The sequence below is a fragment of the Lampetra fluviatilis genome, chromosome 39, assembly GCF_964198595.1.
Source record: "Lampetra fluviatilis chromosome 39, kcLamFluv1.1, whole genome shotgun sequence".
Classification (NCBI taxonomy): Eukaryota; Metazoa; Chordata; class Hyperoartia; order Petromyzontiformes; family Petromyzontidae; genus Lampetra; species Lampetra fluviatilis.
The window spans coordinates 6473800-6534952 of record NC_136313.1 but is presented as its reverse complement, the minus strand read 5'-3'; the positions used below and the strand labels follow the sequence as shown (position 1 = coordinate 6534952).

Genomic DNA, 61153 nt, shown 5'->3' with positions numbered 1-61153 from the left:
TATGGTAAAAAAAACAATTATCATATTTTGGAGATGTCAATGCTGATGATGATTTGAGGCTAGACTGTGGAACTTTGCAAAAGATAATTACGTTGAAGAGGTCAATGTAAATGCTGATGAATACGATACAATGAAATATGAACACAAGACAGCAGAGGTGAATGATATGTCGTGAGAAAGTTGAAGATTTTAAATGTTACATGAGTTACTCTCCATAAACGAGTTACATGAGTTGGCGTCTATGTATGGCTAAATTATATCAATACGAATGAGTTACATAATCTGAATCTGAATTAATTCAGTGCGGTGTGTTACATTGCGAGTGTAAGTCTTGTAACTGAATATAAATATAGATACGCGTGTACGCATATGAAGAAGAAGTGGGTGTCTATGTTGGATTGTTAATGAGAGCAGTGCGGCTCTGAGTCTGCGCTTCTAACAATAGAATTAAGATTCAAACGGCCGACAGCCACATTCATTGCTTCGCGCTTTATCTGACACCGTTCACAGTTTTGCAAAGTTTTAACTTGACAATCGCAGCATCAAATATTACGTTCAATAATATCGTATTCTCCGAATTATAAGACACCGGCAAATAAGACGCACCCCAAGCTTGCTTCCCAGTATCAATCAAGACATGCACATCAGGTCAAACGTACACATATGGATTATAAAGTATGACGACTTAGCACAATCGTCGAGAACACCGTAGCCTTAAAAGAAGAAGGCAATGAAAGCGGCGTTTCGGTACACGACTCTTCTTCAGAGCACGTCACATTTGAGCCTCATGGCGGGGTCACATAGCACCCCGGGGTACCGCCATAAGGATAATTTGTGATAAAGGTGCAACGCCCGAAACGTCGCCTATTACGTCAAGAACACCGCAGCCTTAAAAGAAGAAGACAATGACAGGCGACGTCTCGGTGCATGACTCTTCTTTAGAGCACGTCACATTTGTGGTGAATAAAGAGGCAACGCCCGAAACGTCGCCTATGACGTACTTTTTATTTGAAGGTCACGGTGTTATTGACGGATGTGTTGCGTTGTGTCGTTAACGGTGTTTGGTGCACCACTGTTAACTGTACTCTTAACCGACTTCTTGAGGCTAGAGTTAATTACACTGGTCAACACACTTTTTCTGGCATAAGGTATTCCAACGGTTTTATAAGGTAATTTTTGGAGTGCTGATTCCAAATTTGGCATCAGTTTTTGTCTATCACATCAGGTTTTTGAGATATCAAATATTGCATTTTCAATAAAAACTGCAGAAGAAAAATATTAAATAAATGTGGATATCTACATAAAATGATATTATAAACACACTATCCTAAAAATACAGCACCATATTTTAACACTAAAGCAGTCACTGACTCGCAACAACTTGCAATCATAAGTGACAGAGTTAATTTCGGGTAAAATCAATGAAAATTGGGTATGCCGATAGCATAAAAATGAGATGTGATAGAGCAAATCTGAGATCAGATTTGGAATCAGCACCCTTAAATTAGTCTAAAACAGCTGCAAAAGTCCAGGCCAGAAAAAAATGTTTTTTTTTTTGTTGACCAGTGTAATAAATACATTAATTAATCTTATAATTCCGATTTTATGAAGATTGGGCAAGGCAGCAAGAACGCCACCAAAACAGTCCCAGACCACACCAAGACAACACCACACAGCAGTCGTCCCTCAATAACGTGGCCACGTTAACATCGAACCGTCGATACTACACAAGGTAAGATATCGACGTTTAGAAATCACACTTGAGAGAGATTGTCACGAAAAGCCATCGAAGTTGAGAAAAATATCGGTGCGTTCAACGATTCCTCGCCTCTCTAGAGCTTCCTCCAGTGCAGCCCTGTTCTATCCGTGCGCTTGGCAGAAATGTGTTCAAACATCTAAATGCCAATGTCGAGGTCTGCTGGACACGACGAGAGGGCTTCAGGAGAGAATTCGTGTAGTTTTGCTATTCCTCCTTAATCACAACTATAAACTAAACAACTATTTTTTTTATTTTACCAGGTAAGGTCCACTGAGCGATGTAGTTCTTCTTTCAGAAACGACCTGGCCACAAATGATAACGAAGTGGCTTATCATCACGTAGAGATTTATAGCAGCCAAATTACTCTAAACGCATGATGTTGATCAGGACCCGGAGAAAAATCCACGCGACCACAGGAAGAGCGACGCCCCAAACTCCAGATATACAGCAGCAGCAGGCGTCAGGGTCGGGATCGAACCCAAGCCCTCCTGCATACCAGGCGAAGTAGGTAACATCTAGCAACCGCGAAATGTCCCAAAGTTTTTGGTTGCATGGTCACAAGTCGCACTGCTGTGGCTTTTCATGAAATTTCCTTTCATTAAGAAGATGTGCGCATCGGCCTGTCCGACGTTCTGTTGCGGGTGATGGTTACACCACCACTGCCGGATTATCCTCGTTGCAAAAGTAGATACATATGTAGTAGCTACGGGCCCCGCACTTTCAAGGGCCCCGCGCTAAATGCTTTCAAGCTATCAATTCCGGTTCAGTGATTCTGCGCTTGCTCTATTACTTTAATACTATACTGCCTTCAACTTTAATGAACGACTGGGTGTATAAGGTTAGCGATTTGTCGCAGTATCTGGCTGTATAGCAAATGAAAAAAATACACTTACTTTACTGTGCAAGTTAAATATGTGTTTGAATTTTATTTATTTATTTAGGGCCCCTTTATAACATTTGCTGCAGGCCCCGCACCAGCTTAATCCGGCACTGGTTACACCACCAGTGTCTTCGAGGAATGTCTTAGGCCAGGATTTCGGCGACCAACATAACAAGAAGAGCCATTATTTTCGAATTCGATAACAACAACAAAAACTCCCTCGATATTTCAAGAGTCCGTAATGGACGTGGCGAACGCGAGGCGGTGGTCGTTGGTAAATAAACGTCACGAAGCGGCGATTAAAGAGCCGCGTGCGACCCTAGAGCTGAAAGTTTTCGACCCCCCTGGGGGCTAAGAGACCGTCCATAAATGACGTCACGCGATTTTGGACGATTTTAGACCCCCCCCCCTTCGTCACGCGGCGTCGGAAAAAGGCAGACCCCCCCCCTCAAATATCACGTCACAAAGCTCTGCGCCCCCTCCCCCCCAAAAAATAAACATGCTTCAAATCGCTTTAAACTATTGTCATTGTAGTGCGTATTTAATGTGGCGCTGCACTCTGATGTTGTAGGAGAAAACGTTTATCAAAAAGTATTTTAATTAAGTAGAACGTGTTGTCTATATTTATTTAAAGTTGCGCATTTTGATGTGACGTCCCATTTCTCAAACCCCCCCCCCCTTGTCACACATCGTCACAAATGTCTGACCACCCCCCCCCCCAGGTGCGTGACGTCATTTATGGACAACCCCTAAGCCAGGAGGGTTGCGATATTTTATGGGCACCCGAATGAGAATGCCTATTCTGGACGTCCACGTTGTTACCACTCTGTCCACCGGTGTTCTTCTGGATGTGGGTGAGATGCCGGGATGATAGCACAAACGCAGAAGGTGCCATCTGGACTTGAGTGGGAAGTTAAGAGCCACCGATCAGATGGCCTCTCTTCGACCGGCAGGAAAACATTGCCGTGCTGCATCTTTACATTCACTGTGATCAAGTATTTCTGCAATTGACCCATCTGCCCGTTCACACAGTAACTGCAACAACAACAATGAAAGCAGTCAAGATGTGTTTTAATATTTTATTGCAATAGATCATCGATACAAGTCAGACACGGACATTGCGGTCACACTTGGAATTTATCAAGTAAACATTCTATTTTAGTGAAATGTCTCTCAAGTAACGAGGCTCAGCGAGGCTGTCCTGGGGAAACACGCTCTAACAATACTACAATTTGATTTGTTATGAAGGAGGGCCATTGCCCGAAACGTCGCCTCTTATGTTTCCTTTTGAGGCCAGTGGCATACACAACTGTGTTGAATTTGTGTTGTGGTTGTGTTTTGTGCACTACTGCCAATGCACAGTGCCGGATTATCCTCGTAGCAAAAGTAGCTACAGATGCTACAGGGCCCGTACTTTCAAAGGCCCCGCGCTAAATGCTTTCTAGCTATCAATTCCGGTTCAGTGATTCTGCACTTGCTCTATTACTATAGTACTATACCGCCTTCAGCTTTTATGAACAACTGGGTGTTTAAGGTTAGCGATGTGTCGCTCTATAGCAAATGGCTGTCACCTGATAGTTGTAATTACTGGCGAAACGTCGTACTCAGATTGTAAATGTTGTGGCTAGGCTCTCCAACACACCGGTGTTGCTGTACTAGTGACGAATTGGCCACGTTCTGTTTACGTGACAACCCTGCCTAGTTGGCTGTGTCGGGTGGTGGCGGGTTTTAACGACACATTTATATATTTACGCGATCTAACCACGCAAGCACCGGATGCTACGTTATGAAGCTTTAAAATGAAACATCTTTGAATTGTATTGTTTTGAATTACATAATTGTATTTCTTCATTAAAAGCTTATATCATTTTACATCTGGAAGACTTCATTGAAAAGGACATTTCGTGTGAATTTTCTCTCGTAATTAAGTAGATGGGCCTTGCTGGGGGTTCGGTTCGATGCGGACTTTCACCTGTTTTGGATTGCGGGATCGAGATGAGGCGACACGCCCCTGCGCCTCCGTCGTTCATGCACGGGGCGCGTAGGTTTGCAGCGCCCCCTGCATGAAAACAACATAAAGTGCAGCGTTCATCACAGATAAAGTTGGGGGCTTAGGCGTTTTTTTTGTATATATTGGCTGCGAAAGCCTACGTGTTAAACAATTACTTTACTTTACAAGTTAAGAAGTTGTGTTTTAATATTTACGTGATTTTAATCAGGGCCCCTTTATAACATATTCTACAGGCCCCGCACCAGCTTAATCCGTCACTGCCAATGCAGCAAAATCACCAAATCGTGTGTATAATACTGCAAGGCCGTAGCCATGGAGTCAACATTGGGGGGGGACCAAATCTTCCAGGGGGTCTGGGGGTCCCTCCCCCCAGAAAGAAATCTAAATTTGAAAACGAATTTCCTGCCTAAAATATTAAAGAATTCACTAACACATGGGAATGAATTTGTATTTATTTTTAACAATAATTTCTAATAGTGTATTGTATTACATTGCTGTTTTTTCTTGTTTTACCTTTTCTTGTTTCATTGTATGTAATGGCAGAGATTAGGGATTATTAAAGTACAACCAAAACCACAATCATATAAACAGAAATCTATTTTATAGCAATACATTGGGGACATTTTGAGCATATTTGAATATTGGGGGGGATGTCCCCCCAAATATGTATGATAATTCCGGCCTTGTAATACTGCACTGTAATCGTACAATGAACGACCCCGCTATTGCACATGCAGATTCGAACCACAAGAGAGCAGCATTGAGCAACTTGGAATCTGGAGACGTTCATAAATACGAATCCTATCCCGAGAACAATTTGCCGGACTTAATATTTATAACGACTCTATCACTGCAGAAGCCCCCACCCCCACGCCTCGCGGGTAATGAGGGTTATCTGACCATACTTCACCATGCTGATCACTGCGTGTTTGGTAGTGGATAGAGTGGATGTTGCTGCAGTGCCCTCTGCTTCCCACAACGCCCACACTTGTACGGTGGTGGTCACTCATCCAAGTACTATCCAAGCTCAACTCTAAGCGTCCGAGATCTGGTTGAGTGTGGGAGTTTTGGTTATGAATTAAATAAATCTATGCCCTTTGGTTCTTTCGAGTAAAGTCATGTAGATGAAAAATAAAATAACTAAATTAAATCATGTTTCGGAGGCAACACAAGCTTCCGTCATCATTTATTCACTACAGTAATTTTGCTGTAGCTGTTCCACCTGATGACGGAAGCTTGTGTTGCCTCCGAAACGTCATGATTTAATTTAGTTATTTATTTATTTTCATCTACGTGACTTTACCGAAAGAACCAAAGAGTATAGATCCTTGCAGTCACGAAAAATGCAAATCTAGAATTAAATAAATCTATATGCAACATCTCAAGTTGACAATATGGGGGGGAGGGGGGTTCAGGAAGTTTGAATGCTGTGTCATGTTGTTTTGGAATTGAACTTATATCACACTAACACAGCAGGCCTTCATTACATCCTGTTCGTGCCAACTTCACTGACTGAAACTTGTCAAGGCAGGCAAACGAGGCTCTCCCACCTTGTTCATTGGCTCCCACAACTCCGTTTGTCAATGTCCAGTAAGGGCAAGTAATAAACGTTAAAATACAAAACGTTAGGAGTGCAATCATGTTTTTGTATTGATGATAAAATATTTTGACCATAAAGTGCTGCCCTCTATTGTGTAGAGGCCACTCAAAATGGATTTCAGAGGTAGTTCTACGATATCCGCTTCCACTGGCCGTTCTCCATACACGGTTGCAAAGCTGTCAAATGGGTACTTGTCTAATGAATGTGACGCTCATATCACGAGGGTAAACCTGGGGCAGGAAATGCTAAAACATTTAAAATATTTAGTCGACACTCCCACGAGGACAATTGTCAATACGCTCCTTCTTTCATTGGATTCAATTTGAATTGGTAAACTACACCAATGTCTATAAACTTTTTTTTATTTTACCTGGCAAAGCCCACTGATCTATATCGCTTTTTCATAAGTGACCTGGCCACAAATGATACATCTCAACGCAGTGGCTTACCACGTGGAAATTTATAGCAGCCGAATACTATAAACTCATGTTTATAAATGTGGAGGGAAAACTGAGAAGAAAATCCGCGCGACCACGGGAGACACAAACTCCTAATATACAGCTGTCAGGGTCGGGATTGAACCCACCTCCTGTGGACAAGGATCTTGGAAGTCAGCTCGATGGGTTTCTCACCTTGCTGAATAAAGGGAACACGTGTATCTCGGCGACAGATCTACCGGGTCCAGTTCGCCAACACAAGGCAGAGAGCGATGCCCTGATATGACGCAGACAGGACGATTTTGTCAAATGAAAAGCTTCACGACAGATATTCAGAAGTTCGATATTCAAATATCATTATGATTCAAAAATCCACTTTTACATTTTCTTAAGTTTATGCTCGTGTCCATTTGTAAAGATATTTTTTTACGGATTAAGATGTACAGATTCTATCGTAAAACCTCTTAAATGCCCAGCACTTAGGCTACAAAATAAAGAGGGGTGGGGAACACATTTAGACTTCAAAAAGGGTTCAGTGAACCATGCCCAGCTACCGATTGGAATTTTATTATTTCACTTCTACGTGACTTTACCGAAAGAACCAAGAATATGGTCAACACCAGTTCATACTCTTAGTTCTTTCGGTAAAGTCACGTAGGTAAAAAATGAAAACAATAAAAATCACGTTTCGGAGGCAACACAAGCTTCCGTCTTCAGGTGAAACCGTCAAAGCAAATTATCTATATAAGGTACAGATATTTAGCCGTGACGGTTTCACCTGAAGACGGAAGCTTGTGTTGCCTCCGAAACGTCGTGATTTTTATTAATTTTAATTTCATTTTTTACCTACGTGACTTTACCGAAAGAACTAAGACTATGAATCCTTGCAGTCACGAAAGCTTCAAATCTAGAATCAACACCAGTTCTCACGCTCAACAGAAAATTCCCCTGCACACGACATCTTTGCAAAATTTATTCATCTGCAAAAAAAAATGAAGTCATTTCCTGTACACATGGATAAAATATTCACATAACACTTGACATGGACTATGTAACGTGTATACAAAAAAGCATCCACTAAATGCATTCATGAAAACTTTCATTACGTTTGACAACTGGGTTTTTGGGTTAGAGCGTAAATAAAAATCGTGGCGTAGACTCCTCGACCGGGCAGACAATTACTAAGTGTCAAGTGAACACACGTGACAAGCGCATTACTGCTTCAGCACACGTTTCATTTGCCAAGTGTAATAAGAGCATCACGTGTTTCACTGCACTTTTATTAAATTACTTGTTAAAAGCATCACGCTTGTTCACTTGACACTCACGGATTGGCCGTCTTGGGTGGACGAGGGTTTACGACACTTTTTTTTTACACACGACTCAACCCAAAAAACCCAGTTGTGAATGCTATTGGTCACGAAAAGCCAACGTAGATATTTTACTTCAATTACCTCTAACAGAGCCCCAATCTCAAAGCACCTGTCAGTATTCGATTATTATTTTTCCCCTAACGGAGTATAATGCGGACAATTGCTCGATTTTGTGAAAGTTTAGATCGCGACAGCACGCGTGGCATCCTGTTAAAATACCACGGCGACACTGGTCTTCAATGTCTACCTCTGGTTAGTGCAACAAAAGAAGACAGCCCATCAACACTGTAAACACTTGCCCTGGGTGATATCCACTCACCAATTTCCTCCAACAAAGGGCATGGGCCCCCCATTGCCCATCACCCTCTGGCCCCGCGCTGTGAGCAGTCACAATGCTAATCCATTTTTCTTTTGTTGAGCACACGAGCCACTTCGTGCGCACCTGGCCACCAGCCCACAGGTCAAACAAGGCAATTGGCCATAATGTGTCAGAGAAACATCAAAACGGGTTAAAACCCCAAGGGTGAGAAGACCCCCAAAAAACTCCCCAGAATTAGCGCGACAAAACAGGTGTTTTTCCACAGGTGCATTAATTCTGATTGAGCACTGCATGTGAGCATCGCATATTCAAAACTATATAAAGATATTAAGGACAATCAGTCAGACTTTATTACAGATGGTAAGGCCTATTGAGCCAAGTAGATATTTTACAACCAGCAGTTACAAGAACGCCCAGTAAGCTGGAGAATGTGCAAACGTGAGCAAAAACTTAAATTATCCACATGAAAGACTGTATAGGTGGACCATGGATAGTTTCGTCCCATTTTCCTCCGACTTTAAAGTATGGCCAGATATGTTGTGTGTGGAATAGTGTATCACATCGTGACGAACGCAATCCTGAATAAAGAGATTATAAAAGGGTGAAATGCAGGTGTCTCTTCCATGCAAGGTCGTGTTGCAGCTTGCCGACGTTGCAATGTTTGTTTTGACAGGCAGCGACGTCGACAGGCTTTGCTTTAACTTCGACACGTTTCCACGAGTTGTATCTGGAGGTGGCTGGAATTATGCGTATTGAATGGTGGCAGAAAACAGATGCGATGGCTTTGTCGTCTCTATCTTCTGATGGTTAGTTAGTCAGAAGCATAGAATGTCGTTTCAATCAGATTCACAATGACGCAAAGAAATCTTCCATTTCATCAAATTTACTTTCTAAACTTTTCATGTATTTCTCAACCTCAGGATCTCTTGATTGAATGCCCAAATCTTGGCAAGCTTTATCAAACTCCTTAGAATCCTGTGTTAAAACAGAGTATACAGCACACATTTACATAAAACACTTCAAATACAAGTTGTAATAACAGTGAATCATTGCAAATACAAAAGCATTTTTACAAGCTATATCATTAAGGTGGAAACCCTGTTTTTCCTCCATAATAGATTACCCTGGCTTAAACACCTTGTAGTTGTATTAAACCATTAGGTTAACATAGGACGCCTTTAACTTACAAATTGGGGAAATGTGATCATGGAATTGACAATTCAAAGCAACCTTTTGATGGGTGTAGTGATCAAAGTTAACTGGAAATCAATCATTGGCCCAGATAATAACTACAGTACAGCCTCCTCATGGTTCTCACCTGTGGTACGTCACTCAAGTCCATCTCGTACATTTTCCCACCGAACCGAGGGCCCTCCAGGAAGAGGTCCCAAACACTACTCGCCAACCTGCACATGCACTCATTCTCGTAACCGTACACGTCACCGTCCTCCGTCACCAGCACGACCCACTGCAGACCCAATGCCAACGATGGCACGTTGTCCAAGCAGCCGATCACCGTCATGTCCTGCTCCTTTTCCAGAAACAGGCTGTTCCAGGCGCCCATCATCGAAGTCATATTCCTGAGTAGGAAACACATCAAGCAGCTCTTTTATGCCGTGTCCATTCGGGGATGGAAGAATGAGCAAGTGAATTGAGATGACATTATCAACCAAGTTTTTCCAGCATCTTTCATGGCTCTGTCTTACCAGAATTCAAGCACTAAGAACCAACAAGGTCGTTTTCTATGCAGTCATTGTGACCAGCCTACACCGACCAGTGTGGCAAAGTATGATAATAAAATAAATTCCACGACGTCTATAGTGTGGGGAGGCCCTCATCCAGCAGTGGATTGATGGAGGCCTTTGCATGTACATCATGCAGGAGTGTGGCATCAACCATCATTTTGCACCAATGGTAACCTTTACAAAGCATGTTTACATGTTTACACCGTCAATCTGCACGAACCGCAAACTTCAAAGGGTTTAGTGGACACCTCATACACCCGAGTCCACACTTGATTTCGATTCTGCCAAAGAGCGTCCCTTCATGCAGTCTCATCAGCCCCACTGATGGTCCTCGACATGCACACCAAGACACCGCTACGCTGTGTTCACCTGTAGTTGGTTCCCTCTTGGCCGCACACCGTGAATGGGATGTCAGGACAGTTTTTTAGGAGGAGCTTCTTGTTATTATGTTTCTTCACCACCTTCCGCAGCTCCGTCTTGAAGTCTCTCGAATCCTTCAAAGCAATGAAGTCCTCCTTGACCTCGCTCTTGTTGGTCCCGTTCACCTTTTTATCTTTCTTGGATGTTTTCAAATTATTCCTGCATCAGGAAAGACAGAAAGGCGCGCACATTGTACGAGATGTGCAGCAGGTTTCGTTCAATTTTTTCTGATGGGCCACAATAAAATTGGCATTGTGGTGGGTCGCATGATTGCATGATGCGGATGTGACCACTAGTATGCACGACTCAGTGCCACTCCTCTTTCATCTCACTATTCTATCTCGTGTCGCCTGTTCTAATTTCTTTCTCTTGTTCAATCATCCAACATTTCTAAATATATCAAAATATTTATTTAGACTGGAGGAATCCGATGAGCTATGAAGCCCTTTGTCACTGTCATATATATATCTCGGCGCACTCGGCAGTCTAACCACACAGACTTTGCCAGACAGATTTGGCCACAGGCCACCAGTTGTACAGTACGGTGACAATAAACCTATCTTGCGGAAATGACGCACCGTAGTTCAAATGTAAATATTTGGAGGGAGGGGGGTTACCGAAAATGCTTAAGGAAATGAAAACAAATATTTGAGATTTTCACAAACATAGTGTAATGGAATGGTGAATCACTCGACATTACGGTTGGGTGTGGCAATGAGCCACCCTGTCCTGTGACTTCATGGCAAACAGCAATTATTCATAAATTACTCAGAAATTCCATCTCCTGTGGCCGTTACCAACGTTTTAATAATTTAAGTAAACACTAAGTTCTCTTGTACAGGATTACCTCCCTACAGCTCGCAGTGGACCATCCAATACCATGGGCCCTTCCATTTATCACTCGGGCTCAATGAGACATGTGTAATGTATTTACAAATGTGACCACAGACAACACACATGCGCCTCTTATGTTTTAGTCAGAGGTATTGAATTTGTTTCCGCAGGTAAGAAACACTCAGCAAGATTGATCCTGAGGAGGGCCTTGGTGAAAAGAAACAGCAGCGAAGACATCTTTAGCATTGCAGATACTGAGTAGAAACGCATTCGGGGGGGGGGGATTCAAGCCATGTACTATTCAAGTAACACTGGCAGGCAACACAGAAACACATTACATAACGCAGTGGATTCACCGACCGTATGCGCCAAGGGACATCTTAAATGAAGGAAACATTTTAAAAAGCCAGGAAAGGGAGAAATGTTAAGCCGAAAACCATGAAAGCGAGGTCGTTCCAAAACGAAATGTTTCACTGTGGCTAAATATCACTCTGGGTATGTTAAAGCGGAACTGGCAAGGAGCTTCTTGGGCAACGTGATGTGGGACTGCGCCGAAAGACGAAAAGTTTCGATTTGTTTTGGTAGTTTGAGGTTGAACGATGACCAATTACGCAATTTCCCGAGTACCAAGGGGAGTCAGGTTTACGTTTAAAGATCGCAGTGGTGTGTTCTGTTGATAAAAATATATTTTTTATTTTAACCAAGTAAGGCCCACTGAGCTCCTATATAGCTGTCACAAATGCTAGCTCAATAAAGTGGCTTATCATCATGTGGAAATGTAGGGCAACCAAATACTCTCACGCGCACGTTTCGATACGTGGAGGGACAATATCCACTCGTGAGACAGAGGGGAATACAATTCATGAATTTATACAATAGACCCATTTTTTTCCCTTACAATTATGTTCTTTTGCGAGCATGGAACATTTATTTTGGAGCCTAGGATAACGTCCAGATATTTGAGATTGTCAACGAGTTCAATAAAGCCACGAGTCTAAAAACACAATTTAAGTGCCATATGTACACGCAAGTGAAGCGTCGTCTCTCGCTAACACGACTGAGTTTGAAGCGCCTATGGGTGAAAAACACGCATTGCACAATGGACAGAGAGCCGTGGCTTTATTATACAATGGAACATTCAAGGGGAACTTTCGGTTCATGTCTAATCCACTGTGGCTTCCATGACTCACACACGTATTAGATGCTGTACATTCACGGCCATTACATTTCCGAGAAACTTGTACAAAAAAAAACCCCAATTGTATCATTGCCGTGTGGTATGGAGTTTTAAAATAACCCAACACTGCGTGCTCGACATGGCTTTAACCCATAGGGTAGGAAAATAACACGTAATTAAAACTGAAAATACCCATGACGGTTTTTTTTTAAGGTTTTCTCTTGTTCATCCCGTAAATAGTATCCAATATGTAGGCATTTCATTATCAAGCCGTGCTTTTGTAAGAGACTTGATAACAAATAAAACCCCTAAGGGTTGTACCACAGTCCATATGTATGCCAGTCACGCACCTGGCTCCTGTAACAAGCGAGTTGATTCCCATCACCAATCAATCAGTGACGTCTAATCAACCGCTGGCCGAAGGTCACATCACTGAAAGCCGTCGCCACCCATCACGACACCTACCAAAAAACACCCGGGCGCCTGCACGCGAGCCGATTGTATCGCTCCATCTCCGTTGCCACGTCCTCTAGGACACACGTTCCCCCATCCATTGATCCCTCTCTTTCTCTCCCTCCAAAGCCATTCTTCGACCACCGTCCACCAAACCGGAACGGAACATGCCCCGCGGAGATGGAGCGCCCAACTGGGACCAATTTCGCGTGCGGACGCGAGATTTGGGATGCTACAGCGCACAACGGCGTGAAAGGAGGGGGGCGATGTTGCCAGGAAGACGTCTCAAGCCAGCAGTGGATCGGAGCCCGTGGGGCCCTATGACCCAATTGTGAAAGCGATGAGTGAGGAAGTTCCAATGCCGCCTCACTTCGCAGTCTCCGCCACGCAGAGGCGCTGGCGAGGAGGGCCCACAAACGACCCCGCCCGTCATCCATCTTTGCGCCACGATGTCACAATTCGCCACGTTCTCACGCCATGTACGGGATTGTATATTAAACAAAATATATATTACACATTGACGTACTTTGTCAATACACACGAACTACGCGAGCCGTGTGAACGTCCCACGGGAAGGTGTTTGAGGTGGCAAAGCTGCCAATTAATTAGTTTTTCCTCCACATCTGCCAATACTTTTTTATTATTTCACTTTACCAGCGCTGTCCCTTAGCTTTTTTTCTTCAGAAGCAGACCTGGCCATCACAAAACGATAGCTTCAACTCGCAAAGTGGCTTTATATTATCATGTATAGCAGCCAAATAATTATTTTTAAATTAAAAAAACCCACCGCGTGCGTGTCTCGATTTTAAATGCGGAAGCGAAATTACCCGGAGAAAAACCCGACGGGGACAGAGACGAGAGACACAAAACAACACGCAGATTATTTAAACGTACAGCAGGCGTCAAAGGTCTGGATATAAACTACGACTCTGTGTGTTGTAGCAAGGCGAGTGAGTTGCCGTCTCTCTCAAAAAGCCACCATGGTAGCGGCCCTCACCATCACCTAACGATGACACCCAAGAACGACGCAGGCGAAGGGGGGGGGTGTTTGTAACAACAGAGACGCGGTCACCATTTTAGAGAGCAAATACCACGAGGTTTTCGTCGTCGTCGTCCCGTTTAAAGTGGACGCCGTGGTAAAGCGAACAAAAGGAAACCCACGAACAAAGAAGCCACCTTCTTACCCGTTCTGGCGGATACGCAAGCTGTTCTTGGATAACGCGGTCAGGGTGTCGGTTGTCATTTCGGCGCAGGCGTATTTTTCAAACGACAATACTGCTATTGCTTTCCTCAACAAACCAAAACACCGAGCAAAAACTACAAGACCTCACAAAAGGCCCGATCGACGGAAGAGATTCAAAAGAACGGCGAGAAAATTAGCTCGATCACCTCACCCTTTGGTTATTTCGGTAAAGAAACGCAGGTAGAAAACTAAAACAAAACAAAAATAAAATATCACGTTCCGATCGCCACACAAGCGATCGACACGTCGTGATATATTATTTTCTGCTTTGGCTTAGTTTTCTAACTGCGTGCCCTTACCGAAACAACCAAAGAGTATGGATTCGTGAAGTCACGAAAGCTTCAAATCCAGACACAGAGTCACAGCTTTACAAGTAGCAACAACGGCAACTTGCCACCTCTGATCAACAACTCGCTCGGTCAACCCACTCGTGGATATTGAGGGGGCGGGGTTACTGAGGGGGCGGGGTTACTGGGGGGGCGGGGCGTACGTCACTCAAACGTGCCGCGTGTCGCTATTGGTCGAGGCGCCAACCGCCGCCTGCCTCAACCAATCACGAGGGTCCCCGCCCCGCTCCGCGAGACTGGCGCGTCACGCCGTGACGCAATTTACGGGAAACCGCGTCACGCTGTGACGCAATTTACGGGAAATCGCGTCACGGCAACACCAACGATATCATATTTGTCAGCAGCAATAGCATCGTGTTCTTGGTTCTTTCGGTAAAGTCACGTAGAAGGGAAATAATTAAATAATATTTTAATCACGACGTTTCGACTGCAACACACGCAATCATCATCAGATGGGAAATCCACAAATTTTCTTGCTGTGGATTTCACATTTTCTTGCTGTGGATTTCACACCTGATTATGATTGCTTGTGTTGCAGTCGAAACGTGATAATTTTATTGTTCTATATATTTTTTTATTCTATTATTTCCCTTCTATGTGACTTCACCGAAATAACCACGAATATGAATCCCTGCAGTCACGAAAGCTTTAAATCAGCAATAGCATTGTCAACAGCATTATCATCATCAACAGCATCAGCAGCAACATCATCAGCATGATCATTAACATCATCAGCATGATCATTAACATCATCAGCAGCAACATCATCAGCATGATCATTAACAGCATCAGCAGCAACATCATCAGCATGATCATTAACAGCATCAGCAGCAACATCATCAGCATGATCATCAACATCATCAGCAGCAACATCATGAGCATGATCATCAACATCATCAGCAGCAACATCAGCATGATCATTAACATCATCAGCATGATCATCAACATCATCAGCAGCAACATCATGAGCATAATCATCAACAGCATCAGCAGCAACATCATGAACATGATCATTAACATCATCAGCAGCAGCAACATCATCAGCATGATCATTAACATCATCAGCAGCAACATCATCAGCATGTTCATTAACATCATCAGCAGCAACATCATCAGCATGATCATTAACATCATCAGCAGCATGATCATTAACATCAGCAGCAACATCATGAGCATGATCATTAACATCATCAGCAGCAACATTATGAGCATGATCATCAGCATCAGCAGCAACATCATCAGCATGATCATCAGCAGCATCAGCAGCATCATGAGCATGATCATCAACAGCATCAGTAGCAACATCATGAGCATGATCACTAACAGCATCAGCAGCAGCAAACAGCATCGTTGGCGTCAGCGTCATCAGTAGGAGCGTCATGGGCATCAGCAAGCAGTAGCAGCATCATTAGCAGTAGCATCATCATATGACCCTCATCAGCAGCATTCGTACCCGATAGATTTCATTAATACTAGTAGGAACCTCCTGGATACACCAGCCCACAGGGGATTATTGTGTCCGTCGTGCAGGGAAGGGCTGGGTGGGGAGGGAGGGGCTGGGTGGGGAGGGGAGGGTGAGGAGGGGCTGGGTGGGGGGTGGGAGGGGTGGGGCTGGGTGGGGGGTGGGAGGGGTGGGGCTGGGTGGGGAGGGGCTGGTCACCCCGTGGTGCCCTTATAAAACTCAACGTTTAACCTACTCACGCCGGCGGAATACACCACGCCGCCGTTGACCCTGGCCACTGACCGAGCAACCCAACGTTCCTACCAGCTCCCTCCGCAGGAATGTGTTTAACAACATCATGAATACTATTGACTCAATAAGGACAATAACAACCACCGTTGGCCAAGAGATGGCAGTGACATTGAAAACGTCAAGTAGCTGATAGGTCACAGGTGCCATGGTTTGACAGATGGCAGAAACACCACACCTCAAGTGCTAACAAAACGCCTCCCATCAAGCCCCCTGCAATGCTTCTTTATCATAACACGATTTTATTAACACACTCTGTCTGTTGTTGTATCCTCACATCTTGCAACTAAATTTTTAACCACTTCCCAATGTGTTATAGACTGCGAACTTGGTATACTTATGTCATACTGATGACAATACTATATTCTATCATAAAAAATAAAAATATATATTTTTAAAAAAATTTTTACATGTTATGTTTCGGCTTGGGTCTAATTGGCCACTGTCCCTTACGTTATGGCAAGCTTCGGGGCCATTTCTTGGAGTCGTGGAGTTCTGCCATTACTAGCGTGTTTTTAAAAACTTTTTTTAAATATTACTTATGCCCTTGTCAGAATGTTACCTTTTGTCTACGAGTTTACCGTGTTTCTCTGGTCCGTATCGTACGAGGAAATGCGCATCGATTCGAACTTTGTTGAGGCACATTGCCGTACTGTTTTTCATTAACTTTAAGTTTTCCAAAACCGAAGCTCTGGATTTTCCCCAAAACGAGACATTTTAAAGGGTTACACACACACAAAGAATATGAATCGTAATATAACGAAACTGACGTGAAATATTACACCTATTCGCCTCTTTATCACAAACTAGTTCATAAAGCCTGTCTTCACCAAGCAAGAGTTTTCAATACATATAATAATTAACCTGACATGATTTTCCTTACAATTTGTATTGACGATCAGACACTACTCCAAAATCGTGTATTTTTCCACAAAAAAAAACACAAAATAGTTGACTTGATTCATAAACTGCTCAATTTAAATATTCCCTTGTTTTATTAGAAAGAACACAAATTAATGAACGTAATACTCTATGAGAGGAAGGTCCTATATTTTACCGTTTGCGAATTATTCAGATTTGAACATAAAATGCGTATTTTTTCGTTAAAAACTGCTTGAATACGAATATCAAAAGATAGAATGGTTCTCTCTTTATTTTTTATTTGATGTTTAACGCTCTAGCAAACAAAAAAACACGATCATATTTTGAACGGTTTCTGAATGACACGCACTAACATGTTAATGGGGCACTTAATATCGAGATTCGAGGGGCCTTAAAATGAAAAATCTCGGATTTTCAGATGTTCCTGTTGTTTGTGTCCTAAAAGCTACCTAAACACCACATTTCAGCTTTATACCTTGTCGCAAAGTACCCTGGAGTTTTTTTTTGAGACATACAGATTAAGATCTTTATATAGATAACAAAAATCTCACATTTGCCAATTAAAACAAATATAATCGGCAACGTTTCGGGCAATAGCCCTTCTTTTCGGAACACGTACCAGAAGTGAACTCATTCAGCAGTGGCTAAATCATTAGAGGCACTTTAAAAAATTGTACAGGGTGGTTCAGATGTCTTGTAGACCCCATTTAATTATCTAAAACTTAACATTTTTGCATACCAATGACGGTGTGAAAACTAAAATTAATAAGCAAAGTAAATAATATGTTAAGGGCTTAATTAATTGGGGTCACAAGACATCTGGACTACCATGTGCATGTCAATCTGTAACGTAAACTACATAACGTATAAATCAACCTGTTAATCACTTCCACATATATATTCATACATCTTCAGTGTATTTGTAAGTGTCATATTTAATACTGACACGTCTGTAGTTTTTTTTAAATCATACACAATAAACTTAGTTCTAACCATTTTTAAATCCTTTATATTAAGTTCACTTGCTTGCTTAGGACCGTGCAAATCTTTCGGTCGTTTTTTAACCCACTTCCCGTGATCCAATCGAGCTGACATTTTCCACACAGACTCGTTGTGCCTGACAATTAATGTTTGTGAAAACATTTTCCCAAAATTTTACACTTTTTAGGACAAAAATATTATATTTAATTACCAATTGCTTAATGGTGCAATGCAATCATCTGACCCATAGGTGGCAGCCATCTCAAGCCAAAGGACGAGATGACTCTAGCCGCCACGCATATAAAGGATTTATAGTGAAAAACTTTGTTTTTACGGGTTATACTTATTTGTTGTAAGGTCCTTTTCATGCAGCAGTACACTGGGCTTCCATACGTGTGTGTAGTATTCCGGTTTGTCTTGAGCAACTTGTTTGCTGTGTTACTAAATACTTACATTTCTCGTTCTAACCGCACGAACTCGTGGCAAGGTCACATTCGCGATGTTCGCCGCAAGTGTAGGTGTACAGTAGAACTGCATGTGGTAAACAACTTGTCGACAAAAATGACTGGCGCAGTAGCCTTACTTCCCCATTTAATTGTTTGTAAAGTTTCGATTTAGTCCTCCGCAATGGGAGCTCGTCCACGACGTGGATATGAAACACTACTGCAGTTGTTACTCTACTACGTTGTCTCTTGTGATGACGCCTTCATCATCATTTCATACCTGTCAACCGCTTATTAGTGCCCTACCTTATTACAGACCAGCTCATACCTTCTTGGTCAACCCGTGTCCCTTAAAACTCTAAAAGTTCATCTTACAAAGTCCCTCCACAAGGAAGAAGCACAGACGAAACATTTGTTGCCCGTACTGAAACGGCTGTACGTCGTGTGGACCTGAAAACTCAATTTCCTTGTACAAGAAGACGGGTAAACCGTATGGGTTGACAGGTATGACACACACACCCACCCACCCACACACTCACCCACCCACCCACGCACTCACCCACCCACCCACGCACTCACCCACCCACCCACGCACTCACCCACCCACCCACGCACTCACACACTCACTCACCCACACACTCACCCACCCACCCACACTCACCCACCCACCCACACTCACCCACCCACCTACCCACACACTCACCCACCCCCTCACTCATACACACTCACTCACCCACCCACCCACACACTCACTCACCCACCCACTCACTCACCCACCCACTCACTCACCCACCCACACACCCACCCACCCACCCACACACTCACCCACACACTCACCCACCCACCCACACTCACCCACCCACCCACACACTCACCCACCCACACTCACCCACCCACACACCCACCCACTCACCCACCCACTCACCCACCCACCCACACACTCACTCACCCACCCACCCACACTCACCCACTGACCCACCCACCCAAACACCCACCCACCCACACTCACCCACCCACCCACACTCACCCACCCACCAACCCACCCACCTACTCACCCACCCACCTACTCACCCACCCACCTACTCACCCACCCACCTACTCACCCACCCACCCACACTCACCCACCCACCCACACTCACCCACCCACCCACCCACACTCACCCACCCACCCACACACCCACCCACACACCCACCCACACACTCACCCACCCACACTCACCCACCCACTCACCCACCCACCCACACACCCACACGCTCACATACCTGTCAACCCTTTATCAGTGCCCTACCTTATTAGACCAATTCAGACCTTATTGGTCACCCCGTGCCCTTATAAATCTCAACGTTCACCCTACAAAGTCCCATCACAAGGGAAAAACACAAATAGACAAAAAAAATTGCCCTATTTTAACGGTGATACGCCGTATGGACCTGAAAACTATTTCCCTGTACAATATTACGGGGTAAACCTTATGGGTTCACAGGTATGGTATAGTAGTGGTGTATAGTGTAGTGTTTAGTAGTGTAGTTTTTAGTAGTGCAGTGTATAGTGTAAAGTTGTCATGTATAGTAGCATACTTGTCAACCCCTTATCAGTGCCCTCCCTCATTCCAGACCAACTCATACCTTCTTGGTCACCCCATGCCCTTATAAATCTCAACGTTCATCCTACAAAGTCCCATCACAAGGGATAAACACGGACAAAACATTTAGTTTTTCCCATATTGAAACGGCTGTACACTCTATGGAACTGAAAACTCAATTCCCCTGTACGGGTAAACGGTATGGGTCGCCATGGTATATGTCATTGACAGAATTTAGCACAACTGCATGCGTCCCATGGATCCAGAACTTTCCCGAAAGTCTGTAGAGGAGAGATTATGGCAATGTAAAGCAGTTGGCAAATAGTTCAGAACACGACAACTACCTGGCTGTATGAAGTGGTAGTTATGTATTTTATGAAATTATGTTGTGAAGTATAATTCTCCACGACTTAATTATTTCGTGTTCTGTATAATGCATTCATGCGTCAATCTAAGGACTCGTGTTTTGATGGAGAGTGCGTCGCTACATACAGGGTGGTACCGATGTCGTGACCCCCCAATTAATTGACCCCTAACCTTTTTTTCATTTGAGTATTTTTTTTAACCTTTAAAAATATTACGTTTTAGAGGATTGAATGGGGGAGGTCACAATACATCTGGACCATCATGTACAATTCGGGCAGTTCACCAGCATTGGTTCAAAGTCTCTGCTGACGAGACACCGAATGTCGACAACAGTCCAGAGTTTTCTCGTTCCGAATAAAATGCTGCTGACAATGTGCTTTTCATAGGGGTTGTGTAAAAAAAATACTGAACCGTTAATTTGTTTTCATACGGAGACGAATATGTGAAGGAGGCACGAGGTATTTTATTAAAGTAGATGAGCAATCCAAAACTTGACGTTCGGAGTGGTGGGACTAAAAGGGGGCAAATGTTAAGGTAAGGTAAAATGATCATGTTGAATGTTAAACTGCATAACAATACGCAGATTTAATTTTTAGCAAGCGTTTTAAATTACCTTACGTATCAAATAAAATAAACTTCATTAAATATACAGAAAATCTAGAAATTTCCAGACCATCGGAGAAAATTCAGAAAAGTTGCTACCCACTTGCGAGAGCTGGCCACCCAATGACTTGCAAATATTTCCACGATGAATCACTGAGCAATAATGCAACGCTCTCTCGTAAGACTGGGGTTCTATCTTTAGAGTCCTTTATCAATCCATTTGCTGTATGCAGGTTCGGATGTGTGGGATGTTTGACCATACTTCACCTCAATCGTGGTTGGAGGTCTCAGAGAACTGGTTCAGGTATCATTCACAACTGATGTGAGTCGTGGCCAGAAAATAAAAGAAAACTCAGGTCACGATGTCCATAGCCTGACTGCACACCCAGGTTTCCTCAAGTAGAAAATATTACTCTCCAAGCCCGATGTCAACCCACTCGATCCCCCATCATCACCAATCGGCATTGACCAGTGTGGTGAAGTATGGTCAAACAACCCCCATGACCAATACAGCGGGGGGGGGGGAGGGAGGGGTTATCCAGTGAATTGACAGAAGGCAGTAAATTCAACTTTTTCAAAATATGAGCTCTGCAAAGTGTAACAGATATCACTTGGTCTTTATTGAACAGATTCACAGAGAATACATGTTTTTAAAAAATCCTGCCTTAACACAATTACGCAAAAAGTTGCAGTCATGTTAATTTATGTGGATGGATAAATATAGACTTAAAACTTTCGTGACTGCAGGAATTCAGAATTCTATGGTTCTTTAGTCACGTAGATAGAAAAAATAACAATAAAATAAAAATAAAGTTAACTAAAAATATCACGACGTTTCGATCGCAACGCAAGCTGTTTATAAACTTTTTGGGATGGGCGAAGCCCAAGTGCATCAACAGCACTGGCCTGATGACAGCCGCTTGTGTTGCGATCGAAACGTCGTGAAATTTGTATTAACTTCATTTTTATTTTATTGTTATTTTTTCTTTCCACCCGACTTTACCGAAAGAACCATAGAATATGGATAAATATCGTTTGTAGGCCATTTAGAAGCGATAGGACTTCTGCCAGGCCATAGACCATATGAAATGGAGGCGTAAGCTCCTGAAAATAAAGTCGCGGGTCGTGTAAAATGAAGGTCACCAGCCGTATGAAATTAAGTCACGGGCTGTGATAAGTCAAGTTGTGGGCCATAGGCTGTATGACAAAGTTGACGGCAGTGTGATTGAAGTCCTGGGCTGCACAAAGTCACGAGTCACACGGGTTCCCCACCCCACCCACTGCCCTGAAGGGCGAGGACCTGAGCCCACGATCGCCGGCGGCTGACCATGCGGACGCCGGCGATGGCGGAGAACAGCGCCTCTTCCTGCGTCGCCGGAATCGTAAAGTAGTGAGCGGCGGCCACGGAGGACGAGGAAGCGGGAGACGACCTCGCGAGCAGGAGTGCCGCCGCGCCCTCCTTGTCGAGGGTCAGCAGGGAGTCGGCGAGCAGCGACAGCGTGCCCAGCGCGGCGCGGAACGCAAACTCCTCTCCGTCACGGAACCACACGTCTCGCGCGCGGCACGCGCACTCCAGCGGAAGCGCGTGCGCCAGCAGGACGAGCACCCTGCCACCACACCATCACGGACATCAGAGGTCGCAAACGGGTTTCGATTCCTTACCCGTACCCGGCCGCACCAGGGTTGAAAACGGGTACCCGTACCCGGCCGTACCCGTACACGGCCGGGTACGGGTTTCGGGTACCCGATTGCGACCTCTGGGATGAAGCCACGTTGCAGTCGCGGGTGGGTTGATTCTAGGAACTTGAATTGTGAGAAGAGACAAGACGTTGGGAAATGAGTGACAAACGGTTACTCACCAGTGACTCACTCTCTACCCGTACCCGTATCCGGCCGCACCAGGGTCGCAAACGGGTACCCGTACCCGGCCGGGTACGGGTAGCCGGGTATCGGGTAGGGTACGGGTATCGGGTACCTGGTTGCGACCTCTGACGGACATCGTTCCCGCCAAGTGACTCACTCCCCCGAGTGTTGAAGGCATTATACTGCACCCTAGAGCTAAGAGGAAGCAGCACAACCACGTTTTCAGCACTCAGTTCATAAGATTTGGCTCCGGATGGATACATTTTTTCAACATCACGAGACTCTGTCCTGGCAGACGTCACGGTCAAATTGGCACACACACACACGGTGGCGTGATGTTAACTCCCTCGCCTGGTATGCAGGAGGTTGTGGGTTCGATCGCGACCCTGATGCCTGCTGTATATTTGGAGTTTGCATGTTCTCCCCATGGTCGCGTGGATAACTCTCTGGTTTCTCTGGTTTTTTCCCCCCACATTTAGAATCAACACACGTTCAGAGTATTGGGCTGCTCGACATTTCCACACGATGATAAGCCACTTCGTTGGGCTGTCATTTGTGACAGCCACAAATGATAGCTCTGAAAAAGAGCTATATAGCTCAGAAAAAGAGCTATATAGCTCAGTGGGCCTTACCTGGTAAAATAAAAAAATGTTTAGTATAGTTTAAATTTTGACTTAAAACTTTCTTTGACTGCAGGAATTCATATTCTATGGTTCTTTCGGTAAAGTCACGTAGATAGAACAAATAATATTAGAATAATAAAAATGAAGTGAATAAAAAATAATAAAAATATCACGACGTTTCGATTGCAACACAAGCAATCGTCATCAGGAGAAAAAAAGAGGGGGAAAGCTGCTGATGAAGGCTGTTTATAAAGGTTTAGAGATGGGCGGGGGCAGCTAATGTTTTTTATTATTTTTTATTTACTTTATTTTTATTTTTATTATTTTATTGTTATTATGTTTTCTTCCATCGACGTGACTTTACCGAAAGAACCATAGGATAGTAGAGTTTCGTTTTAGAGACTAGATTCTAAGCACTGTGAATTTAATCAGCATTTTAAAAATTTGTATTCTTATATTCTTCATCTAGTCGAGAAAAAAACTTGTGCATTTTAGTCAAGTCTTTGTAGATTCCACTTAGTAATTATCTCAGTCGTGACTGAAACAGCCCAACATTTTAGTCCGCTCTTGGTTAATAAATGCTGGTGAGGGGGGCATTGTACATGTCCCACCCCGCTAAGGTCAAGGCAGTCGGTGAACTCGGTAAATTGTTTTGTATAACTATATAGCCATTTGTTACGTCAGAATGATAATCTTGAGTGAGACTGCAGGAGGAATCAGACGAGCTATGAAGCTCTTTTTCACAGATGTCCAGTATGTGCGGGTCAGCAGGTTACAACAGCAAACTACACAAAACACGATAGGAGTGCAAAAGGAAAGGCAAAACAAATCACTCAAAGATATACAAAATATAAAACTAAACAATGTTTTATCTTTTGATTTAAAGCTTTCGTTACTGCAGGAATTCATATTCTTGGTTCTTTCGGTAAAGTCACGTAGAAGGAAAATAATAAAATAATATAAATATAAAACAATAAAAATTCTCACGACGTTTCGACTGCAACACAAGCAAATGATTTTTATCTCATCAGCTAAAGCCCACCGAGGTATTAACTTACTTTTCAGAAGCGACCTGGCCACAAATGATAGCTCAACAAAGAGGCTTGTATCACGTGGAAATTTATCGCAGCAAAATAATCAAAGTAATCTCAATGCATGTTGCTAAATGTGATGAGTGTAAAAAGGGAAGATGATGGCTCACCAGCCGCCGAGGTAAACGTCCGGGAGTAGACCAATTTTCTTGAAATGCGTAAACAAACCTGGAAGGTTTTCTTCAAAAAATACATCGAAGGTGGCAAGATACCTGTTCACCTGCGGGTCGACAAAAGGTAAAAGGTGCAACGCCTGTGGAGGATGGATAACGATGGCAAAATTAAAAGTGTGTCGTTCGGGAAAAATGGAAGAAACGGGGGAAAAAAGCGGAAGACCTCGCAGAGTTTGTCTTGACGGCGACATGAGAGATTGGTGCCAGAAAGACGTGGCCACTACTTGAGCTTATTGGCACAAGACAGAGAAAAGTGGAAGCAATTGGCGAAATGTGCAATGGACACCTATCTGCCCATGGATTGCGACGATGATGATAATGACTGTTATGAATGATGAACTTCTTTCGCGCCGTACGTAGCCAACCATGCTGATTTGGTCACGTCACTGTTGGCCGAAGGGCCATCCTCCTCCACTTGAAGGAGCTGCGCTGCGCACCTGGTCCGGGCGAGGCAGCGCGAAGGCCAGCATGCAGGGCTGGTTGAGGATATTGGCGAGCACCACAAACGCCTCCACGGCATCCATGTACAGCAGCAGCATGGCCGCCAACCACGACGTCATCGGGGCCTGACAAGACGCGGCCACACCAGTGCCGGATTAAGCTAGTGCGGGACCTGTAGCATACGTTATAAAGCGGCCCAAAATAAAAATAACAAATATTAAAACACAAATGTTTTACTTGCACAATAAAGTTATTGTATTTTTTCATTTGCTATACAGCCAGATAATACGACATATCGCTAACCTTAAACACCCAGTCATTCATAAAAGTTAAAGGCAGTATAGTACTAGAGTAATAGTGCAAGTGCAGAATCACTGAACCAGAATTGATAAGTGCAGGGCCCGTAGCATATGCTACTTTTGCTACTAGAATAATTCGGCACTGGGCCACACACGCTCAACCGTTACCGTTCGCCACTACGTGACGGTGACATCACCACAGCGTTTGTGCCAGGCTAGGTGCACCGAGGCTACAAAGTCAAGTGCCGAATGCTTGCTGGCAGGTCACAGGGCAGACGCAGGAGTTATGGGTTACCTGAGATGCCCGACAGTTGAACCACCTGTGCTCCCCCCCACTGTGTCACCCATATAAAAGACAAAGCTCCCCTGAAGCGGTCCTTACAGAGCCGCAGGTTTGCAGACCTCTGCGCCAGGCTCAACGGTTGAAATTATTTTAACTGTTCAGATAGCTACAGACTTAATGCTGCTTGGAAGCGAATCCTCAAATAATACATCGTTTAAACGCATGCCTATGCAGGTCAACATACTTCAATGGGGATTACCGTTGAACAGACAATAGGTACTGCTATTTTAGTGCACAGATTCGACAGTAGGTACAAAATAGACTTAATCTGCATGCGTAATGTACGTTGATTACCATATAAATAACCCAACCGGCAATGGATACCCATTCTAATTGATATACATGTATTAATACCCCCCCCGCCCTTCACTCAAGAAGTGCTCACAAGTGATGTCATCACATCTGCCCCTCTATTTATGTAACAAAACAGGATTTCTCCACGAATCTGGCTGTCGCCTGATGAAGCTAGTTGCAAATACTGGCGAAACGTCGTACTCGGATTGTAAATATTGTGGCTTTGCTTTCCAATACACCGGTGTGCTGTACGAGTGACGAATTGGCACGTTCTGTTTATGTGACAAACCTTACCAATTGGCTGTGTCGAGCGGTGGCGGGTTTAACGACACATTTACACCATCTAACCAGAAAAAACCTGTGTGATATATTAAGGCTGAATTTAGTAAAATCGACAACCCTAATTTGTACTAAAGCAGGATGTCCGCTGGGTGGCGTGCCAGAGTGTCCGTGCTGGGGAAGGGGGGGGCCTACGTAGCCGACGTCCGGTCTGTAGGTGGCGTATGCCCCCAGAACATTCCGCAGAGAGTCATGGAGAGGTCCTCCCTGGCTCAACAAGTGAAGTGGTGGTGGTGGGGGAGACAGAGCAAAGAAACCAGGGGGCATCAACACCGCCTCTGAATCAACTCGGCAACATGCGGCTCAAACATTGCAATATTTACACAAGTCTGCAAAACACACGAAATGAATGGAACGCAAGTACAGTGAGGTAAGGGAACTTAAGAGGCAAACAGGTTTTTTTTTTTAAATGGACCTACACACGGTTGTGTTACTACAACCAATAGAGCCTCATCTTGATAAAGTGTTGTGGTCATGCCTAATGAGAGGTCAAGAAGTCACTGGGAGGAAGGGGAAGAGAAAACAAGTCACGGGGTGACCCACTTCGTGACAATGGCCTACACATCGCATTTGCAGAGAACAAAAACTGACAATACTGTGCATGTACAGTTCCTTTGTCAATCTACTGCTGGATGAGGGCTTTGCCACGCCATGTGTGGTGGGGCTCGAGGGGGTTATTTGAGCATACTTCACCATGCTGGTTCATGTGGTTTGGTGAAAATAGTTGTGGGAGCATAAAAGTAGACTACAACAATGACTGTTACTGCACTATCCTCCTGCTGCAAATCACGTGGTCCCACAGCCTATAACAACGGGTTGTGCATCATGAGCACCCATCTAATGACTATCTAGGATCAACCCTGCTGAGCTTCTGCGATCTGATGAGATCAGGTAAATTATGGATCAATTAAGTCACAGCATTATAGGTGTGTGTGTGTATACATATACATAAGTATGGGGAGCGGTGGCATAGTGGTTAGCGCGTTGCGCTACGAACCTGTCGTCCCAAGTTCAAGTCTCGCTCACGGACAACACCAGTGACAATTATCTGAACCGGTCCTGGGTCTCCTCTAGATCGACTCAGCCTCAAATGAGTACCTGGTGCAGTGTGTAAATATTGCCACTAGGGATACAAAGGTGGTCGGGCGTGGTGCTGGCCACCCACAGCCTTCATAGGTGCTCGCTAAGAGCACTTTCCCCAACAGTCTGCTAAGGCTATACAGGGGATCTTTGTCTTTGTTTTATATACACAAGTGCAGTACCAACTAGCTATCTAGTCTTTGTTTACCTATGAAAGGCTCACGGAGTCTAAAGACTTTTTTCAGGAGACATCTGTGGGATATTTTGTAAAATTCTGGCTAAGACTCTGCGTTCATGACCTGCGGGGTGATAATTCTCTCAGGAAGTGACTATATTACTGATTTCCTCAACAGGCTTCCGTCACTAGAGCTCAAACGACGCAAGTTAATACGCGTTACTCGTGTATTTATCTGGGCTATCTGTCCGCCCCCACCAATACCCCGGCGAAGTGAGCGACACCTACAAAACTCGTGCGAATGCAATTAAAATAAGTAATATTTTTAAAAACACGCTTTAATTAAATGTACCGTACTAGTAATGGAAGAACTCCACGACTCCAGGAAGTGGCCCCGAGGCTTGCCATAACGTAAGGGACCGTGGTGATTTATAGCCAACGTCAGTTGAGCGTGGAAAATTAGACCCAAGCCGAAACATAACATATAAAAAATAATGTTTAAAAATATGAATTTTTATTTTTAAGGATAGAATATAGTATTGTCATCAGTATGACATAAGTATACCAAGTTTGCAGTCGATACCACATTGGGAAGTGGGTAAAATTTTGTTACAAGATTTGAGGATACAACAGACAGATTGAGCTAATAAAAAGCGTGTAATAAAAAGGGGGTCACTCTGCATCACAACACCATCGTTTACAATATCTGTGGAAGGAAAATTTGGCGCGTTATACGACAACGGCTGGCCGACTTGGCGGAGAGCAAAACCAGGCTGCGGGGGGGGGGGGGCACATCGCTCCGAGCACTGGCAGCGCACCTTCTGAAAGATGTGGAGGTCAGGAAATGTGCTCGAAATGTCCAGGGTCATGGCCTCCAATTGGTGGTTTCCAGGTGCCACCGACGCACCCAGTCCTGATGGCAACCGGTCGGGGGGTGGGAGGGAGAAAGGAATTCTTATCAGTGGAGATCTTTTTAAACATTTTAAAAAGTGTTTAAACAAAAAAATAGACGGTATGACTGTGACTGGCCGCGAGAATGGGGGCTGGGGAGAAGGGACGATGGACGCTGGATACTACACCCACTCCCCGTTAACACACGGTAATCGCTGCTCCTGGGAGAAAATAATACAATAATAGGGTTTTTCCCTTTTTTTCTGGCAGCAAAACTGAAACCTTTAAAGAAGGATTCATGTCTGCATTAACCAGAATACCTGCAGTCAAATGAAAACAAAAAACACACGATAATATATGCATTGTCCTTGAAACTGACTGGTCCACACCAAGGGACGGCTTTCGATCACTGCACGGGATGAAAGACGCAGCGATGCACAGAAAAAGCAGAGAGACAACTGCAAGGGGAGAGATATTGGCGAAGGAAGCGGTCACGCCCCAAAGACCCAAAAGGCCAAGAGATTTGAAGTAGTAGCGAGTCCTCGCGAGATTGCTGCCAGTTTTGCTTAGGTTTTGATCCTACAGGCTCATGTGTGTTGGTGCAAGACTTCTACACGATCAGCTCCATTGCAGACACCTGGCACTAGGGAGTTGAACCCACAACCCGTAGAGCCGCTGGTTCAGTGCCTTGGGATGCTTCACAACTTGCGTTTGATTCAAATGTGCAAAGTAGGGAGATATGATACACACGATTGGAATTACACCGAGACAGGAAAGGGGAGCACACGGATTAGAGACCATACGTCAGCTTAAGGACGTTATATTGACTTAATAAAAGTGGAATTGGGCAGGAAAACGTTGTTACAAAGTGTTATTCATTGCAAGGCCCGCAGGCCATTGGCGGCCCTCAGTGTGGCACCTGATGTACGGCCACCGACAATACACAAATGTGGAAACACCCATCATCATCATCATCAAGCATCTGTCAAACCCCCAATGGTTTCACTGATGATGTCTTATAGGCGAAAGTGGGCCCCCCCTCTAAAATGAGTGAAGAACACTATTATAAAGGAACGATGGCCGGTGGTTGAGACTAACAATGGAGTGAAAAGTGCCCAAGGGTACATTCACCGCGGAGATGGAGCAATTGAAATCGGCTCGTGTGCAGGAACCAGACGGGATGGTTGCAAAACGAGAGCTTGAGAGATGGCGATGGCTTTTGGAGGCTTTCAAGAGTCAATCGGCCGTGCCCATGATTACGACGAAGCTGAATTAGTCGCATTTAAATGTGGGAAAGAGACGTCGAAAAGACTGCAAAGCACAGCCTGAAGCTCCGCTGAGATCGGGCAGAGTGTTGAGCGTGCGACACGCTACCATCCATATAGCAGCAGCAGTCCCCGCACGAGTCTTCAAGCTCCTTCCACCGGGCGAGGAAAATTTCGTACAGTTCTTGAGAGAAAGAAAAAAACATTCACACACAGCCAGGGTCAGATTCATGCAGGGACTTTCAGGGCTGCAGCCCAGGGCCTCAGAAACGTAGCCCTCCCCCGCCCCAAAAAAATATATAGAGACTTAGTAACAGTCCCAAGTCGCAGTAGTTAAAGCCATAAAATCACAATCAGCTATATGCCAAAATGAAAACTTTTTTAAAGTTTTATTTTGACTTGGCTGCACAATTTGTACATAACATTTAAAAACTACAACTCAAATGACCAAGGTGAACAATAGTGGAGTTTAGCATTGGGCATGGGTGATGGTTAAAACGGTGAAAGGAAAATAATTTAATGGGACAGAGGGAGGGCCCCCAAAACCAGTGTCAGCGCTCGGTGGGGGGGGGGGGTGCTCGGGTGGGTCCAGCGCCAGCCCGAGTTCACGCTCCTTGGTGGCAGATCACTGTTACGGTGCCCCCCCACACAACAGCTCCATTGAGGCCACCCCATCTGAGAGGTGCTGGAAAAATGCAGCGGGCCAAACATCCACCCACCCAGCAGGCCACACAGAGCCCAAGCCACCCGATATATCAAACTCTACCACCCAATGTATCGCGGTGGCGAAATGTTAACTACCTCGCCTGATATACAGGAGGATGTGGGTTCGATCCCAGCCCCGACGCCTGCTGAATATTTGGGAGTTTGCATGTTCTCCCTGTGGTCGCGTTGATTTTTTTCCGGGTCCTCCGGTTTTTCCCCTCCACAATTAGAAACATGCGTTTTGAGTATTTCGCTGCTATAAATGTCCACATAATAAGCTACTTCATTGGGCTATCATTTGTTGCCAGGTCGCTTCTGAAAGAGCTCTATATGGCTCAGTGGGCCTTACCAGGTAAAATAAAAAAAATATTTTTTAGATCAATGTCAACCGACCCACCCAATATACCTATTCACCCACCAGGTGTAATGTTGAGTTGGTTGCCAATGCTGCGTTGCCACACCAACCCACGCACACTCGGAGGAATGCCCGCCCACCACAAGCTGCGCACCTTGCGGCTCTTGCACCTGTTGAGCAAACGCCACCAACATTGCCTCGTGCAATGACCGAGATTTTCGCAATTATTGTGACGGTGCGCTACAGACTCACCGGCCCTTCTATCATCGGTCAATCCACACGGCTGGGCGAGGAAGGCCTCCCCACGCCGCGTGGGTTGCCGGGGCTAGTTTCTTTACCACGCCGTGACATTACCGCTTACGTCTCTCGAGCTGCGACTTGGAACGTAATCCGAGAATCACGAGTTTTTGTAGACAAACTTAAGTCGGCAAGCGTGGACAGAATCTGTTTGCGATTGTGTCGTACGAGGGCCCACTGCACACCGCAGAAGGGAGACTCATCTGTTAAGTGCAAGTGCAGTTTTCACAGTGGCAGTTTATTTTTTTCCCCCCAGCAAAGGTTGAATGGTTGTTGATGCATTAGCTCTGTTTGTCCATCTTATCATCGGTAAGGAGCGGGATGTGGCAACGAAAACTCTCGTAAAAGTTGCATCCAATATGAATGCAACTTCAGTATAGCATTGTATTTCTATTCACAACTTACCCCATTGAACACTGGCCAAGTTGATAAGACGCATGGGTGGAGTTCGGGGGGGGGGGCAATGACCCCCCCAAACTGGACACCCTTATTAATTTATTTTCTGTCGTTTACAATGAAGATATAAATAAATGCACCCGTGATTCCAAATGCGAGGGACAAGACGAACTCAGAACCCCTATTGCGCTTCTGTTCCGCGGTGTTTGCATAGCGTTACACAAAATATGCAACCGCATTCTTTTTCAAGTTCGACAGCTCGCCCTCCTACATGATGAGAGTGGACGCTCGTGTGTGCGATAGTCCACGAGGAGCCGCGCGGCGATAGGAAGATAAACCATGGAGGGAGGGCGCGGACGCGGCTCGGTTTTGCTCATTTAAGAAATTTTCCCTTTTGCAAAAGGTTGGCGAGTGGTAGCTGGTAAGCATGTCATATAATTAGGTTAAAACAATTAAGGGTGATGAAATTAAGGGCCCTATTCACAACGCGATTTCAGAACGGGACTCCTGTTCTAGAATTACGCTATGAATAGGGGCCCAATGAACGTCAACTACATTTGTGATTAAAGTACAAAAACACTGGACACTGTAACTATAGCTCATAACAAGCTGTAAATTGGGAAGAGAGACCTACCCACTATTACAAGTATTCAGTGTTTCCCCCAGGAGATGTGCCAGGCCTAACAACGTGTTTCGTTTTAAAATTCTGTTTTACGATCGCATAAACGATAAAGTGATACACAATGCAAAAAGCGGAGATTAAAATGTTATAGAGCCCGCTACCCGTCACCTTCCGTATTGATAACCCAATACTTGTGATGACGAACCGCAAATACCTCCAAAGACAAAGCTGGAACACCGTTGTCAAATCTGGGGTGGAAGAGCACCCAGTTTCCTACCTTGCTGTATTTCGTAGAGTTCCACGTAACGCAATTATGTTCACCGATGAACCAGCACTTATCAATTCCCTCAGTCACTCACTCGCTGGTGGTAAGTTTCCGCCTTGTCCCTCTACTGTCGCTACGACCATTATTATTGTTCCAATAAAAATTCACTCACCAATTTCCCCACCCATGTCGAGAACTCGGTCTAGTAGACTGTTTAGTCTCATCAACACAGCGTTCATCAACATGACGTTCAACCACCAAACCACAGGACAAAGCACTTATCTTCCTGCTTCTACCCCCACTTTGGAATTCTCTCCCGTCAACTCTCACCAAGGTTCTTACAGTTAAAATTTACTGTACCTGATAATTGTTTTTTTACCCTTCTATCTGGCAACAAAACTGACACCTTTTTTTACAAGGAGTCATGTTTGCATAGACCACAATACCTGCAGCCATAATGCAAACAAAAAACATAACTCTGATAATATATGCACTGTCCTTGAAGTTGATTGGTCCACACCCGAGACAGCTTTCCTTAGAGCCTAGTCTCACATGGGTTGGACCAGATGATGCCAAAAGGCGCACAACTCAAAGACAATGCACCATCAGAGTATGAGAGCTCGGGTTAAGCATTTACACCATTGGAACCTAATTTGCCAGTAAAAAATATGATAATTGTTTTTTTACTCTTCTATCTGGCAACAAAACTGACACCTTTTTTTACAAGGAGTCATGCTTGCATAGACCACAATACCTGCAGCCATAATGCAAACAAAACACATAACTCTGATATTACCTATTAACTGTTATCTAATACAACTTTAATGTCTGTTGCTGGCCGCTTGGCCAATGTGGGCCTCCCCTGGACCTGTGCTCCGCAACGGGCACTTATATATATTTTAAAAACCGCACGTCGTAAAACGTTAAGGAATCCCGTAACACAGGTGGCAGCAGCGGGGTGGCACACGCACACTTCCTGCCAGCGCGGCAGCACGCCGCGGCTCCACAGGGCTGTCGTCCGCGTCGCCACCTCCTCCCGGCGGCACCGCTCCTCCTCCAGCCGCCGCCGCCGCTCACACGCTTGCTCCTCTGAGGGAGGACAACGCGAGACACAGGGGGGGCCCCCCCCCCACGCACAGTGTCCGGGGCGCCGCGATGCCGAAATGTTAACTACCTCGCCTGGTATACAGCAGGTCGTGGGTTCGATCCCGACCCTGACGCCTGCTGCTGTATATTTGGAGTTTGCACGTTTCTCTCTCCCTGTGGTCGCGAGGATTTTTCTCCGGGTCCTCCAGTTTTTCCCTCCACATTTAGAATCAACAAGCGTTAAAAGAGTGTTTGGCTGCTTATCATAGGAATGGAGAATTCCCACCGCTGGCTCAGGGCTGTACACAGGTGATGAGCACTGCTTCAATTCTCATGTGAGCACAAGATACCTTTGACCAACTACGATGATTTAAGTGTGCCTTTAATCTTCGACATGTATATTCATATTTGCATATTTCTTAATAGAAAAAGCGTTCACAACTGTAATTCTTGAAAGCAATACACACGTCACAAGCTGTGAATCAGCTGAATTTGGTCTTAATGTAAATAATGGGGTTGTGCGTTTAAAAAATGGAAATGCTGGGTCACCCCACCCCTGAACTGGTCCGGCAACGAGGACACACACAATGCCTCCGAGAAGAACCATGTGCCTCCTGTCGTAATCGCAGCACAAGTGAAGATGATGCCCGTTCTCGTACCTTGTTTCTGTATTTCGCAAAGCATGGCTTCGTACTGCACTCTATGCCTTTCCTGCTCAGCAAGGGGCTTCGGAGGCAGATTTCTGCGGGACCCAGCACGTGCATACAAGCAGATACATTATTATTTACACTCCGACAACAAGTGGCACAAAACATCGGGCGTAAGCAATTCGATTGTCACGTGATAATTAAGGTTGCTGCGATATAATTTTTTCTTGATACAGTGCAATATAAATGTCATTTTATAACAATTTTCACCACATAAGTTTTCCATAACTTTGTAATTGTATTTCCCATTTTTTGTAGTGTAGTGTTTACACTTTTCTGTGCTCCCGGTGCAAATAATGATTATGGTGCTTAAACGTTTTCCCGACTGCAGTTCAGTCAACACATAAGTCTTGTGAGCATTACAGATTTAGAATCTGTAATGCTCACAATGCACATGCTGCCAGTCAAACAAAAACTAATGAAATAATTTAAAAGACCTAAAACAATGATGATATGATATAATAGTGGAGATGTCAATTACTCTAGACAACTGCTTTGTAAGGCGCTGATTTAAGTGGCAACAGCTATTCAGGAAATGTAATTATTGTGTTTGATATGTCGTGAATAACTTGAAAGGAAATTAAAATGTTTAAAACTTAACATGAGCCACGGTAATCACGATGGCCACATTTTTTTCAAAATGGAAAGTGCGACTATCGCGGCGGATCTTCTACGATACACCGGCGTATCTCCATTTCGCAGCGACCCTACTGGAAATCACACAAACGCAATATGCATTTGGAGCCGCTCACACGTTTACACGTACATCACTTGCACATTGCAGGAAAGAGAGGCCGGCGTTTCTCCACACACTTGCAGGATGTGTGCAGGCAACATGAGCCAACCGTGCTAACTACCGTTTAGCACGGTTGGCAACCTACGGTGCGAAATCAGTTCAATATACATACATGAGCAGTGAACGCGTAGGCCAGTGCACGCCTAGGCCAGTGCTTCCATATCTTTCTGAACCCGCCAACCACTGTAAACCCTCAACATTTTTGCTCATGCACCGTCGTGCACCAATGATAATAATTTAAATGTATAAAGCGCCCTTAAACAATCGTTCTCTGGGCGCTATGCATGGAAAGGCGGAAAATAGTTTAACATCAACCAAGGAAAGAAGCAGCGAGAAAGTCGCTTGAAAATAACTAACGAGAGAGAAAGCCATTTTAAACAGATACGTTTTGAGTCAAGGTTTGAAGGTTTGTCGTGTCTCGGAAGTCGTGACCTTGAAGGTCAAGGAGATGCAGCAGGGTTTAGGTGCCGCAATTGCAAAGCCACGATCACCCCAAGTGTGGAGCCTAGACCGTGGGACATTGAGCAATGCACAATCTGAGGATCTTAAATTAACTTGATGATCTGCCAATAACATATCTCTCCAAATTGAAGCTACTGTACTGTAAATTATGGGAAATGCAACAGGTGTGCGGACCGCATTCCCCAAGCTCTTGCAGACCACCGTTGTTTCACGAACAACAAGTTGGGACCCGCTGGGATAAATTATGGCAATATCCAGGGCGGATCAGCCTTGGCTACACAGCAAGCCTCCGCTTAACGCGGGTGGGGGCTGCGTTCCTGAAAATTGGCGCGTAAAGCAAATTCGCGTTAAGCTCGGGGAGTAATTTTCCCGTGAGGGGTATGGGTCAAAGTGGGGTGCCATTACAGCCCGTAACTGTATCGTTTTCATTTGACAGCACAGTACACGGTTTTACACATCTCTTATTAAATGCGTTGTGTTCATATAGTACTAGTTGTATAAATACGCGGTGACAGTCAATTATTTAAATATAAAGTGTGTGCGAGAGGGGATATGGCAAGTGATGCTGGATCAAAGACCGAGGAGGAAGAGGAAGGCACGCCATGTATCACACGGCACATCACTACTAAAGTACCACAGCACCACCAAAGCACCACCCAGCATCGCCGGACAACGCTACCAAAACCCAAGCCGCTCAGAAACGTAGTCCGTCACGCGCTCAACGTGCATATAGCGGGCACGGTGCACGTTAAGCAAAAAAGTTCCATAAACTAAAACCCGTCTGAAAGTGAAAACGTGCAGTGTGGACGCGTGTTTAATGGGGAGCTACCGTATATAGCGTGGGTGATCACAGCTGTTGAGCCACATTGACAACGCGTGTATCGCATATGCAGTTAATGTTTGTTTACAAGACCAGTGAGGATAACAGAAGTGGTTTAACCGTACGCTGAACCCTCGCTGATCTCGTCAAGGAGCATAAACCATCATCGTGGATACTCCCGTCATCGTCACAGTGGACAAAGACGGTCACCGCATCGCGTGCCGTCAGTTGCGCTCGTGCGGCCGTCTGGAACGCTCTTCCTTCCGATATTAGGAAGCGACTGGAGCGATGCATTTTCAAATAAAAATTTTAAACTCATTTCTTTCGAACTGCTTTTTGTGTTCTTTGGGTCTTTCGGTAAAGTCACGTAGATAAAATAATGAAAAATAAAATGAATAAAAAATAATAAAAAATATCACGACGTTTCGATCACAACACAAGCAATCGTCATCAACCAAGGCAAGATGACGATTGCTTGTGTTGCGATTGAAACGTAGTGATATTTTTTATTGCTTTTTGTGTTTAGTATATTGTCCTTCCCCCGCACCTCTCAATTAGCACGGTTAACTACATACCATGCAAAAGAAGTTCAACATACATAACACCCATGGGTAGATAATCCGGGTTGCTTATTCAAGTGCTTGCAATTAAAAAAAATTTACATTTCTCTACGCAGGGCCATCCAAAGGGGCGTGCTGGGCCCGGGGCAAATCACACTGTGTGGGCCCTCCCCCCTCGCCTTCAAACTAAACAGGACGGTCGCCCCGATTCGCCGTGCCCTCGGGACGTCTGTGTCTCTACGGACGCTGGTTCTATTATTTGCCGGGCCTCGGCTGCCTACGTGACGGAGTACCCACCTGAGCACAAACACAAGTTGGCAAGTCCAAAAAAGATCACTCTGAAGGGCAATAAAAGCAAGCCGACATCCTACATCTTCACCCTCATTCTACATAGGTGAACAATTCATACGCTTTACTACCCTAATGTTACGTGTATTGCATTTATCTGTTTTTGTTTTACCCGGACACCCCTACTCCCAATCACCCCAGATGATCGAGGGTGGCTATATCGCCACCGTGCCGATAATGGGAATAGTCAAAATCCTTATTTACATAATCAGTGCATAAAGCAGAGGTCAATATCGACAGAGCGGATGACATGATTTATGCTTATTCGGGATAAGTTTCAGATTATATCTTTTTGGATATCAGTTTTTAAGGCCGGATTGCAAATTTTGTTACGTATTTTGGTATGTACATTTAAGTGCGTTTCATTATTTATACACCGAATTTAACATTTCATATTCCTCATAAGTGACGTCACATATCGTCAAAAAATGCGTCACATGATACACGTTTGGCACAAACAGCAGGGAAGTGATGCCTTGGGAATCAGGTAACGTTCTGTGGATAAATCCAAAACAATCTGTATCTTCCGATATTTTGGTACCAAGGCACGTTTTTTGGAGATTCCAAAATAATGGAGAAAATTTGCAACATCCCTTATGCATATTATCACCCACATTACAAATATCAAGAGTATGTATGTTGAACTGGTCCCATCACTACCATCACAACCAGTGCAGACAACCGATCCACAGGCAGCCACTGTGAATTACCGGACTGATTGCACTCACGACGCAACAATTTGGGGAAGAACAACAACAACAAAAAGACAAGGACCGTACGCGGGCCGCTGCTCAAGGACGATCATGGTGGTCGCCGCAGAGGTGAACTCAGCCGTGCGGAGGTCCACTCTGCTCCGCCACAGCCTCGGCCAGGTCAACTCCGGCGCATGGTCGACCACCGACCCGGCTCGCTCGCTCTTCACACGCGCGCACGGCGAGCAAGGGTGACAATAACAACGCTGAGGTTTTTGTTCCCCGCCACAAGAGACACACGGACGAGAGATTGCAAGGCAGCGTCGGGAGAAATTACGGATGAAGAGTGATCAGTCGACCGATTACCCATACGTTGTGTTGATCATACAGCAACATGCTGTCTGTTTGCGGAGATGGTGGGGAGCATAGACACGAGAGTATAGTACAGTACAACCATATAAATTGTCGCTGTGCCTACTGCTGGCATTGAAGCCCTACAACCGCAATAACACAATAATGTCCTTTACTTAGCTAGAAAAACCTCTGAGCTTCAAGACTATATTTTGGGGGGGGTCCCTCATTGGGATGTTTGGCCAGTAATAAGTGTTTGGGCTTCATGTGGGATGAAATTGAAGAACCTGGAGAAAACCAACACAGATGGGGGGATACCACTCAAAAGGCCCACACAGATTAGAGAAACCATTGCTTTGCTTTCATCTTCTGGCCACCTTGCAACTTACACCAGTGTAATGATACGTGAAGGTCCAATTCAATACGGTTATATTTATACCAGGTGATGCCAGTAATTCGGAAATGGCTGGCGAATACACTCTCGCAACTCCTGTACCACAAAGGATTATACCATCTAGTGTAAAAGATAAAGGTGCAGCCCTGAAATTGCTTAGTCACACCACTGCTGGTGGAAGGGCCTCCGCTAGAAGAAGCTCCAGGGGGAATTTCGGCCTACTCTGCCATGCTGGCTAGAAGCCTTGCAATAGGTGGGTGTACCCACACTTTACCCCATCACACACGACTTGCCGATCAACTGAGGTGTACCCACTTTTAATGCTGGGTGGACAGAGACAAGATTTAAGCAAATTGGCCATTCCTTTAACTGCTGCAGTGGGTGAACGAACTGGAAGAACCTCGATTGCAAGTCTAGTGTGCTAACCTGTCCACCACGGTAGAATCCCATCAACTGGTATGTATTGCCCAACATATCCAACGGCTTGCCAAGGCGATCACTATCCTCCTATCGATACGAATAACGGCACAGATCCAAACTTTGCCCAGCGCAAGAGGATTTACGTTTTCACCTGGCGATCGCCGGCAGTGGAATCCTTGTGCCCGAAGGTGCTCTTGAGGATCTGCCAGGGCCAGGCTCCAACTCGGCTGCTTGTGTCATGAGCCTCATCGCTCTGTTTCGTGGAGAAGAAACCGCTGCAAAAAAGCACGAGTCGGGTGACACGGGGTGGTCTTCAATACATCTTTTCCACTGGCACATCTGAGCCAAACCAGCGTGGGAGCCCACACAGTACCTTTCCTGATGGCTTTTTGCTGTGCCAAGCCGGAACCAAACAGTGCTACCACTGGCACTCACAAGAGGCCATCTTAATCTGGCTCAGGGGACAAGGGTCTCGTGGATGCGTGACGTCAGTCAGGAAGCACACGGCATCCCACACGCGTCATCAATCACGCAATCTCCACTCGTTCATTGCGTGCAACGTCGGTGGCTCGGCTCGCGGTTACTGGAAAACAACCTGGTGCCCCCTGAACCCGCGCCAGGCCGGCTTGCCACACCACCCAGTGCGGCTCCGTTTGTACAGCAGAAAATAGGTCGAGTTGAAAAACTGCAGTTTCCTTCAATGCTGTGTTACCACCACCATTGAGATAGACGTCGGCTTGGCGAGTGTTCCCACGGTAGCCCCACCGTGACTTGCCTGTCAACATGCGGGCCCGACGAGTGGACTCCTCAAGCTCCTGCTGATAAAGGAGCCGCGCATGTTACCTGGGACACTTCGAAAATCAGTTGACGTCACAGGGTCCTTCGTCAAGTTCAACTTCCTCAGGGCCCCATAGTTTAGATTGAGTGCTCTTGCACGTAATATCTGGTAACCCAGCAGCCTTTGCTGAACAAGGCCGACTCTGCTGATGAGACCTAGGTGGTCAAAACCGACCCGTGTTTTCTTGCTAAAGCAAGTGCTGCCGTATAATATTGTCTGGGCAGCCAAAAGGCTGATGGACTAAAATAATATTTGTATTTACACATGGAAACTTCGACCCGAATTCTGCTCATATGATTACACTACCCCTTGCACCTCACAGCAACTCATATTGATCCATAACACAGGTGTTTTGGGTTAGATCGCCTAAATACGTGTTGTTAAACTCACCACCACCCGACACAGCCAATTATTAAGGGCTGTCACGTAAACAGAACATGCCAATTCATTACTAGTACGGCACACCGGTGTGTTGGAGAGCCAAGCCACAACATTTACAATCCATGTACAACGTTTCGCCAGTAATTACAACTAGCTTCATCAGGCGACAGCCAGATTTACGTGGCAAACCTAACTAATTGGCTGTGTCGGGTGGTGGCGGATTAAACGACACATTTATATATTTACGCGATCTAACCCAAAAAAAAATCGGTATTATGGATGTTGGTCGCGGAAGCCTCCGTGTTAAACTCATATTAAGTTTGTATACAAAATAATATATACCTGCACTGTGCCACACAGATCTACGCAGCCCGCCTTCAACAACCCGCACACACCACGGTCCTGCCCAACCACCACAGACAGGCCCCACGAGATCAACACGGCGTGGGGAGGCCCTCATCCAGCAGCGGATGGACAATAGGTATACGCCGATATCTCTGTTACCTGGATAAGAACCCCCAGCCAGCGCTAGGCACCACCTGCTTGGGCGTTGGACTCGGACTCTCAGCCTCGTCTATGGTGATGCTTTGGAAGCTTGAACCCGAGGTCTCTGTAGTGCCACCACTGTCAGGACTTTCAATCTCCTTCACCGGTATGATCTTCCTCCTCTTCAACTTTATTGTCAACGTCGTCATCTTCAAGTCATCGGTCTTTGCTGGGACCGTAGCGGCCAGCGGAATGTCAGCGATCTGACGGGGGCTCGGGCCCGTGACGCGGGGCTCTGCCTTCCCGCACGGACGGCCTTCCTGCGGGTCGTTCTCTGGGCTGCTGCTGGACGTGCGCAGGGGTGGTGGAGCGACTCCTGCTTCTGTGGAACGCGCACGCCGCAAGGATGGCACCATGCGGCGGTCACAATAATCATGCTCACACTATCAAACGTACCTCCACTATCATTACCATCGATAACCACCACCATTAATGCTACCACTGAGAATGAGAATCTTTTTTATTTAGACTGGAGGAATCCAATGAGCTATGAGGGTCAGTGATTTACAACAAACGATGCAAATACCACCATCACCATAATTTTCTTCATCATCACAATCTATGCCACCAACATCATCACCCTCATCAATATTCTGACTATAATTGCCATCAATATCACTGCTATTAGCACCATCAGTACCACCACCAACACGATCACTCGGTGCCATCAACATCACCATCATAAATAACATCACCATCAGCACCTTTAATTCATCAGTATCGATATGACCACTATCAATACCACCATAATCAATACCAACACCATGACCATTAAACACCACTATCTGCACTTATTATCACCACCATCATCATCATACTATGGGACCACACCAGCATCACCATTAATACCACCATACAGTAATTAAAAACACCATCAATACCACAATCGCGATTTTGAGCACCATTACAATCATAATAACCACGACCTTCCCACTCTCCCACACTCAGCAACACACCACCATCATCATCATCTTTAACAAGACCACAAGCAACGAGACGCCACCACCTTCACCATGACCAATCACTACGATCACTGCTATCACCAAAGACAAACACTCCCCCCCCCATACAGTCTGTAACAGACTGTTGTGGCAAGCGCTGTTAGCGAGCACCTATGAAGGCCGGCACGGCACACGAGGGGGTGGGTGGCCAGCACCAACGCACGGCCAATTAACCAACAACCAGCGCCATTCGCCACAAAGTGACGGGGATGTTCACCACGGCGCCTGTGCCAGGCTAGGTGCACTTTGAGGCCATGTGAAGTGTCGAAGGCTCGCTGCCGGCAGGTCTCAGGACAGACCCAGCAGGTGCCATGGGTCGACTGACTGAGATGAACGGTCGATGCACCACCAGCTGTACCCCCTACGGTGCCAACTTGCTGTACTTTATCCGCCCAGCCCTCCGCTCGTTGTTGTGAGCGTCGCTCCTCTGCCCTCCGTTGTTGCTGGAGGGCGACTGCCTCACACTGCCCAGCAGCAGCAGCAGCGTCCTTCACGAGCCTCCTCCAGAGGGGCGGATCTTGACACCGCTTGTATCAGTAGTCGGCAAGTCCACTCAGCTCCACATCCTCCTCCTGCCCGTAGCTCATCAGCTCCATCTCCTCTCCAGCCCTTGTCTTGGCCATTTAGCTCCCCCCTATGCGGCCGAACAGAAGGTGCTTTGGGCATGCGGGCTACGCGACCCGGCCAACGCAGCCTTGCCTGCCGGAGGAGGTCACCGATGGGAATTTGTCCAGGTCGAGCACGACCTATTACACTGGTCAACACACTTTTTCTGGCATAAGGTATTCCAACGGTTATAAGGTAATTTTGGGGTGCCGATTCCAAATCTGGCATCAGTTTTTGTCTATCACATCAGGTTTTTGAGATCTCAAATATTGCATTTTCAATAAAAACTGCAGAAGAAAAATATTAAATAAATGTTGATATCTACATAAAATGATATTATAAACACACTATCCTAAAATACAGCACCATATTTGAACACTAAAACAGTCACTGACTCGCAACAACTTGCAATCATAAGTGACAAGAGTTAATTTCGGGTAAAATCAATGAAAATGGGCTATGCCGATAGCATAAAAATGAGATGTGATAGAGCAAATCTGAGATTAGATTTGGAATCAGCACCCTGAAATTAGTCTAAAACAGCTGCAAAAGTCCAGGCCAGAAAAAAATGATTTTTTTGTTGACCAGTGTTATTAACACCACCACCACCACCACAAGTAACACCACAACCGACAGTGGAAGTCACCCTCGCCATCACTGCGGGTAGTAAAACCACCACCCCCTTTCACAAGTGCCGGATTATCGTAGTAGCAAAAGTAGCTACCACATGCTACATGTGTAGTGCATATGTAGCTACTACATATGCACTACATATGCAGTAGCTACGGGCCCCGGCGCTTTCAAGGGCCCCGCGCTAAATGCTTTCAAGCTATCAATTCCGGTTCAGTGATTCTGCACTTGCTCTATTACTATAGTACTAACCGCTTTAAGCTTTTATGAACGACTGGGTGTTTAAGGTTAGATATATGTCGTATTATCTAGCTGTATAGCAAGTGAAACAATACAATTACTTTACTATGCAAGTTAAAAATGTGTTTTAATGTGATTTTTTATATTTAGGGCCCCTTTATAATGTACGCTACAGGCCCCGCACTATCTTAATCCGGCACTGCCCTTCACTCTCACCACTAACAACTGCGACCCTCCATGGCCACAGCCACCACCAACATTATCAACATCATCATCATCGCTTCCACCACCACCATCATCATCATCTTCATCACCCCAAAGAGTCGCCACTGTGCCGGGTGGTGGAAATGCTGGGCGCTTCTTCAGGAAGTGGACAAGAAACGTCGGACATCATGCCTAACAACACGCGACGGCGAGATGTTACCACACCACGACTATCAACAACTACGACCGCCACCACCACCACGACCATTACCTCCCCAAGCCTCTACCACTACCACCATCAACAAACTATTTCCACAACCACCACCAACCATCACATTATACAGCCACAACCACCACCATAACCAGCAGCACCCCCTTGGTTGTACACGCTACATGTAGCCACTTCCACATCACCACCAGCACCGCTCTCATCAACATCACCACCATCGCAAGCAAGCAGCAGCAGTAGCAATGTCCTCCTCGCCTGTCGAGGTAGACCCGTGGCCTCCTCCTCCTCCTTCTCGGCCTCCTCCATTGCGCCGTGTCTCCTCGTCGGCTTTGGCGATAGCTTCTGCCCGATGCTCGGGCATTGTCTCCAGGTTCAGGACGCGGCTTCTTGGTGGGCGTGAGAACAAAACACGGACGTGCTTCTACAACGACAGAGACGACACCGCCGCCATCAGCGCCACTCGAGTGAGAGAGAGCAACTCGGGTCACGTGCACTGAACGCGACGTCTTCGTGGGGGTGGTGGTGTCGGTGGTGGTGGTTCCAATTTTGTACACGAGGGGGTTGAGGTTGGTGGGCGGGACCATGAGTGGTGGTTGGGCAGGATCGTGAGAAGTGGTGGTGGTTAGGCAGGGCCATGAGGTGGTGGTGGTTGGGCAGGATCATGTGGTGGTGATGGTTGGGCAGGGCCATGAGGTGTGGTGGTGGTGGTTGGGCCATGAGGTGGTGGTGGTGGTTGGGCAGGGTCATGAGGTGGTGGTTGGGCAGGATCGTGAGGTGTGGTGGTGGTGGTTGGGCCATGAGGTGTGGTGGTGGTGGTTGGGGCAGGATCATGAGGTGGTGGTGGTTGGGCAGGACCATGAGGTGGTGGTGGTTGGGGCAGGATCATGAGGTGTGGTGGTGGTGGTGGTTGGGCAAGGCCATGAGGTGGTGGTGGTGGTGGTTGTGGTTTGGCAGGATCATGAGGTGGTGGTGGTGGTGGTTGGGCAGGGCCATGAGGTGTGGTGGTGGTGGTTGGGCAGGGCCATGAGGTGTGGTGGTTGTTGTTGGGCAGGGCCATGAGGTGTGGTGGTTGTTGTTGGGTAGGACCGTGAGGGGTGGTGGTAGTTGTCTATCGTCATTGTTCAGGAAGGCAAATTGATTGTTGGTTTTAAGTGTTACGGAAGTTCGTGTGTTTAATAATTTATTTTCCAGATTAAAATATAGACGTACCGTATATGGCTTTGTAAAGGTACCATTTGGTTCTTTCGGTAAAGTCACGTAGAAAGAAAATAAATGAACGTGTGGATGATGACTAAGAAATAATTGGGAAGATGGCCAACGTGGCTCAGATGGTAAAGCGTTGAGTCGGCCCCGCTGATCTTCTGGGATTTCATTGCAGGTTTGAGTTGCACCTGACCAAACTTGGTTCTCAAGTGCAGCAGTGCGTTAATGGTCTTAGCCTCCAGTCATCAATGACGACACAGAAACAGCCATCACATTACATTTGATTGTGCACTTAATTTTTATACATTTCAGCCCTGAGAAGTGAAACATATCGCGTCGACTGCCGTGCGATGAACGTCACAACAATATGACACGCAGAGCGAGTATGGTGCTGCCCCGTGGGTGAATGGAGCAGGTCTCAGAGGTAGTTCTGTGGTGTCCGCTTCCGTGCGCGGTTCTTGTACACGGAAGGGTCTCACTGCTCAGGGAGAGATCCTGGCGCGTCCTTTGTCTCACGCCGTGATGCCAATTGTACAACGGGGATGACATTGGATTTTATTTTATTATTCGCACAAAAAAGACCAAGTGAAAGACAAACAGTGCAAAATAAAAAAATACAATGTTCAAAAAAAGTGCGCGGGTGAGGTTGGAAACCCAAGAGGGCTTACGTGAAAGCCACACCAAAGAAAAATGTATATACGCAACACAGATTGTTCAATAAGTGGTGGGAATTGCATCAAATGGTTTTTGCGGATGCGATTTTTTTTAAAGTACAATCAAGGCCGTAGCCATGGAGTCAACATTGGGGGGGATCAAATCTTCCAGGGTGTCTGGGGGGTCCCAACCCAGAAAAATATCTAAATTTGAAAACTCATTTCCTGCCTAAAACATTACAAAATTCACTAACACATGGGATGGACTTTTTTTTTTACAATAATGTCCAATAGTGTATTGTATTACATTGCTCTGTTTTTTTCTTTTGTACCATTTCTTGTTTCATTGTATGTAATGGCAGAGATTAGGGATTAAAAAAAACAACCATAACCACAATCATATAACCAGAAATCGATGCATTGATTTATATGAAGACAAGTCCAGATATTGTGGCCAAGGTTTAGCAAAGTGTTGTTTTTATTTACATAGCATAGCAATAATTTTTTATAGAAATATATTGGGGGGGACATTTTGAGCATATTTGAATATTGGGGATGTGTGGTGTGGGGATGTGTCCCCCCCAATATATATTATAATTACGTCTTTGACGTGAATATTATAAAACCGTTCGTTGCCTTGAGCGTTCCGGCGATCACGAATTCGTGACGCTCCGTACACTTTAATCATTTTTTACGTGTGTCGGTTGAGAGGCGCCCTCTCATGGAAGACAAGCTTACAGGCTGAACGAAACCCGCGGGGACGTCACTTATTCGTTCACAACAATGACGACTTATCCCATCATTTCTCCGAAACGAGACACGACCCGTTCCGCCAATGCAAACCACCACCCCCACACCAACCCATATATAGAGCGACTTCCTCAAAGTTTGTCCACTATTCATTTACAAGGCCCCCACTACCTGTGGAACCACGAGAACAAGGTATAGGTTTCTGCACCCTTCTAAACGCTTGAGTGTTAATTGTACATGTTTATGTGTGTGTGTCAACGTGCACATAGCCTGGCACAAGTGTCGTGGTGACGTCCCCTGTTGTTGTTGTTGTGTCATTGCGAAGCGGGGAGCGGTGGTGCAGCGTCTCCCCTAGGTCGACTCAGCATCAACTGAGTACCTGGTGCGGTGTGTAAACATCGTCACTGGGGAGACAAAGGCGGCCGGGCGTGGTGCTGGCCACCCACCCTAGGTGCTCGCTAATAGCACTTGCCCCTACAGTCTGTTAAGGCTATACGGGGGATCTTTGTCTTCCGTGATTGTTAAGGAAGTCAAATTGATTGTTGGTTTTAAGTGTTACGGAAGTCCGGGTGTTTAATAATTAAGTTTCCAGATTAATATATAGACGTATATGGCTTTGTAAATTTACTCTTTGGTTCTTTCGGTAAAGTCACGTTGAAATAAAATAAATTTAATAATAGAGTACGACGTTTCGATTGCAACACAAGCAACCGTTATCAGGCAGAACTAAAATTGAGAGACAAAACACAGACACGGAGACAGACAGACACACAACACAGACACACAGACAGACACATAAGCAGAGAGAGACGACACGGAGACACAAGCAGAGAGAGACAACACAGAGACACACAGACAGACACACAAGCAGAGAGAGACAACACAGACACACACAGAGAGAGACACACACAGCATAGCCACAACTACGTGACTTTACCGAAAGAACCAAAGAGTAATTCCTGTAGTCACGAAAGCTTAGTTTGACCAATACTTTGTCGCGTTATCTTTTTTGATGATCACTCCGTAAGCGTTCACCGCCCTTCCTCGGTCCGAACCGCCGCTGGTGGAAATTCCACATTGCTATGACAGGACCCAGTATATCCAAATAACAACCGCTGTTAACTTTCCACAAGGTGGTGATAATTATTATGTTTTAGTCATAGTTATCTTTCCATTGGACGGCAGCCGTGCGTTGTTAGTCGAGTCCGTGTCTGCACATTTCATTTGAGTAGTGGACTCAAGCGGTCAGACAATTTCTCTGCGCTTCGTTAAATGTTGGACGGGTGTGCACTACACCACTCTCCAAGGCAAAGGGTGACCTCAGCAAATTTAACACACAAATCTGTCTGTCGGCCTGATGAAGCTAGTTGTAATTGCTGGCGAAACGTCGAACTCAGATTGTAAATGTTGTGGCTTGGCTCTCCAACACACAACCGGTGTGCTGTACGAGCAACGAATACCAATTGGCTGTGTCGGGTGGTGGTGGGTTTAACGACACATTTATATATTTATGCGATCTAACCAAAAAAACTATGTATTATGGATTCAATGCCTCTGAAATGAAAGCCATCTGGAGAATTCCCAAAACTTCACACCGGTGTTGCTGCACTAGTGACGAATTGGCACGTTCTGTTGACGTGACAACCCTTACTAGTTGGCTGTGCCGGGTGATGACGGGTTTAACGTCACGTTGACATTTATGCAATCTAATCCCAAAAACTTCTATTATGGACCTCAGTAAATATGTTTATAAGCCATGGCTGACTCTTGTGACATTTTTACTCAGCGTCTTTCATGCAGACCTGTTCATGTCTCACCGTCAGTCATGCTCTGGTGGGCAGTCGCAATCATCATTTTTACTCAGCGTCTTTCATGCAGACCTGTTCATGTCTCACCGTCAGTCATGCTCTGGTGGGCAGTCGCAATCATCGTGGTCGATGCATTTTCCTCGTGTTGACAAATATTTTTGGCCACTGATTTCATGACCAGAATTAACACCGCTGCGTGGCAATGTCGCCTGTAATCGCAATGGCTTGTAGTGGCATCAAAGAGGCCCCTTCTCGGCTGTGCCCGAGAATTGTTCGGTTGAACCGCTTGCAACTCTGGAGGACGCAATGACAAAATGATTCAACCGCGGAACTAATTCGTGGATTTGTTTTTTCTCCCAAGGTGCTGACGGTGTGTTCGGTCTTGTGCACATTGCAGGAGACGCACAGAGTAACGGAATAACACTAAACGACGGCGATGGAGGCAGCGTAAGAAATTTTGTGTCAAACAGAGTCGTCACTCTTTCGGTTAAACCGCGCGCATGCGATGCTAGTGTGTAAGATAATGTTTCCTTTCACAACTTAAACAGAAAAAAAAATCCAAAATGCAAAAAAGCTAAACGGTAGAGAATTCCACGTACAGTTTATTTGGTTATTACGCTGCTGAATAAGGGGCCTCCATACGCTCTGCAGCATGCACATCAAAGCATAGTGCAGAACAACAATGTATTTTGCACTGCCCACGATGTAGTGCCACTGTAAACCATTTAAAACGAAGTTAAAGTCTACGCTGAACAGTACTTGGTAAACGTGTCCTCTAACACTTCCAAACGTACTGCCGTGGGAGTCTACATGGGTTGGGGTAGAAGGAGATTTTAGATGCACTTACCTTGTTACGTAGGCATGTACTGGTAGGAACCTCCTGGTTCCACCAGCCCACAGGGGATTATTGTGTCCGTCCGTCCGTCGTGCATCCAAAAATGGGAGGGGTGGGGCTGGGTGGAGAGGGGAGGGGCTGGGGGGGGAGGGAAAGGCTGGGAGGGGAGGGTGAGGGTGGGGAGGGGCTGGGTGGGGAGGGTGGGGCTGGGTGGGGAGGGGCTGGGTGGGGAGGGTGGGGAGGGGCTGGGTGGGGAGGGTGAGGCTGGGTGGGGAGGGGAGGGTAGGGCTGGGTGGGGAGGGGCTGGGTGGGGAGGGGCTGGGTGGGGAGGGTGGGGGGGGGCTGGGTGGGGAGGGTGGGGCTGGGTGGGGGGTGGGAGGGGTGGGGCTGGATGGGGAGGGGCTGGTCACCCCGTGGGTGCCCTTATAAAACTCAACGTTTAACCTACTCACGCCAGCTTGTGCCCGCCCTCACAGTCGGCCATATTTGCGGAATACACCACGCCGCCGTTGACCCTGGCCATTGACCGAGCAACCCAACGTTCCTACCAGCTCCCTCCGCAGGAATGTGTTTGACGCTGTCATCTTGAGAAAAAAAAAAGTATTTAAGCAACTTGGCCAACGTTCCCTCATACTGCCGAGTGGAGAACACAAAGCTTCTCCACTCATTTCCTGAAGAAGCTAAACTTAAATTTCGATTTAAAGCTTTCGTGACTGCAGGGATTCATCTTCTTGGTTCTTTCGTGACTTTACCGAAAGATCCAAGAAGAAGCTAAACTTACATTTTTTATTTTACCAGGCAAGTCCCACTGAGAAATATCGCTCCTTTTCAGAAGCGACCTTGCCACAAGTGATACACCCAACGATTTGGCTTATCACGTGGAAATATAGAGCAGCCAAATACGTCTGTTCACGTTATTTCGAGCAGAGTAAACTAAACTCAAACGGTGATTTTTATTTTATTTTATCAGGTAAGGCCCACTGAGCTATATCGTTTTTTTTAGAAGCGACCTTGTCACAAATGATAGCTGAAATACTCTGAAATGCATGTTGATTCAAAATGCGGAGGGAAAAACCAGAGGACCCAGAGAAAAATCCACGCGATCATGGGGAGGACATGCAAACTCCAAATATACAACAGCAGGCATCAGGGGTTGGGATCGAACCCACAACCTCCTGCACACCAGGCGAGGTAGTTAACATCTCACCACCACAGCAGCTGTGAGCACAAGGAGCAAATCGTCAGACATGATGCTGAACAACACACGGTAGAACCCAAAAACGCATCTGAGAGTGCGTTGAAACTTTTTAACTTCAGCAAGGAAGCATGCGTAATGGCAAATTAAACATCTTAAGGCAGAAACAGTATTTGGTACCACACATAAGCAATGAGCTACTGCGTTGTACTTGCGCGTACTTCAAAAACGTTAGTTTATAAAGACACTAGCAGAAGTACCCGGCGTTGCCCGGGTGAAAAATATATTTCTTAATAACCTTACATATATACACACCCTCACCACTCACCACTCACCCTCACCATTCACCCTCACCACTCTCCCTCACCACTCATCCTCACCAATCACACCCTCACCAATCACCACTCACCACTCACCCTCAACACTCACCCTCACCACTCACCCTCACCATTCACCCTCACCACTCTCCCTCACCACTCTCCCTCACCACTCATCCTCACCAATCACACCCTCACCAATCACCACTCACCCTCAACACTCACCACTCACCCTCACCACTCAACCTCCCCTCACCACTCACTAATCACCACTCACAATCGCCACTCACAACCGCCCTCACCATTATATTTTTGCCCCAGTCAACGCCGGATATTTCCCATTCGTAGCAGTTTATATCAACTCTATAACCAACTTATATTAAACAGGAAGCGCGATCCTAAAGTAATTTACAACCTTCGATTAGTCCTTTGTGCGATTCAAAGAATCGATTCCTGGCATGTTGGGGGTTTACATTTTGAATGATAGAGTTTCATTTTCATTGTTATTTTATGTTTTAATTTTTTCAGGAGTTTTTAATTACATTTTTGCCCCGGTCAACGCCGGATATTTCCCGTTCGTAGCAGTTTATATCGACTTTAACCAACTTATAGTAAACGGGAATCGTCCGAATCTAAAGGAATCTACAACCTTCAATTCCTTTGCGCGATTCAGAGAATCGATTCTTGGCGCGTCGGGTTTAAAAGTAATTACACAGTAGTTTTTTCATTGGTATGTAATGTTTGAAAGTTTTCATAAGATTTTAAATGTATTTTCCCCCCGGGCAACGCTGGGTATATCGAGTTTATACCACAAAGTCGTCGCTTGACACGGGTGGGGTGTCGAGGCCTAGTACAGTGCAGAGCCTCCGGCCTCGCCTAGATTGCCCACTCGGCTGAGGCTGGGTACCGGGGCCGTTACCCCCCCCCCCCCCCGCGCTACAATAATACTGTGTAATCGCTATAATTGTATTATCTACCGACCCTATAATAGTAATTGCACACATTGTGGTGGGGGGGGAGTGAAGAGGACGTGAAACTTTGATGAATTTACCTCAGAGTCGCGTGGTGGGTGTCGAGGCCTAGTACCGTGCAGAGCCTCCGGCCTCGCCTAAATAGCCCACCCGGCTGAGGCTGGGTACGGGTGCCGTCCCCCCGCCCCCCCCCGCGCTACAATAATACTGTGTAATCGCTATAATTTTATTATCTACCGACCCTATAATAGTAATTGCACACATTGGGGTGGGAGGGGAGTGAAGAGGACGTGAAACTTTGATGAATTTACCTCAGAGTCGCGTGTTAATGCGTGCGCATATTTTTAAGCTGAATTAAAAATGGCGTCCACCCCGCAGCGAATGCGTCGCTACCCGTTGCCAGGGGCAACCGCCGTCCAATGAAACTGCGTATGGTCCGGCGACACACAGACACACACACAGACAGACAGACAGATTTGCGATTTTATATATATAGATGTTGATGCGATGGAACACATCCCGAGAGGGTAAATCGACATTTTAGGAGATGGAATAATGAAATTGGCTCGTGTGCAGGTGCTGGATGGATGCTTACACCGTAGGATCCCGAGATATACCAGTGGCCTAGGGAGGCTTCATCCAGCAGTAGATCGACCATGGCTGCTTCTGATGATGATGATAAATGTGGTAACCCACAGCTCAAAACATGTGCTACATCACATATGGGTCACAGGTTAGGGGTTCACATGATATACCGTCGCACAATTGCGAGGGAAACCTGAGAGTGTGGAGTCTTGTACGCAAAGTAATTGACGTGGAGAATTATGTTGTTTTAGTAAATGTTTAATGGTATGAAAGGAGTTATAATGCAATATTTCAACATTAAAAACTAAATAAATGTTTTGGAATGTTATCCTCAAAAAAAATGTGTGTATATTTCTAATTTGCAGAGAAATTACGAAGGAGACAAAGGAAGAAAGAAGATTGAAATTCCTGAAAGAATACAAGAATCTATTCATAGATACGTACGGTGCTTTATTTTGTCAAATGGCACACTATGCAATGCAATCAAAACTCGATAAGAATGAAATCTACACGTACCTTGATGAGGTAAGCATAAATATATTTCGCTTTTTCCTCATTAAGATGCATTTATAATTTTTACTGAAGCAGTGTCAGCTTACAACAGCCACCACAGCAGACCTGGGAATATAGTGCATGGATTTTCTGAGTGATCCAATGCTTTACAAGTTTGATTAGAGCAGAGACAGAAGTTCACAGTTCAAGTCAAGTGGCCGCCCTGATTAGCACTGCCTGCAAAATAAAAATACATGCCATCTGCTTCATGGTAGAGGTTAACGATTCTGCGATATCATTCGCAAGATTATGCAATTGTGAGCCAGTGTCATGGTCCACATTTGTCAAACTTGACAGGACATCCTGAAAAAAAGAGCGATGAGACACGGTGATGTTTCCAAGGGTATGTTTTTTTGAAATGCATATTTCATCGACGTAAGATCATTTTCCAGCTAACTAAAATCAAATCAGAAGGGAAAGAATATCAACACGAATCATAATAAATCAGGAGTTTCAGAGAAAACAATGGCCGAATAAGGAAACATGTAAACCAGTCCAAAATTACCGAGTGCATGCGAGAATGGGCCTTTGAGAATGCCTCCGCTGGTAATTAATAAAGATGTTGATCGTGTTAAAGAAGTTAGCACGTTCCCCAATGATTTTAAAGAGTGTGCAGGTATCCCTCGTTTTAAACCGTAGTTGATGCATTCCAAAGACAGTGCGCACAAAGCGAAACCATATGAGGAGACGGCTGCCTTTCAAGTCATGGGTACAGCACACGAACAATGGTGTCCTACGAACGACTGCATAGCCACATGCGAGTGAAGTCAAACTGCATAATATAGTGAATTTGGGGTAGAAATCAGTTAGCTACATGTAGGCGAAATCGCAAACAAACACCGTGTTTACGTGTAAAGCGAGGGAAACCTGGTTTGAAATGTATATTTAAAAGGACACAAAACTACCTCTGCAGCTATACATTGGGTTTGCTCAGTATCCAATTAGCAATAATTCCTAACATATATTAAGGTAATATTACTCTGTGAAATGTGGGACAACCCTTTAATGTACAGAAGTAAAAAAACGCATCTACTTTTTACAGGCTCGGCACGCCATTTTGTTTCTTGGACAAATCAACAAACCCATCGTCGAACCTGAAGAAATGTCTTTTGGGAAATTCCAGTCAGCGAACCCGGATGCATTCAGAACGCACGTGCCAAGGACAACACCATACTCGATTCTGCTCGAGATGGTGAGTGTGTTTTTGTACAATTCTCATGTGAAGCTAAAGGTTCTGCAGCGCTATTGGCAGCACGAGGTTAATGGGTTGCGGAAGATAACACGAAATAGTTTGGCTAGCAGCAACTCTTCAAACATTCACACATATTAGGCCTCTGAACTAATATGAAATGGTTAATTGTGCATTATTTTGTTGTGCATTATTTTGAAACATTTTTGACATTATAAACTCTCCCATCCCTCTGGAAATATATTTTTTTGAATACAGGTCGTGCGTGCTGAAGGTCCTCACAACAGCGATGCCATTAAGAAGACTCTGGAGGTCTTTGCCGAAAGCATTCTTAAACAAAATAAGAAAATGTATTTTTATGCTACAGTAGTGTCAAAAAGTGATTTCAATGACATAGATCATAAAGGGAACCCTAAAAAAGCCACACCAGAGCCTTACTGGGGTGCCTCCTTGAGCTGTTCAGGAAGAAAGGTGTCGCAAATTATGCTGGCCCTTAACTGCCTGTTTAACTGGCATGAAAAGATAGCAGAAGCTGTCACATTCGCCCAAAACAACACAGAGAAAGGTGGTATTTTAGAATTCCCTCGGATAGTGACCTCCGAGGCCTATAAACACGAAGACTTCACTCTGATAGCCCATCCACCGTGTTCTAAATGCGTGCGGGTCTTCACGAGCTGCACATTTAAACCTACAGTAGAGATTCCGAAAAACGCAACATGGGAGTTTGGCAATTGTGCAGAAAATGAATCAATCAGCAAGCTTTTAGATGGTCATCCGTACCTTAAAAATTTTGTGAAATACTGCGCTCAGGCCACCGGTGAACAAATGCCTAAACTGAAGACTGATCCAATGCAAATTTTGAAAGAACTGAAATGGAGCGGTGAACTGATCCAGTTTATTTCTGCCAGATGAGTAGTTACCTCTTGGTACAAATGTAGTGGTTTTATTTCACGCGGACAACTTCTTTTTCTCCTGCGTTACTTTTATTCAAACAGAACTCCATCGCTCCGCTACCTCTCTCTGCTAGCCTCTCACTAGATATTCTGCTAGCTTCTCGACTGCTAGCCTCTCACTATACATTCTGCTAGCTTCTCGACTGCTAGCCTCTCACTATACATTCTGCTAGCTTCTCACTATACATTCTGCTAGCTTCTCCACTGCTAGCCTCTCACTATATACTCTGCTAGCTTCTCGCTGTACTCTCTGCTAGCTTCTCTATTGCTAGCCTCACTATTCTGCTAGCTTCTCTCCTGCTAGTCTTTACACACTCAAACTTAGGATTCCGCTAGCCTCTCTACTACTAGCCTTCCTGCCCTCTCCAACCTCGGCCCTTGCCTCCAGTGGGGGTTTAGCCATCACCGCTGGAGAGGACGAGGTGTGGCGAGCGGGGCCTTGGACTTCTCTCGTGTTCGCTATTCTTTTCGTTCCAACCAACCTCACTCCCTGCCTCACACGTTGCCGTTTTTATCCTGCTCCTCATTAAACGCCCTAATTAAGCTGGCGTCCTCCCGTCGCCTCTTGCACTTCCGCTGCTATCGCCTCAATCTGCAGACTCACAGGTGCCTACAGCGTGTCTGCATTTGCAGCCAGCCAATCACCGCTATGCATTCTAATTGGTTGTCTCTCTCTGGATTGCTCTCACACAGCACCCATTTGTCCTGGCGTGACTTCACTGTCCCCGGCTCACACGTGCATGCACACTGATTGCAAAACCCCACGCGCGTTACTCCACTGCACAAGTGTAACGCCCTCATAAGCAATAAGAGAACATGTTGACAATTTTGTACCCATATTCTTGGTTCTTTCGGTAAAGTCACGTAGAAGGGAAATAATAAAATAATAAAAATACTAAAAATAATTTTTTATTATTTTATTATTTCCCTTCTACGTGACTTTACCGAAAGAACCAAGAATATGAATCCCTGCAGTCACGAAAGCTTTAAATAAAAATGTAATTTTGTACCCGTTAACAGAGGGCCGCCTCGTGGCGGCCCTCTGTCAATTCAGTGGTGCTGATGACGTTCACATTCTGCACCATAAGTCGGGAGTCTCATCACTGCAGTTCCCCATTGTAGTGTCACCCCCCTTTATCATATTGCCTTGCCATTTCTTTATATGCAAGGATTATGTTTCACTACACAAGTACAATTCACGAGACCACTTTTAATTCCCCACAATTGGATGGAAAACCCAAAATGCACTTACACTGCTGGCTGTACATGTGTACTGCTGCTTGCTGGTGATAGTACTGTAGCCCATAGTCCTCTCTTCCAGCAGGGCCTCTTCAGGAGTCTTGGCCAAGAGGCCAGATCTACTCAATCTCGCAGCGTCAGGGCACGGGAGCTCATGTACTATGGCAGCCGCATCAGAGTCATCGCGTTTGGTTTGTCCTGATGTTAAACCGAATGCCATGGCGCAACATCTGGCGCATAACTGCATGCCATCAAATATATAAATATGTACACACGTCTCACAACTCCTGGAAGGCAATTACGGCTGGGTTCAGTGCCTGGTGCTGTGCAATAATGCGTGCTTCCAAATGCAATACGTCCAGGGAGAATGTACACGAAAGCACTCTACTGTCCAACATCCCATGGGCAGCCTGACTCCTTTGGAATGAATTATAAAACACGTAAACTCCGCCCGCCTGAAGTTTTACAACTTCTGTTGGTGATGTTCGGAAGCATCGGTCCAGGAACAGCCTCTAAGGCCATTGCTTCAAAGACACTGCCCTAGTTGAGGGTTTACACCACGTGTCCCACTCGCCTTGGTGTTCTCATGACATGTCAGGGCACATCAGCATTATGTTTAACAGGCGAGGTGTTTTGGGTAAAGAGAAAAGCCATAATCATATTCGCTATACAATCTCCGCCCCCCCTCCCGCCCCCATTGATATGGCAATGGTGGGGGGGGGGGTCTCTTGTTCTGGTCAAGGAATCTCTCATTGGTTCAGTGAAATGCTTTAGTGTCCAGCTTGTCCTAAAAATCATAGCACTCATCAATGGAATTACCAAACACTAGTGGGGTTTTCCTGGATAAAGGGTGATATATTCACAAGCGGCAGTATTCATAATTTATCCAAAATATGTATATCGTCGCAGTACGGAAATAACTTTACACTTAGCTTTTGTTTTCATAGCATCGGCTCTGACAATGGTGCCTTTCACAGTATATGTTGGTGCTGATTGTCGCAAGCATTTGATTGTCAAAATGTACCCTCCCAATGGTTTATAAGTCCAATGTGTTTTTTAAAAAAAAATGTGTAATTAGGTCATATTTTTAAATAACCGATAAGAAAGTTATCAAGTGAAAAAATATTGTGATGACAATGTTTAATGGTGGTGGTATATGGTTTTTAAGAGATTGTATATATTGTACGTTTTATATATAACTAGCAAAGTTATCCAGCTTCGTACGGGTCTCGGTAATCAAATGTTAAGAGTAATGTCATGCTGTCTTTCTTGGAATAATTGAATGCTGCAAATGAAGTCGGTTAATGTGTGTATTTTATTACGGTTTTTTGGTTGTGTGATACAGTCACAGGGCGTATTTGTTTGATATGAGGACAGCTTTTAAATTTGTAACTCTTGGTAAGCTTCAGGATAGAAAATGTTGTATGTATTGCTATCTGTTGGGTTTAATCGAATGAAGCTTCAATTGTGGCGTACAAGTCGACAGCGAATTGGTGGTAGATCTATTTGCATTGCAAGAAGAGATTGAAGGTGCCATTTCGCAACATGATCCTGAAGGCATAGAAGTCAATGGAGGAAATCGTATTTTATATATAACGGATGGTAAGGTGCTAATTCCATGAATAAAGGGTCACGATGGAGAATTTTTGGAAAATATAGAGATTTTTAAGACAGTTTTAACTTTAGGTGTTTCGCAGATGACACCCTTGGCCCGCTGACTTCACTGAAATCTTTGGGAAAATTCCTTATGCCCTATCTGCAGTGGTGGCAACTATAAAGCATAAAGCCAACCAAGCCAATGGTCAGGGCCCCAAGTGGCTCAAGGTGATTCGTGAAACATTTGGGAGTGCATCAACCATCAGCTCAAATTTGAGTCGTACATATACAGTGAGGGAAATAAGTATTTTATCCCCTGCTGATTTTGTACGTTTGCCCACTGACAAAGAAATGATCACTCTATAATGTTAATGGCAGGTTTATTTGAACAGTGAGAGACAGAATAACAACAACAAAAATCCAGAAAAACGCATGTCAAAAATGTTATAAATTGATTTGCATTTTAATGAGGGAAATAAGTATTTGACCCCTCTGCAAAACATGACTTAGTACTTGGTGGCAAAACCCTTCTTGGCAATCACAGAGGTCAGACGTTTCTTGTAGTTGGCCACCAGGTTTGCACACATCTCAGGAGGGATTTTGTCCCACTCCTCTTTGCAGAACTTCTCCAAGTCATTAAGGTTTCGAGGCTGACGTTTGGCAACTCGAACCTTCAGCTCCTTCCACAGATGTTCTATGGGATTAAGGTCTGGAGACTGGCTAGGCCACTCCAGGACCTTAATGTGCTTCTTCTTGAGCCACTCCTTTGTTGCCTTGGCCGTGTGTTTTGCATCATTGTCATGCTGGAATACCCATCCACGGCCCATTTTCAATGCCCTGGCTGAGGGAAGGAGGTTCTCACCCAAGATTTGACGGTACATGGCCCCGTCCATCGTCCCTTTGATGTGGTGAAGTTGTCCTGTCCCCTTAGCAGAAAAACACCCCCAAAGCATAATGTTTCCACCTCCATGTTTGACGGTGGGGATGGTGTTCTTGGGGTCATAGGCAGCATTCCTCCTCTTCCAAACACGGCGAGTTGAGTTGATGCCAAAGAGCTCCATTTTGGTCTCATCTGACCACAACACTTTCACCCAGTTGTCCTCTGAATCATTCAGATGGTCATTGGCAAACTTCAGACGGGCATGTATATGTACTTTCTTGAGCAGGGGGACCTTGCGGGCGCTGCAGGATTTCAGTCCTTCACGGCGTAGTGTGTTACTAACTGTTTTCTTGGTGACTATGGTCCCAGCTGCCTTGAGATCATTGACAAGATCCTCCCGTGTAGTTCTGGGCTGATTCCTCACCATTCTCATGATCATTGCAACTCCACGAGGTGAGATCTTGCATGGAGCCCCAGGCCGAGGGAGATTGACAGTTCTTTTGTGTTTCTTTCATTTGCGTTGTCACCTTCTCACCAAGCTGCTTGGCAATGGTCGTGTAGCCCATTCCAGCCTTGTGTAGGTCTACAATCGTGTCCCTGACATCCTTGGAGAGCTCTTTGGTCTTGGCCATGGTGGAGAGTTTGGAATCTGATTGATTGATTGCTTCTGTGAACAGGTGTCTTTTATGCAGGTAACGAGCTGAGATTAGGAGCACACTCTTAAAGGGAGTGCTCCTAATCTCAGCTTGTTACCTGTGAAGTATTGGAAATGACGGCAGGAAACTCCTTGACGGGTAACACACTTTTTATTAAATCTTGACTTGTCACAATACAACGTGTGGTCTCTATTCTTCCGACTGCACACTTCACTTAGCTCGTGTAGACTCTCTGCCTCTGGCTACACTCTTCACTTAGCTCGTGTAGACTCTCTGCCTCTGGCTACACTCTTCACTTAGCTCGTGTAGACTCTCTGCCTCTGGCTACACTCTTCACTCGTCTCGTGTAGACCCTATGCCTCTGGCTACACACACATCACTCGTCTCGTGTAGACCCTAAGCCTCTGGCTACACACTCTGCATGCTGACACTGCATGCTCACCCTACACTCCGCCTCTGGGTTACACAGAGTCCCGGTCCCCACAGGACAGCGGGACTGGGTACCGCAGGGCCCTATCTCTTCCTCTCCGTCTTCAGTCTTCGCTGGTTACACTCTCTCTTTACGCCTGTGTGCATCACCTTATATAGTCCCTCCTCCCGGGAGACGGAGCGGATGCGGACCTCGACGTGAGCATCGCTCCTTAGTGAACCAATCACGACGCGCTATCTCTACGATCCGTTTTCCCCCAGCGCGTGTTTCCACTCCCCAACCAATCACGCCGCGCTGCCACCCGATCACTCCCTCTCCAGCGCGTCACCGGCACACAGCCAATCAGCACCACACAACCCACGATCCCGCGCTGACCCCTGATCCCTCACCGTCAGCGCGCGTCCCCGCACACACATCCAATCACGACGCGCTGGCACCCGATCGCTACCCCAGCGCGTATCACCACTACATCACCCCCTCCCACATAGCTCGCAGCCGGCCCGGCTGCTAACCAACAACATCACACAACGTTAACACAACAAAACCCCCACCCCCCAGTGTGCCCCGTAACACAACAACAACAACACAACAGCAACCTATGTACAATTTGACAACTAACACAAGAAAAGTCAACAATAACACACACAACACCTTATAAGAAGCTATATACAGCCCGACGAACAACATAATAAAAGCGATTTCCAGAAAATGAACGCGCCCAGCGTCTCCGTGACTAACGCAGTGACGAGGCGCTCCAGCTTCCTCGACTCCTCACATGGTAGGTCATGAAAAGTAGCGCGACCTGGCGCGAGTCCGTCTGGCCGGTCCGTCATATGGGACGGGACGCTGACGACCGTCCGGTGGTTCCGGCTGCTCTAGACGGCGCGGATCGGGCCTGAAAGGACCGGCCCCGCCGCGAAGATCCGGCCGCCGGTGGTCGGCAGCTGTCAGTTCCGAGACACCTGGGAGGAGATCAGGCGGAAGCATGTGAGGATCAGGCAGAGACATTTTCCCCTTTGGGTCGTCGGTCATGTCACATGCTCGGCCCTCACGACACAAGGGGAGGCCATATGGAGGCGAGAACGGTTTCAGTCGGGAGGGGTGGACGTACCACCGTCGCTTTCCCCATTTTATCTGAACGCACTGGGGGCGTGCAACACGCACGACCTCTACGGGTCCCCGCCATGGCTTCAACAATTTAGGCGACGTAGCCAAAGGTGCCTGAGGGCAATGCAGCCAGGCCCTGTCACCTGGTTTCCAGTCGTGCACGGACACCTTTCGTGCACGCAACCGCTCGTTAGCAATTT

At 45.7% G+C, this 61153-nt stretch overlaps 3 protein-coding genes and 1 long non-coding RNA gene across 4 annotated transcripts; 1 reads left to right on the top strand and 3 right to left on the bottom strand.

The window, feature by feature from the left end:
* Positions 1–7647: 7647 nt before the first annotated feature.
* Positions 7648–14666, bottom strand: LOC144945913 (uncharacterized). The gene is made up of 4 exons (XM_078874550.1): positions 14193–14666; positions 10494–10703; positions 9698–9959; positions 7648–9354 (listed from the first exon to the last, which is right to left on the bottom strand). The coding sequence occupies exons 1-4, from the start codon at positions 14249–14251 to the stop codon at positions 9226–9228; spliced, it is 660 nt and encodes a 219-aa protein (XP_078730676.1). The 5' UTR covers positions 14252–14666; the 3' UTR covers positions 7648–9225.
* Positions 14667–21925: 7259 nt separating this feature from the next.
* LOC144945890 (TBC1 domain family member 14-like) lies at positions 21926–22827 on the bottom strand (the record flags this gene model as incomplete). Its single annotated transcript, XM_078874510.1, has 1 exon — positions 21926–22827. A coding segment is annotated over one exon (366 nt), but the record flags the coding sequence as incomplete, so codon positions are not given.
* Positions 22828–24889: 2062 nt separating this feature from the next.
* Positions 24890–44340, bottom strand: LOC144945889 (TBC1 domain family member 12-like). The gene is made up of 12 exons (XM_078874509.1): positions 44304–44340; positions 41083–41446; positions 39511–39634; positions 38282–38418; positions 34469–34551; positions 33695–33812; positions 31207–31313; positions 30193–30267; positions 28746–28840; positions 26808–26879; positions 25394–25522; positions 24890–25003 (listed from the first exon to the last, which is right to left on the bottom strand). The coding sequence occupies exons 1-12, from the start codon at positions 44338–44340 to the stop codon at positions 24890–24892; spliced, it is 1455 nt and encodes a 484-aa protein (XP_078730635.1).
* Positions 44341–48805: 4465 nt separating this feature from the next.
* On the top strand, positions 48806–54054 carry LOC144946040 (uncharacterized). The gene is made up of 3 exons (XR_013639743.1): positions 48806–48895; positions 52717–52876; positions 53946–54054. It is a non-coding gene; the product is annotated as an uncharacterized LOC144946040 (long non-coding RNA).
* Positions 54055–61153: the final 7099 nt, after the last annotated feature.

Excerpts from the sequence above, each read along its gene's own strand:
- LOC144945889 (XM_078874509.1), bottom strand. The coding sequence starts at position 44,340 with ATGGAGGAGGCCGAGAAGGAGGAGGAGGAGGCCACGG. Across the intron at positions 38,419-39,510 it reads CCACTGCCGGCGATCGCCAG|AGCGAGCGAGCCGGGTCGGT; the intron begins GTGAAAACGTAA and ends GCGCGTGTGAAG. Across the intron at positions 34,552-38,281 it reads GTCCTTGAGCAGCGGCCCGC|AAATCTGCCTCCGAAGCCCC; the intron begins GTACGGTCCTTG and ends TGGGTCCCGCAG.
- LOC144945913 (XM_078874550.1), bottom strand. The coding sequence starts at position 14,251 with ATGACAACCGACACCCTGACCGCGTTATCCAAGAACAGCTTGCGTATC. Across the intron at positions 10,704-14,192 it reads TTGCGTATCCGCCAGAACGG|GAATAATTTGAAAACATCCA; the intron begins GTAAGAAGGTGG and ends TTCCTGATGCAG. Across the intron at positions 9,355-9,697 it reads ACTTGAGTGACGTACCACAG|GATTCTAAGGAGTTTGATAA; the intron begins GTGAGAACCATG and ends GTTTTAACACAG.